This window comes from Tauraco erythrolophus, chromosome 23 (assembly GCF_009769465.1).
Source record: "Tauraco erythrolophus isolate bTauEry1 chromosome 23, bTauEry1.pri, whole genome shotgun sequence".
In the NCBI taxonomy this organism is placed as follows: Eukaryota; Metazoa; Chordata; class Aves; order Musophagiformes; family Musophagidae; genus Tauraco; species Tauraco erythrolophus.
This window is the reverse complement of record NC_141487.1, coordinates 6,122,375-6,192,872: the sequence shown is the minus strand read 5'-3', so window position 1 is coordinate 6,192,872 and position 70,498 is coordinate 6,122,375. Positions and strand designations below refer to the sequence as shown.

Here is a 70,498-nt window from a genome sequence, read left to right as displayed (position 1 = left end):
AGCCGGGATTTTTCCTCCCATTCTCTGGCTGTCAATCCAGGTAATAGTCAAAGGCCTTATCTGAAATGCATTAGACTTTCAGCGAATTGTCTGGGCTCCAGGCCCTGGGTGCTGAAGGCACTCGTGCGTGTAATGGGTAGAAGAGGCGAGACGGTAGCTTTTAACACCCCTTGCCTCATCTATTTTCTTGGCTCAGGTTCAGCAAGTCTCCACAGTCTGCCAGCAAGACACACATCCCTGTTGGTTCAAATACGTAGGCAGCGGTAATGGATCGGCTGCAAGATGCTTCTTTGAGGACTGTGAACGCTCAGCACTCAGTTTTGAGGTTATTTTACCTAATATAGGAAAGGTATTTCAGAGACATACATGGCTTCCAGAGAGGTGAGGAAAGCATGAGGAATGGATAAAGTATATGGCCTGTGCAAGTCAAAGTGGCAGTCTTGGGAAGAGTCTGAGAATGAGAATTTCAAGAGAGGTGTTAGGGGGTCTGAAGCAGCCTGATCTAGAAATATTCTCAACTGAAGAGCAGATATAAGGCTTCGTTTGAAATTGTTAAGGCCAGAAATCCATCCATCTGTTTTGACCTCTTGCACAAAACAGATCAAGCTTTCCCTTCTTACAGGGATGGCCAGCCTGTAGCTCAAGGTTTGACTGGAGTACATATCCCAGAGAATTCACATTCCCTTGAGCTAACAGCTTTGAGAGGTTCTATCCTCTCCCCTTGTACCTTGATCTAAAAGACTTCCAGCTGATGGATATGGACAGTAAATATTTAAGCACTTTCCCTCAACAGATATCAGTGCATGATAGTTGTATCTTTTTTGCTAATTGATATAACCCTTCTTGCTATGGAGGGAGGAGGGAAACACTTTTCAGTAGTCTCAATAGCTTTGATTTATGTAAATGTTCAAAGGTGAATTTTGCTTAAAAAATGCATTGAACATCTTTGGAGATATCTAAACTTTAATTTAAAAAATGGAAGAAAACGTTAATAATCTGGTAGCTTTGACACTAATGTCTGTTAGCATCCATTTCAATTTTACCACGCAAAATCTTTCTTGTTGTTTTGTGATATGGAAAACCAATAATGAATCTGCATGTTTAAACCCTAATTCAGTCTCATTCAAGAGCTAATAACATCTAATCAATATTATTTACCTGACTGATAAATCACAAATAGGCGGATATCTGTAGATAGCACCCAGTGAAGTGTTATGTTAATCTTCATGACTACCTGTAGTACCATATTTGTTCTTCCCAAGTGGAAAAGATCACCAAACTATCTCCTATGCTTACCCTGATGTTGCTAAACCTTAAAACACCTCCATGCCTATCTCGGACAGTTCACTGGGGTTCTTGTAGTCTACATGATCTTGGTCCATGTAGATTCACATACAGTTGTCAGCAAAGATGGGACAAGTTGCAAGGGAAAGAAAGACAGATCATCTGTAATTTGTGTACTTACAAGCATTGCAAAGGTGTTCTTCATCAGCTCTGAAAAACATCAGTCATTCTAAAATAAACATTAACTGGGTAGCATGTGGACAAACAAGGAACGGTATTCAGGTCAGGCCTCATTAAAAGAGAGCATGAACAGCAGCAGAGCATGTTCCTTATCACATTCTCTTGCAGCGAGAGGATGGTTTAACACTCACAGCTTATTGCTTCCTTGACCTTTCTGATGATGAGAGGCAAATTCATTTATAAGGGTGGTCTTCTGGCATGGTATGGAAACAAGCTAATCGAGGGACTGCTCACACTATAATTTTCAGACAACCACTGAACAAACACATAAGAGAATCCAAGACCTTCCCACTTCCTTGTGTAAGGAGGAACAGACATGTCTAATTCTATTGATGACTGTGAGGCAAGGTCTGTCATTTTCTAGATTTTTGCACGATGTCTAGCAAAATAGGCTGACTATAATGCAAATAATGCTGTTATTAGTGGGTCAGCCTTGATGACTAAGAAGTCGTGATTCACAGATGTATTACAATTGTAGTTGGCTAAAGGGAATGAGATGGAGGGAAAGCAAAACAGATCAGAATGTCAGTGTGGCAGGATCAGGGCCAGTTCAACATGTGTGGTTTGGACAGCAAATTCCTAATTTGCCACGGCATACAGAGGAACTTTACAGGAATTTAGAGGTTTGTCACTTGAATCCTGTTTCAGACTTCTGGAAAGTGCCATAAAGAAGTTGTCAAAATTGCTTGTGCCTTTTTCTCAACATACTAAAAAAATCTGAAGGAACATAAAAGATCAAGAATTGCTTAATGCTTCCCCGAACCATCTCCTCTTCAGACTTACTCCACTCTGCCAGGACCCATGGAGCCCTCTCCAAAAAACTGCTTTGAGGGCAGCATGGAGATATTGATAGAATCATAGAATGATTCCTCATGGTATTCCACAGGTACAAGCTCCTTTCTAAGTGGAGAACTAGGACTCTGTTTCCTGCCAGCAAAATGGACCTGATGTTTATTTTGTATTAGCAGGTAGACACTTACTACTTTTTTGGGCAAGCAGAAATTATTTTTTTGTGTCACAGTTTGTCAAAGAACTGGAAAATGTGATAATTTCTGATCAAGTTGTGATGAGACTATTTATCTAATGTTAACACGTTTGACCCTTTCGAATGGGCAGAGGTTGTCTTTGTCCAGTTAACTGAGATGATACAAGCTGGATTAGTTTTCTCTTCTGGATGTGATTTAAGCACAATAGTAAGGAAAGAGCTGGGAATTGCAATGTTAGCCTGAAATACGCACAGCCTGTACCCTGAAAAATGTTGGAAAGGCATGGAGCTGGAAGGACTTGTATGGTACAGCCGTTGGTTGAGTGCTAGAATTATTCAGTAGCAGATGCCATGGCACTGGGAACAAAAGCCAGCTTGCCTGTCCCTTTTCGCCTTCCTCTGTGTTGTTTTGTTTTTCCTTCCAGGTTCTAACGATCCTCATCAGAGGTTATTAACCACTGAACTGTAATTCTGTTGGAATGTCTCTGTTTCCAGAGCTACTCTTCTCACAAGCTACAAGATCTGAAACTGAAATAATTCCATTATTATTATATATTATTATGTTTATCCAGTGATGTGAAGTGCAATGTGCAAACTGTAGGGAGCTGTGATGCTTTCGCAATATTCCCAAGCCAGCAAGGGAAGCTGGAGGCATATGCTGTTTGTAGTCAGGATATGACAACAGGCATGGTCAGTGCTGCCTACAGAGTGGACTTTTACATATGTATCTTTCCATTTAAGCCTTTCACAGCAAGTTTCTCAGGAGGGGAAACAAAGACCCTAAATTTCGATGGGAGAATCTGCATCACAATGCCTTAGCATGGAATGAACATGTTTTCCTCCAGTTTTAACCCTTGCTCCCTACATGAAATACTCCTTCATCCTCCTGAAAACAGCAGATGAACTGTCTGCAGATACAAAATAAGCAGAAGTGTTTGGTTCTGACGTTTGAAAGGAGAAACCGTTGTGGTACTGTTGCTTGGAAAGTTGATGTGTAAGGCTAGCCAGCAAAAGAACTTTTAAGATTCTTTAAATATTTATTTTTTTTTTTTTTTAAGGAGAGAGAAAACAGGAAAGTCAGAGTTTCACAATGTCTGTGCTGAAAGAAACAAGAGACTAGGTCAGCAAGTCCAAGCCCTTGACTGGAAATTCAAAAGCAGAACTAATTTATGGTTTGCTAGGCAATCTGTATGGAATTCCAGGAGTGAAAAGGCATCCAGTGACCCATTCTGAGACTGCTCCCATTCCATAGGCTTGGTCAGGAGGGAAATGAAAGTCCTTACACTTACAGTGATCTCGCCTGGGAGGCCAAGGTTGAGATCCAGGCCACAGCCACATCCTGGGCAATAACCATCCCGTGCTCACCCCAAAGCTCTCCTGTAGTCAGTGCAGCCTCACCTCAGCAGTGAAACGGAAGAGGGTGTTGGGTGTCACAGGGAAGCTGTGGGCTTGGATGTCCTAATGCACCTGGTGCTCTGGCAGAGGTGCCCACAGGAAGCTTGCCAAAGCCTTGCCAGCGGGATGCCTGGCTAGATCCAGTGCTGTGGGTCCCAGAAACAGCCACTCTACATTTTTGCATGCATTGCAATGCGGAAATTTGCTCTCTTAGGCTTCCCCAGATATAACCAGAGCTAACATTCTGTGCTTTAGATAGTCAGCTTAGCACTTAGGATTTGTGCAGGGCTGTGCCAAGTTTCAAGGCCTGGTAGGCACTGCTGCTCCTATTGTTGAGTTCAAACATCTCAACCATGTTTTACTCTGGAATGTTGTTTCTGGCCTGTTCTCGAGCGGACAGGACAATGTGAAGCATGGAGCTGTCTGTTTGGATGTCTTGGTTCCCATGAAGCGCTGAGAAATGCTGAGACGTGGGTTGTCAGTCTGTGAGCTTAGAATTGGAGAGAAGGGCAGGATATTGAGTGATTTTAGCTGTTCTAGAAGGAATTTTCTGCATGCTTATTTGCATTAGCCCTTCTTCCTTCCCTGCAAAAGACAGTCACTAGGTGACTCTGGATCTTACAGGAAGTTCATGAACTTGTGCATTGCATAGTACAAAAAGACTAGCTTTCTGTTTGTTTATTCCTCCCACAGTTTTATTCTTAGCAAGGAAGGCCATCTTATAAAATTCAAGGTCTATGGAAACACTCCTCTATTCACAAAGTCATATAACTGGAGGCTGGATGTCACATGTGAACTGATTTGCTAGTGAAGTGCATGTACATCAGGTGTATCACTTCTACGGGTTGGAAGAATTATGGCATTAAGGCATGCACTTGCTAGGTTCAAACTATCTTCCTTCTAAATTCCAAGTACATTTCAGTTTCTAGAAGTATTCCACCCATTGCCAATAGATGCAGGGTGAGGAGCAAAACCCAATGCGTGCAGTAAAAACTGATGTGATCCTCTTATGGGAAATAAGGTGACAATTCTGGGCAACAACCAGGGAAAGTCAAAGCTGCTAATGACCCTTTCCAGTGATCAGAATTGTGACAAACTTGTGCATTAAGTCAATGTTTATTAATGGGCTTTACTGGAGCCAAGTCTCTTGAGTTCCCATGCTGGTTCTGGTGTGAAATCTTTGATTTTTGGATGGTATCAGACAAGACACTTTCTTTCTATGCGCTTTTGTTTACCTGCTGGTAAAATAAGGAGGGGGAAAAAAAAGCTTTGTTCGTTTTCTAGAGGTGACATCCTAAAGATAAATTGGTGAAAATCTTCACAGCCCTCAAAGAACTGAAACAAAAGAAAAGCCAGTCCAGTCCATTTTCTTTAACAACCTCTTCTTTCTTTAGAGGTCTGCTGCTGCCCCTTGCTGCAAGACAGAAAGAAACCTTAAAGGCATGGGTGAGAGCACAGCTCTTACTCAGACTGCAAATCTTCCAAAGGATTAGGGTTTTACTTCAAATAGAGGAATGTAAATGCGTCTGGCTCCATAGTGGCTGGAAATTTCTTGCTGGAGCCAATGTTGGGCCATACTTGGCGGTGATGAGACGTTTGTTTGCCCACCCTGGTTGGACTACAGCTCTCGGGCTGGAAAATGTTAAAATGGGCTGTGCGTGCTTTCAGTGTCATAAAGCAGAGTTGGGTGGGGGAGGGCTTAGGAGAAGGAACTGGATGTAGGTTATTATTCTCACAGTTGTATGTACGAAGGATGGAAAGCTGGGGGAAGAAGCAGGGTTCATTTAGTCTGACTGCAAGGCTGGGAGTTTGAGCTCATCTATTTTCCCCTCCTCTGTCTTTTTGCTATCACTGGTTCCTGGCATTTCGTCCACTTATAGATTCACAAAGGTATTCGGGGCTCTAAACCCCACTGAGACCAGTGGGAATTCGGCATTTAAACGCCTTTTCAGTTTCAGCTTCTCTTTGCAAATGAAGGAAGGTATCCTGCTAGTGAGTCAGGAGCAATGTTAGCAGCAAAACCAGCAAGTTGCCGTGCGTGTAACGGAGGTAAGCAGTATCGCTGCACGGAACCTCGCAACCTGTGCGTGTTGGTGGTGGGTCCCGGGGAAAGATTTGAATGCACACGACGGGCAGTGCCTGCACAATCAATTCAACAAACCTGGATGGCTGTTTGTGTGTACAGACCGACCAGCTGCAGCACTGTGTTAGCCCATTGCTTTTGTGAAGGGCAGCAATACAAAAGGCCTTGAATGTCTCCTACGTCACCACTCAGGAGGCTGTACCTCTCAAGTAGGACTTGGCTTTTTCTGAATGTCCGCTAGTGTTTCTATGGGGTGTGTTTTACCACCACTGTCCCACATCTGGACAATGGGGATCAGAAGATAAGAGCTTGGTGAAAGGGGAAGCAGCTGATTAGTTCTGTGCTACCTACAATAAAAACATCTGATAGAAAGGACAAATCTTGTCTACAGGAACCCGAAGGCAGAGGTGCACAGCATACTTTGATTTCTTCTCTTGTTGTCAGCAATATTCAGAAACCTTCTATTGACAAAGCTCTGTTTTGAAATATAATGTCTATATCAAAGTTACAGCAGTTATGAAACAAGCAGAGTTTTGGCTCAGAGCCAAAGAGAATTATAAAAGGGCATGAATCAAAAAAAAAAAAAGGGTCCGAAATTAATGCTTAGAGAAAGTAATGATGGGGCAAATGCAGCCAAGTTCCAAGTGTAGAAAGATTCTAATGTTTTAAAGGCCAGTAAAAAATTGTCAGAATTAATTTGTTCAGTAACAGGATCCAGCCTTCCCTCCTGTCCTGCTCTGCCAGGGGGAGAAGGGCATTATAGAAAAGAGGAGGACTGAAGGGTGCAGGTTCTCCTTGTAGCTCTGAGTCCTTGGCTGATTTCAGGCATGTTGCTTTATTTTCCTTCAAGTTAGGGTCTCTTGAATACAACAGGAAGAATAACAGTGACTACAACTCAGTGATTAGTTGCAGATGAAATGCTTTGATTTCCATGGAGGACTAGCTATCCATGATAGGTGATGGGAATCCTATTGGGCCAATGGATCTTGGACGTGTGTCAGCAGAGTTTGTGTTATCCCTTTCTTGCAAATGTTTCCTGGGAGCTAGACATACCTCTCAATTCAGTTGGAAATAAAATGTTATGTGTTGTACCCACGATTACAGACTCAAGTCGTCATCAGTAATTTATAGCCCTAAGTGCTTTTTTGTTTGATTATCCCCTCTGTGATGTGCAATGGGAGATGCAAGTTATCACTCCAGTTCTTGACACAGAAAAAAACAACTCTGTGATGGATAAACTTACCAAAAAATATGCATATGCCACCGATAAAGTGAAGGTGTGAGAATAAAAAGGCCAAGCTGTGTTAGAAAATACCATACTGATATAATGGATGGGATAGATCCAAGATGCTGTAGGAAATCATGGGGAAATGACTGGTTAAGGACTTGAACTAGAGGTGGATCTATGGTAGTGTTAGCTGTGTAACTCCTTTATCTTTAATGGGACTTGAAACAGACCTTCTGAAGAGGCAGTGACCAACAGTAGCAGAGAAGTTGACAGGCTACTGAGTGGCTTTTGCCCTTTACCTTTGCCTCTTGGTTATAAACCATGAGAAGAATCAGGGACCTCTTTACTTGATGAAGGCAGAGAGTCTGGGGCCTGGAGCTGGACATCAGCACCGGGAGACGGTGAAACCATAAAGGCATCTGAAGAAGCGCAATAATGCTCCACAAAATGAGATCTATCTTTCACTCTGACAAGTGCTCATCTCAGTGAAGTTACAGTTTCAGAGGGCTACGGAATTAGTCCGTGCCAGATCTTTTTGAAAATGCCTCATACTTCTTCCCACTCAGGAAGCAGAAATCTGCTGCACTTGGCCAGAATGAAAGAAAACAAGAATGCAAAGGCAGTGTGGTCACTGTTGGGTTGTAAAGGTACCTGACATGGCTGGAGGGTTTGGAAACCTTAGATTCACTAATAAAAGTGGAAGGCTCTGAAGATCTTTTATGATTATGAAGCATGGGTGCCTTTAAAACCTAAAGATTCAACACTCTCAAAACACCTAGTTCTATTAAAATTTATGAGCAGCAGCTGATCTAGATGATAATTTGGTAAACACAGTGTCTCTTCCTGCTACCTCCTCAGTTATCTGCAGCATATATCTGTACTAGGGAATGGATGGGGAAGGAAAAATACCTCTCCTAGCTCAGGTACAGGAGGTAGTGTTGTCTGTAACATGGAGATCTGAATGAGAGATGTTTTGACAGTGGATACTGTGACATTGTCCTCTTCTCAGAGCTGGAGTGGCTGCAAACGGGGAGGACACCGTCCTCATTTCACCAGTCACTTTAGTCACCTTTGTCCTAAACCAATTCCTTGTCTATCTCTGCCCAACAGTCAGGAAGAAATGGGGTAGAATGGCACGCAGGAGGTATTTATTCAGGAATAAATCAAGATAACCTTATATCGAGCAGTGTCTCCCTCTTTTCCAAGAGCTCTAGGATGAAGTTATTTGGCCCATTCTCTTTCCAGCAGAACTCTCTCCTCTAACTCATAGTGAACACCAAAGTGTCTTTCACTCCTGACCCTTACTGTCCTTTGCAAAGAAATACCTTCAGTCTGGGGTTTTGACAGGCTCAGTGCTTTAGCCCTCAATGGCAGTTTGTATTTACGTAAGTGGAACACTAATATTTACTTAAGATTATACTGTATTTTTCATGACTGAAGGGAAGATTATGCTGCATGCTTTTTATATTTAAGAGGTGGGGAAGAGGGAATGGTCCCGTGGCTTGCCTAAAGGACCAGAGACTGTTCTGCTTTGCATTAAGTATGAAAATTAGAGCAGAAGGGTGACTGGGACCAGAAATCAAGTAGAAATGCATGCTGACATGATTTCTCAGGAAAAGCAAGATGAACGGGGGAAGAGAGGAAAGCTTCTGGTTAGCTCAGATGTACTGATTTGGTACAGGGACCTAGGTTAGTTTAGCATTAATAGATGCTTCTGCACAAATAAGGTTCTGCTTGTTCTTACCTGTGTTCTTCCATCTGCTGCTCTCTAGCTGGGTGCGGATTGAGCCAGGGAACTGAGCTATTGTTTGTCCGTGTTTGTTTCTTCCAGTATCGCCAGTCAAATCCAGTTCAAGTGACAATCCACTGACATGGGGATCAAATGCACCTGTATCTTTGCTGACCCCAAAGAGTGGAAATAGCTCCACTGACTTCAACCAGCGCTGATTTATACCAAATGAATATCTGATTACATACTGAGGGATATAAATAATTATTTTAATATTTATATTCTGTCAGTATCTGAGCATTTATATTCAATAACAATATGCTATATATTTGTTATCTATCAATAATTATATTATAGAAATACAGCAAAAAAAAGTTGTAGAAATATTAGAATAGTAAGGGCTTGTGACTCAAACATCTTTAACCCAAACATCACCAAAAAATGCAACGTTTTGAATAAATTGATAGCAAACATTCCTTCCCAAAGTTAAAATATGTCTTGAAATCTACTCAGTACCTCTTTAAATAACATTTATATACTTTGAGAGGAAATTCCCATATAATGAATGACGCAGATATAATTTTATTCCAGGGAAAGGCAGGAAATCCAATGGTAAGCCTGAAATTCTACACTTTGCTGTTTCTATCATGCCTCAGCAGCAACGTGTCACGTGCACTGTACATGTGACAGCTACCTAGGTGTAACCCTGTGTGCGACACATCTGTGCCTCATCTGCAGAGGTCAGGGGTCACTTTTGAGACTGAAATGAATGGGAAACTGCAATTAAATTGACTGACGTTCAGTGCCTCGCATCTTTTTAGCATCTGGGCCTTGGTTCTTCGCTCCAGGCTGTCCTGAGCATGGACCTTTTGTCACTTGCTGGCACAGGAGGATGGCCGTTGCAAAAGGTCTGTCCTTGCTCTGTTGTGCAAAGGCAACCAAAGCAATATCCTTCTTCCAGGCCTGTAATAAAGTACCAGCCCTATTTAATTGTGCCCACCATGCAGCAAGCAGGATTAGTTGCCAGGGCAAGCGCTGGCATTACCACAGACAACTGCTCTGCAGATCTCAGCAGCCGGAGAGCTGGGACTTCCAGAGCCAGCATTGCCATCTGCGAGTTTAACCACAGGCACCAAGCTGCTGGCACAAAGGAACATGCTGGCAATACCAGAAGAGAGGCTGGGCAGCTGTCTGTTTAGGATAAAGGCCTCAGTGTCATTCCATGTGAAGTATTTCCCTTGCTCACACAAATATACTAATGACATTACCACCAGGTATTAGCAGTGCCTTAAGATGGTTGGGAAGAGAGTAAGGGTAGGAAAGCCCAGGCTGGTGTGTTTCTCTGGAGACCACACACGTGCTGTATTTATGAATCAAAGAAACAAAAACTAAGTTCTCTCTTTTATAAAAAAAATACCTGAATAACAGAACTGTGTGGTCTGGCAGCGCTTCCCTATCCTTTGCTTAACTTACTGGAGAAACAAACACAACCTTCTTTAATTTTTATCGCTTTCCTCACATGTCTCTGCTGTTTAAGCTTTTGAGACAAATCCTTGGGGTAAGCCTTCAAAAGCAGCACTGCCTTTTGACTAGTGATTGCAATAGCCCAAGTTCAAGTAGGACTGATAAAGGGCAGTACATGGTTCCAACGCTTCACAGGTGGCCCTTGGCTTCTGAAGAAGTTAGGTTAGTTTCGTGTGGTTTATCCTGTCCTGGCAATACGTCGAAATAGATGACCTCTTGCAGTCACTTCCTTCCTAATTTGCTGTGAGCCTAAGAAGCAATTCTGAATACAACTTGTGTGTTTCTACAGGCCAGACAGAAAGAATTCTTCTGAAAGTGATTTGAATTCCTCCAACATGTCTTTAACCTCCCTAGGGCATTAACTTGCAGTGAGATGATGGGTGCTTGATTGCTGTAGTTAACTAACTTCCTTCTGGCAATCTTTAATAGGAAATATCGTGGTTTTAAAAGGTCAGCAGGCAGGGTGTTAGGGTATTCGCTAGCCTTTATCAAAGTTTGTGGTACAAATAAGCCCTAAGCAGGACAACGGAAAATTGGCTTTGTACCTCATTCCTGCAGCCTTAACATTTCAGCAGTTTGAGTGCATCTGAAGCAGAGGAAAGAAAGGCTCCAGACTATATGATGGTTTCGGTTCTGGTTCTCTGTGAGTCAGCCTCTGGGGTGTCTACTTCAGCTTTTCATCTGGGAAAAAAAGGTGTCCATACCTGCTGCTTCTCATTTTTAATGTTACACTAGTATCCTCAGATGAGGCCTTTAGGATAGACAGTCACTTCCTTAAAAATCTCCTAGTACAAAGAGGGAAACCGAGAGGTGAGTGACATCTTCAGCATCACTCAGGTGGCGAGTGACCATTGCAGGTTTTGTCTTCACTCAGTTAGGTATCGATCTCTACACCATCACTTAACTAGCCCCATTCAGAATATGTTAAGAAAGCAGAGTGAGTCTGCCTGCCCAGCCTTTTGGCATGACCATGTCTGCCTAGTGGTAAGCCCCATAATATTGGGTACCTGCCAGCAGAGCACTAGCAATCCACAGCTGGCAGCCTTATTAATGTTTCTTTAAACAGCTTGTGCTTTGTTGTTGCACGTGCTTTTCTTCTCAGTTTGTTTCAGCAGACAGGGTGTATCCTTGCAAATAAGGTGGGTGATCTATCCAGCTTCACCCTGGGGAAGAAAGCCAAACTTAAGGTCATCTCAAAGTATACCTCCAGCCAATACTACAGCAGCTTCCAGCGCAGCACTGGGTACTGGGAGGATTTGTCCATGGGCTCTGTCAGAGCTCCAGAGGGACAAACATTAACTTGTTATTTTTTTATTGGCCTTGGTCAGATTTTGCAAGGATGGTTTTAATTACCCCTACTCAGCAATTAAGCACCAGTCTAAAGCTTGTCTGGCCATGGAAAAGTGAGTTAAATAATTTGGGAAGGTCTGTGCAGTGCCAGCCAACTCACTGCTCACAAAATGAGCTGCTTAGGCCAGCACTGGCACTTCTATAAAGGAAAGCTAGTCCCTTTGAGGTCCAGATCTACCTGCTTTTATCACTCTGCAGACTCTTAGCTCTGACTCCTTGGCGTTTACTTACAGCTGCTGATACTTCCCCAAAAAATGATTTGAGCTCAAGAAAAGGGCAGTTCTTTTCTCAGACCATCCACAGACTAATGCAGCTACACAGGAAGACTGCAATGTGTTTGGAGTTTGGGGTTGAGAGAAGCTCCCCAAAATCTGGAGACTTTTCTGACCTGAACTGTATGTGTCTGCAAAAATAAACCAGAGAGCTCGTGAAAGCTAGAAGGCTTCCTGCAACATATTCAATATTTCTTCTTTCATTCCATTTGTAAAATACCTCAGGAAGAACATTTACAGAGCTCAAGCCACCAGTGTGAACGTCTTACGAAAAATTAGAATAAAAAACTATGGCTAAAAGTACCTCATTTCAGAGAGATTCTAAAAATATCCAAAAATAAAAGACTAACAGAGAAAAAAATATATCTTCGAAATTCATGGCCACTCCCAGAAAGCGTTCCCATGAGACTCATCTTATTCCTTCTTGCTTCATTTTAAATCTTTCATGTCTGGTTGGCTCCTGACACTCAGTTATGCTGAGAACAACTCTTCTGAATTTATCAAGCTGAAGTCGGTATAAACAGAAGTGAAATTAAATCTATCATGTGCAAATCCCAGTCCAGTGCAAAGCTGAGCTATACGGCAGAGGACCTCTGTCATGCAGGCATGTGCAAATCAGTGAAGTGAATCCACACAAAAATACGTGTGTAAATTCAGACCAATAGTGCAACTCTGAGCCGAAAAAGTTCGCTTGGGATGTCAGATACCGTTGGGGTGACATGAGAAGAAGACAGAGAGAGAGTTGATTCCTTGGAGACTGCCTGGGGCCAGCCGCAATTCCCAGTGAAATAAGATTAAGAGTGTGCAGAGATACTGTCATGTTTGGCCCGTGGCTCGTGATTCCAAGAGTGCTGAAGTCAAACTGCCAGAAATCTGATAGTCTGGAATGTGCACTAAAATAAATATTTCCTCACAGGTATTTATTTTTGTCTGGAGGTTACTAGTCAGGGTGACAGGCCTACAAACCAGCTCGCTGCTTCAGGATTATCCGAGTTCCGAGTGCGAGCCTTCGTCAGTAGATCTGGGCGGTTGATGGGATCTCTGTCACATCAGACAGAAGGTTATCGTTTTCTCTTGGTAATACTGTGCTGGAGTTGAGAACTGCCACAAAGTAGACCACTGACTTTTAAAATAATAATTAAAACACCCCAAACGTTTTTCGTATTTGTCCAGCTCTTGGTCTAACACTGAGCTGACAGCGGGGTCTTTTTTTCACCCAGGCAGAAGAGCCCATTCCTGCCTGGAGCGCCGCAGTGTTTGTTCTAAGCCTGGAGCTCACCCGCTGCTGCCTCATCCTTCTCTTCCCATATGGCATTTTTGTGCTATTGCTCACGTTGGCCAAAAGCGAGGCGGGAGGCAGGTGTGACTTTTACCACACTGTGGCAGCCACGGATTTATCATGTGCTGGGTTTCTTTCTTAAACAAACAAGAAAAACCTCAAACAGTCTGCGGTCATGACGAGCACGTGACCTGTGGCAGCGGCTGCTCTTCCTTCGCAAGCTGATGTGTTAGTGACATGGCTTTTAAAGCCATGATTGTCTTTTTTTTTGTTTTGTTTTTAATAGGAATGGTTTCACATGATGGAGAAGAAATGAGATGTAGAAGATGAACTGGTCCCACTCATTAAGAAGGAGATAAAGATTTGGACTGTTTTTTTCCCAGCTCTAATACTAAGCAGAGACTAACTCCGTTTCTTGGTGCTTTGTGTAGCTGTATCAGACTTCTCACTGTCCCTGAGACCTCTACAGGCTCCTTTCCTCCAGAGACTTCTGTGAGGTTTAGTACAAGCTGATTTCTTGAAACAAGCAGAGGTCTTCATCAGATTTTGAGATGCTTGCAGCTAAATCCCAGACAAACAGATGATTTCTTCTTGATAAACACCAATGGGTTGCTTTTATTTGGTGTGGTTTTCTCCAGTCACAAAAGAAAAATGAGTGATGCATGCTATACCTAGCTCACAGTCCTGTCTATAAAAGTGCCTTCACAGAAGTAACCGAGCCTTTGCGGATGATATCTGGATCTGATTTATATAGGACTAAGAAAGGCCAATCACAAGGAAAGAGAAGAAGTGTCTATAGCAGCTCTTTATAAATTGCATAGCTGTATTAGTGACAGCCTACTAGCCTACAGGTGCTTTCAGCTTTGCAAACAGAACAGAGAGAATATGACCAAATTTTGAACAAACTTGTGGTTTATACAAGTTTTCTTTGGCAGACCTTTTGCAGAAAGTAAATAGCTGATATTCATGTCGGATTGTTGCTGCTCTTTGAAACAAGCGGATTAGGAAGCAACTCTTGTTAAGTTTTGATGTGAATGCAAGCAACTTCAATCAGTCCATCATCTGAACTGTGTGAAGTATGTGAATCTTCAATGGAATAGCAAATAACTCCTCCCTCTGGTTCCGGATCTGGTTTGCATAAGAGGCAGAAAATCTTGAATCTCTTTCTGAATCTCATTAGATATTTTCAAGTTAAATTGCGTGGAAAAGAAAATCTGATGAATATAACCTTTCTGCACTTTGTGAGCAACAGCCTTTATTCTGAGACCAAGAAATAAAACCATGAAACAGAAAATTAATTGAGAGAAAGGTGTGTTCAGCGAACTTTCTGAAACTGCTAAAAAAAAACATTTTAGAAGACTTTTTCAGGAAAAATAAAAAGCAATAACAGATACTTTATTTCATCTAGAAGTGATGCTCTTGTTTGTCACTCTGCTGTTTTGTGCAAGCCAGTGGTGTTATTGCAAGGGGCCTAAACCAGAGTGCAGACAGTTTCACTGGAGTGGGGAGGCATTTCAGAGCCTGCTTCTTGGCAACTTGAGAACAAGGAGAAACCCTTTTACCGAGGGCTTCTATTTCATTTGGCAAGTGAATTTAGAGTTGGAACTGGTGATGCAGACATTGGTGACGGTCAGGAAGCATACAAGTTCTCTGAGGATGCATCTCAGATTGCCAACATGAGATAAGGACAGGCAAACCTGCTGCACCACAAGCTGGCTGATTTTGAGGGCAGTGATGGAGCACCGACCACAGCAGTAAGGCAGAGAGTGTAGAAATGAAATCGTCCTTGCATCTTGATAGAAGCTTGCTGGTGGAGGCACTGTGCTTGAGGGCTTAGCATTTCAGTCTAGGAGCATGTCAGAGATGGCTTTTATCCTTCCTCTGTCTTAAGTGGTCAAGTCGTATAATTCCCTTGTACCTGATTTTCTGAATTCTAAGATATGAATAGCCCTCACTTCCTGATGTGCTTTGAGATCCTGGGAAAAAAAAAAGGTACCATAGAAGTATCTGCAGTTCTTATGAAGTAAAGATGAAGTATATGGCTGTTAGAAGGGAGAACTCTTCCTACTATTCTTCTGATAGTCATTTCTGGCTTTCATGAGCTCCACCCAGTTTGTATTCAGGGCTAATGCAGCTGATGCTGGAGTCAAACTAGGTCAGAGCCAAAGCTACAAGCCAGCAAATAGTGTTTGGGGGAGCTTGTGTGCTCATGCCTTTGCCCATGAGCTTACATGCTGCCTGTGTGGTTCTGTGGTGGCCTGAGTTATGACTTCAGAAAGGACAGAGAATAAGCAGCTGAGAATGAATAGTGTTATTTTTCCACAGCTCATTAAGCCTCTAATAAGTGACTTGCTGTTTTGCTTTTGGGAGGATGTTCTGTGGTTGCTGAGGAGACGGTGGCTAATGTGTTTATTTGTATGTTGCAGTTTGGAAAATTGCTTAAGTTGTATTTCTTTGTGTTTGAGTCGGGGCCTCAGTCGGAGCTGACACTGTAGAGGTTACCAAAGCTGGTGAAAGGGAAGGCAGGCAGCAGGAGGGAAAGGGCTTTCCCTTCTTGATTATCACAGATATAATCCTTACGTCACCTTGCACAGTATTCTTTGTTTCACACTCCAGAGGCCTTGTCCTTGTCTTCTGACAGGGAGATATGAGGGAAAAAGCATGGTTGTTTTACCCCTGCACAGGTATTATCCACGTCACACTCTTGCCCAATGACACGTAAGAGTTGCAAGTGTGCAAAACAGTTGCACAACATACAAACCTCTAATAGGAAAAGCACAGACTACCTCCAGAAACACTCCCAAAAACAAGGCGTGTCTGCTTCTGTGACACTTTCCTCTTCCAAAATATTCTGCAGGTGTTAATTGCTGTCCCAATACAGAGAGGTTGGTCCCCCTGTTCTGCAGAGACTGAAGCCAAGCTGTGGAGTGGATCAAATGATCCGCTGCTAGTAGAGCTGCTGTCTTCTCATCCTCAGCCTTTCTGCAACCTGTATTTGAGCAGACACACAAGCTAACTTCTTGGCAACATAAGGCAATGTATGAAATCAGCCTTTTACTGTCAAATTCGCCAATATTTCATGGCGTAATGAAGGTAATTGACTCAGTAGACCTGCAATTTCACACATAACTCACACATTACTGAGCAAACAGCAGTAATTCAGGAATTGCAGTTCTTACAAAATGAGATCATATCCATTCCATTTCTAACACATAGGTGAAAACAGTCTACTTATTTTATGTTATTTCAGCAAAGAGCTGGGAATAACCAGTGCTCAGTATGTAAGTGAAGTGTTTCAAAGATCAGAAGACAAGGGGTTTAATCTTAAAACTTCAATGAAAAACCTGTGCAGCATACTTAGAATTGTCCACCATAAACTAAAATAGTTTTATCTGTGATTCCACATCAATTCTGCTTTGTAGTGCCACAAGTTTGTCTGGAGAATGAAGTTTTCCAGCACATGAGGGAATGTGATTTTGATCACATTGATCAAGAGATGTTTGGAGGCCACTTGGACACAGAGTTCGGTGTCAAAAGATGATGGAGAATGGAGCACCATTTATGGAGGCTTTGGAAGGAATAAACAGGAAAGCAAACGTCAGAGAGGGAAGGAATTCGCCTTCAAAGTGAATGGTCTCCAAAGGCATCTGCTCACAGTTTAACCATGATAATGACTTATTGTCTCCTTTGGGCTGACTTTAACCTCACATGACTGCCAAATGCAGAGTGTAGGCCTGCCTTGCCCCGGGGATCACCCAGTACAAAATACCGTCTCACAGGGGAGATGACAACTAGGGAAGAAGCATAGGAAAGGAGCTGATTTTGCCAGGTACTGATCTTGGTCTACCCTGGGAGGAATCTTCCCCACTTCAATCCAAAGTGGCTTGTAAACGGATTCTTGGTGGCCTTCAGCAAGTTATGAGCAAATTGTTCTCAAAACCAAATGAGAGTGATCATGCAAAAGGCTGCATCCCTCCATCACTGAGAACTTATAACCACGTTTAAAGGTAAAACAGTGCCATTTTCTTGAGCAGTTGTTAGGGGGAATTTTGGCCCTAAAGACAACTCATTATCTTACTCGCTGTAACTAATGTCTAAGTTATAGGAATTTCTCCCATACATGTGGTTGTATCAGCAGCAAAAATCAACTGCTGTGCACTTATAAACCATGTGAGCACTTCTGATAGGTAGTTGGGTATGTCCTTTGGAAGGGAAATGTGATAGAATAGCAAGGTATTGGGAATTCAGTGTTGTCAGAACATATTTCTCACTTCTTATTTCACTCAGAGCTTATTACCATAGACTTCTTCCCAATGGGAAGACAGTTTGTAGAAATGTCTGAGTAAGGGGGCAAGCCATGTGGTGAACTGGCATCCTGAGTTCAGGAAATAAAAGAAGGGTTCATATTTCTACCATATATACTCTAGTGTACTCACATAACTGTGGTAGTCAGCCAGTACCTCATGCTTAAAAGTATATAGTGGAAATAGAAAAGGTCCAGCAAAGACTAAGAGGTACAGTCAGAAATATAGAGCACTATTCTATAAAGAGAGGTTAAATAGACTATGACTGTTCTGCTTGGAAAAAAGAGTAATGAAGGAGACAAGAACAGTCTATAAAATCAGAGAAGAGGAATAAAGTAGACATAATTTCTTGTAATCTGTGGCAAAGGAGTACGCAGACCCCAGTGCTAGACTATTTCCCTTCATTGTCGTGTGTTGACAAGATGATTTCAGAAATCTAGCCAACGCCCTCAGAGAACAGAGTGGGAGAAGCACGTAAGCCTGGCTTTGCCCAAAGTGAATCAAGACAAATATTCATTCCAGGAAATTTGTTTTCATTCACTGGAGAATTTAATTAGCCATGGAAGGAACTCTAATTACGCTTAAGAAAAAAGTCTTGGGATACATGTGACTGAGAGCCAGCCATTTTCTATTGTTTCGTAAGTAAACACTGGAGGCCTGGGCAATTTTTAGATCATCTGTGTTACAACGAAACTAACAAAGATGGATAAAGTTGATTCAAACTTTAAAAAGAGGCAACAAAATATCTCCCATGAGCATCGTGCCTGCATCTCCCGGCAAGTACACATTTGCTAGCCAAACTGCAACTTCACCATGTTTGAAAGAAACTGTGATTGGGTTGTGCATTAGTGATTTCCTTGGGACAATCCCTCAGGAATGTGGGTCAAACTTTTACTTTAATCTCTTTTTATTGGAAAGGTATTCCTTGGCTAGCAAATAGGCCAGACCCACAAAATTAGCAGGCAGTGGAGATTTGAGGATGCTGGAGAGAGTGCAGCTTGCTACACATTAAAATGCTTATTTCGAGTCTTTATAATGAGGTTAGAATGAATTTACTTTAAATAGAAAAATCAAAGTCAAAATCAAATGAGGTTCCTCATTTGTTTTCCTGGCCTCGCAATGGACTTCCTCGTTGCCTACTGTAACCCTTCAAAAATTGAGACTTGAGACCTCAGAAGAATGGTATTGCATTGATAATATATCACAACATTCGAGCTAATACCATAAGACTCAACAACCCTGCCCAGGGCAAGTCGCTTTGCTTTCCAATGCCTCAGTGTTTTCTTCTGAAACTGAGGCAGAAGAAATCCTTACTTGCCTTACAGATGTGCATGTGAGGCTTAATGAGGCTTGGTTAATGTTATCAAAGCACTTTGAGATCTTTGATAGGATCAGAAGCTTCCCAAATGCCAAACAGTACTCTTTCCAGATGAGTTAGGTCTAACTCAATCCCTGTGAGAGCACACAGATGGTATTTCCCTCAGTAATATTGTTGAATTTTGGCTATGAGAAGAGCTCTTTGGTTCTTGGCTACAGAATTGTGTAAGACAAACATCCTGAGGCTGGTGACCATCTGGAAGACTCTCATTAGTGGTAACATCTGCCTTTAGTCTCTGGACACCAGATGGCAGAAAACAACTTAGTACTCTGTCCAGGAAACCCAGGCTAACCCAGAAGAGCTGTTCTGTTAGTAGTTAAAGCAAGATTTTTAAGTCTATTGGTCTGTAGTGTGTGCCACACAGTCATGCAAATTGCTGTAATATCATCCAAGGTGAATAGACTCAGCACATGAGAGATGGCAACTAATCTAAGGGAATATTACGTAATCTAGAGGGTAGCCCAGTACCCTAAATTATTCTCAGTAATATTTGTATCATCATCTTTGCACTTAGAGGAGTAGGGTACAGCAAAGAGAAGGTATACAGGCCAACGAACTCTCTGGTAGCACTGAAACACGTTTATGAAATATGCAAACACTGCAGGAGACCAGCATCTATTTAAACATCTTTTTCTCTTCAGCTTTCTGAGTTTCCAGTTAGAGCTTTATAAAGTGATGAGTGCATTAAACTCTGGAGTAAGAGAACATTTGAGAAGCTTTGACAAGACAAGAGCAAAGAATATTGTTTAACAGATTTGATGGCTTTTTAAACAGATAAAAAATATATGGGAGTGGCTGGGGGAAGTCGAGGTTCAGGTAGAAAGGAAATGTGATGAGGAGTTATGGAAGGAGATAAATTAAGTTGAACTCAGGTGCTAGTTTTTGTATCCTGGCTACATTATGGTTTATTTTGCATCCTATATTTCTTTTGGATTTTTTTTTTTTTTTTTTTTTAAACCAAATGGCTGAATGTCTGTAGGAGGTAAAGCAATTTCTCTCTTTGGTCTGGATTTACCAGGCAACATGTTATTTATGAATTTTTCTAGAGTGCAGATAGTTTTATATTGTATTGCAACATGCTGGTAGTGCTGGAATTGTTTGGTTTTGAGAGATCTGTTACCAACAACCAGGGAGCAGAGTTTGGCCCCTATGACTGGACTCCGGAGCAGCTCAGGTGGGCGTGCAAGGGGCAGCGTGTGCTTCGTGCACACTTGACTACACCAGTGCACTCAGGCAACCCACAGCTCTGGCTCCTGCCCTGTCTGTCTGGTACCTCTTAAAAACATTTCAAAATCAAATCCAACCTTTCCTGTTTATGAATTCTCACACTGAACAGATGCCTCTTTTAGGGGGTAGATTTCTTCCTAGCTTGAAGTGACATGTTATGAATTTCTGGGCTGTTGGTTTTGAAGTGGCCTGAAGGTTTGCTCCTTTGTTTGAAATCTGTTCAGAGCTGAGAAAGGAAAGCTTTGCTGACTTCTTCAAATTCTCCATTAAAGTCCTGCTTAGCAGAGATGCTTAAAACCCAGCTGCAGTTGTGGGACATGGTAGGCTGAGGTCGCTTCTTGGCACGACGACCAAAACTGTTGTATTGTTTGATTAGTTTGTATTTTCTGTATCTGTGTGTTACTTTTATCTTACCTTAATTTGCAGATTTTGGGTGGGAAGAGATCATTTTTTTCCTCTGGATCTGTTCAGCACCTAACACAACAGTGGCCATAGTAATAACAGACAATACTAAAAGAAAGACAGAGTGAACAAGTCAAAGGAATTCTATTAAGATTGTGAGATGAAATGTAGCTATTTAGAGCCTATTTTCATATAGCCCTTTCTTCTGTATCAGCTCTCTGAGACCCAAATCTAAGCTGCGTTCATCAGGTGTCACCTTCCATTAATGGGCTTTGGATCAATTAATGAATGGTCGGTTTCATTAATTATTGATTCCATTAGGTCAGGCCTTTCAGAAGCAGGTGACAATAAATGCCAAGAGAAATCCTTCGTGTCTGTCGACAGTGGGAATGTGGAGTGGCAGTTATGCATCAGCTGCAGAGTTGGCTGTTCTCAGATCAGGCCAACATGGCTGGAGTTTTTCCAGGCCCAGAAAATTGATGCTTTGTAGGAGATTGGATGAGAACTGACCACCCACTCTCACCATGCTTTATTTACACAGAAACAGTAATCCGGATTGCCTCAGCAAGGATATGTGGAGAGATACATATATTGGCCTCTGTTTGTGCTTAGTTAACCCCTTCATGGCCATTGCTGGGACTACTCCTGCATCTTAGTGTTGGAAACCCAAGGAAAGAATTCTGCTACAGCAATGCTGAGAGGGAGGAGAAATGCCACAGATCTGGACATTTCATTCTGTTGGACATGGGCACCCAGACCTGGGGACACTAGGATGTTCTGCACAGCCTGGTTTTAGGCCATTCAGTATGGCACAAGTCTCACTATCTCAGAACACTACTTGAAATTTTCCTTCAGTACCAGGCCTGTAAGATTTCAGTACCGCTGGACTTGGACTCAGAACATGACTCCAAACTCTGAAACCAACCTCAGAATCTGCCTGGCTCTCAGTCAAGAAGAACATATTTTTTTGCCAATTTCTGCTTAGTACAGTGACCTACAGTCATTTCTCAACGACATTGGTGTGAGTTCTGAAATTACACCACTGATTTTGCAAGTCTGGCTCCAGGTATACATGGCAGAGACTGAAATCAGAATCTGATTTAGCTCCTCCTCGGTGCTGAATTGTAATCCTTTCTTTCTGAAAAGCTTTTCTGCGATACCGTGTGTGTGGGGGATGCTCATCAAGGGATGTCTTTGCAAACAGAATTTTTGTACTGTGGCCAGATTTAAACCTCTGTATTTTTTATTCCCTCACATCTGCTTATGAGCTGGAATTGAGCTTAAACCTGTTCCCAATTAAAAACACACTAGTGCCCTCGTATGTGAGAAGTGGGCACTACTGGCTGCACAGGGGAACCTCCTACAAGATTTTATGGGATCCTCTTTCTCAGCATGTCTTGGTTGTTCAGGCTTCTTGTTCAGTGCTCGAATTCCTGTCCCTTACATTCCTCTTTCTCTTATATTTTGAAATAAGAAGAGTTTATTTCTGTGCTCACTGCAGAGATGAATTCTAACAAAAAGGAGCTGAATGCTTTATGATTTAACTTTGGGAAACTCTTCATCAACAGCCATGGGCTTCCACTGCTTTGCTGTGGTTGGGCAGATGTTATCTTGTCCCCTCTTGGACTATAATTCTTGCAACTGCAACAACACAGAAAAAGTGGTTGCTCTTGAGTTGTGTGTTTTGTTGTGGTTTGTTTGGTTTTTTTTTTTGAGGACTCTTAAAAACCAGCTTGCATACATCAGTGTTATTCCATCCTTCCTCTGTGAGCCTGCGTCCCTGTGCAGAGCACACTGCTACAGAGCTGGGGACTCAAAACCGCCGATGAGAGTAGGAAATGAATGTATAAATCAGAGCATTACCACGGCGCCCGCTAGCAGTGCCATACCAGACAGAGGACACTGCCTGTCATTGTCTTACTCATAAACCCCACTGGAAAGGGTTTAGATTACTGCTGGAAGGTTCTCTGGTTTGGCCTCCGAACCCACCTCTGCCGAAGGTTTGGCTGAGTGGCATTGCAGAGTTTGAGAGGGGAAAAAGCATACTAGGTTTGATGACAGTAAGATGATACGCTTTCATGCTCTCTGTTGTTTTACAGCTCTTGAAAGTAAGTACATAGGAGAAAAAATCAATTGGTTTCATTTAATATAGTGGAGTTTCTCAAAAATCAGTCAGACTGCACGCAAATCAATCACTCCTGCTCCTTGGCAGAGGAAATACTGAATCAAACACTGATCTATTCCCTCAGCAGCCAAACTCCCTTTGTTAACAAATTATTTCTTAGCAAAGATAGCCCCCTGGACTAAGCACACACATGCTTGCAAAATCAATTTTTGTCCAGTATACGGAGTTTCTCTTCTTTTACTCCCGATTACAGAATTTCATGCACCTCCAGCAGGCTTTGGCTCAGCTAAGAAAGCCCCATGTGTCAGCTGTAGTGAGTGGAGTGAACATGGCACGTGTTTGACTAAATGGCACACAATCTAGTGGACCTCTTCTACCAGTAAGTAGTGAGTTCAGACCCGTGCTGGGCCAGTACAGGAGTACTGGGCAATCATTGGGAAAGGACTGAGTGAGTTTCATCCAGCCTGCAAAAAGAAATGTTTTTTGCTTGCTGGTGGCCTTGGCAAAGCTGCCCTGTTTTGAATGGGCTCAAACAGTGGATTATGTCAGCATTCTTGCAATGGGGAGGGAGCAGAACGAGATCCTAAGCACCATCATGTTCACTGAAACCTTTATGCCTGGAGCGTGCTCAGCCTGTGGCAGGATTGTGCCTGGTACGCTCCATGTAGGCTGACCTAGGATGCAATTCCTTGCTCCGTGATGAATGTCCCAGCCCTCTGCGGGTTGGGCTCAGATTGAACATTGCTGCAACGTTGTCTTTGTTGGTTTAATTTTCTAATAACATATTTCACCGAGCAATGCAGCCAGACTGGAGCCATAACCCAGAACAGCAGCTGGCATGAAAAACTCTACTGTATTTCTGACACTAGGGTCTTTTGTAGCCAGGGTACGATGGTTTCAGCACCAGTGCAATTGCAACCAAGTATTAAATATCCCAATTAGTGCAATTCACAGTTATTGACAACACTGTTTTCTTTCCAACATTCCCCAAGGACAGGAAAATGTTCTATGTGAATCTGAAAGCTTCAGAAAGAGCTGGTGTTCACCAGTAGAGCGCTGCAGTGTTTAACATACGGAACTCCAGAGCTGATTTGGGGCTGGGCAGAGGTAACACATGGACTTTCTTAGGCAGACAGGGTAAAACAGACTCGACAGCTCTAATCCACCGTCTAAGAGGGGCATCCATATAGCAACAGGCATTGTAGCAAATGGCAGTTGTTGGACTCTTGCTTGCAAACAGCAGAGCTGAGAAATGAGAAGACAGTCGGCCTGAACTAGAATATATTCCCCCAGCAGAATTCGGAATCGTTTCAGCATCTGCACAAGCCTCCAAACACAGGCGTTATTTTGCATTTCCACCCACTTTGTGGAAATGAGAAGGAGAAAGCTCTGGAAGATAGTCTTTGTAGTCATGAAATGTTCAAGAGAAAAACATAATAATATTAAAAGAGTTTCTCCAGTTTAAGCTATAAATCCAGGTGCACTTCTGGCTGTGATCTTGTGGGCTCTAGTCCCTGCCAAACCTGTGCTACCATCTTCAGCTTGTGGTTGTTACCCAGCACAGCTACGCTAAAACCTGTTTGCCCAAGCTTGTTTCACTAGTTTGCCCTAGATTTGCTCAGGAAAAAAAAAAAGGGAAAAAAAAAAATTCCCCACGTTTCCTTCCCTCTAACCTGGATACTAATGTCATTCACAAATAAGGGCACGATCCTCCAAACGCAGCTGTGTGCACTCGTTGTGAAGCACACACTGCCAGAGAAATGCAGGATTGACTCCCAAGGATCGACAAACACTGAATGATCATTTAATCACAATTTCTAACCTTAATTTTTTTTGCTTTCTCCAACCTTCAATTTCTTGCTCTAAAGCCAGAGAAGGAACCAGCACAGCTGCAGAAAGACGCTGGTTTCAAGAGTTAAAAAAAGACAGTAAAAAAAAATCATAACTGCCTTTTAAATAAACATCAGTGTTAGTGATCCAGTTGTTTATGACTCTCCGTTCCAGCCCATTTCACTGACAAAAGCCAAGTGAAATTAGCGTTTGATGCCTGCAAAGAAATGGAAAGCCATAGGCCTCACATGGAAGGGAAAGCACTGAAATAAACACACTGATTAGATGGAAGAGATTGCGTGTTTGCTCAGAAAGAAATCCCTGAATCACAGGTTGTTTTCAGTCAGGAGGAGAAAGAACACATTCCGAATCATTCGAGGAGCCTGGACCTCCGCGCAGGACCGTGAAAATACGTCTCACTTCTATTTTGCTCCTGACCAGCGATGTCAGCAAGTTCCCTGTGGTCTGCTGACTTTTGGGGCTGGGAGTCTGGGCTGATGGGGTCCAGCATCACGCTGACGTGGTTATAAAGCTCCCCGAGATGGCTGCCTTGTGTCAAGTGTGTAGAGTAGGAGACGGAGCTTGGACCTGAGGGATGAGGTTCCGTCGTCATCTTGGTCTCCCTGTGCCTCAGCTGCCCTCTGAAATCGCTCCATAGCACTAACCTTTTTAGTAGAGATACTGTGAGGGCAGGTTGAGCCCGAGAAGCTCGCTGTGATTAGAGCCCCATTGGGTATCTGAGCTAAATGGAAGTAGCTCCCTTCAGCTCCTAGTGTTCGTAGAAGAACTGGCCTAGAATTTCTGATCCTGTCTGCAAGGACAGGATCTTCCAACTAGCTTCATACCTATTTAGTCCTATCCCTGAACCTGTCTTTTGCTTGACTCTGAATAATCCTACTCCTGACTGCTGCCAACTCAGCCTCTTATGACTCCCCGGTGAAGGAATCTGCAGCCACTTGCAATCTGCTCCTGGCTTGTGCCCCTTCTTTTGCTAGGGGTTCTTCAAAACTGCACTTCCCGTGCCATGGAGAAGTCCCTGGTCAATGTGAACCCTAGCCTGAACGTGGAAGGGGAATGCAGTGGGAGGAAAGGAAATTAGGGCCTTTGATCTTTTATTTCATCTGCAAGGCATTGAGAGCCAAATGCTTTTGAATAAACAAGCTGTCAGAGGTAGGGAGTGAACAGATCCACATGGATTGGGTGGGGTGCTCTCTGCACGAGCCAATGTGGAACTGATGTAAGGCAAGCGACGGGACGTTTCCCAAGCATTTCCCTGCCTGGTGATGTAATCTCTCATTTGTCATATGCCCTGGCTAAGGCTGATCTCTACGCATGCCAAGGATGAGTGGAGGCAGACTTGCTGTCAATCCTAGAATAATTAACATTGGAAGAGACCTCTGGAGGTCTCTAGTCCAACCTACTGCTCAAGGTGGGGTCAGCTCTAGGGGCAGACCAGTTTACTCGGGGCTTTATCCAGTTGGGTTTTGAAAACCTCCACAGTTGGAGACTGCACAACCTCTCTGGGCAAACTGTTCCAATAATCGACTGCACATGATGAAAAAAACCTCTTTTAATCCAGTTTGAACCTCTCTTACTTCAAAGTGCCCATTGTCTCTTGTCCTTCTGCCGTACACCACCACGAAGAGCCGGGATCTGTCTTCTTGCTGACTTTTCACAGGTATTATAAGCTTGCTATTAGCTCCCCTCCAACTTTTCTTCTCCAGGCTAAACAACCCCAGCTCCCCGAGCCCTTGACCACATATTGTTTCTCAGTAGCTTGTGTCTGGAAAGGGGCAGCTGAAGGAAAGCCCTACTTCCTTGGTAGCGCAGGGAGTGTGTTCTGGGGTCCTCAGACAGGGATTTATGGGCCTATGGGCAGGTAAAGGCAACTACGACGAGTGACTAACGCATCAAACAAGAAGTAGAGGAAGGAATTCTCAAACCAGGGCGCTCATTTGCATGACCTGCTGTGTAGCACCCAGGAATCACACAGCTCATGACATAGGAGTGGGCTTCTAAGATCACAGCTGCCTTTAGTCACCAGCCTTCTTTTTTATTCCCAGGGTCAGTACCTCCTTCCAGCCAAACAAACAAAATTCTCCCCACTCCCAATCCCGCCATCTCTCTGCTACAATCATGCAAACTTCTCCCCTATTCGGCTCACTAGTCTTCACCCTGGTGATCTTTGAAGTTACCTGTGTAGCTCACGTGGAACCACTGCCTGGTGATCAGGTCCCCAGCTGGGGGACACTGGCTTCACTCAGCCATTGCCTTCTTCTACAGCTCCTACCCATCACCCCAGAGCAAGTCCCTGGGCTAAACATGGTTCTGTGTTTTTTGTGGTTGTGCCCTGCTCTTTTCCAAAAGCAAATAGAGCAGAGACCTGTTGCTGGTGCACTGTAATGAGGATAAAGTTCTCTTGTCACAGGTGGAATTAAAATCAAGGTCATTTTACCACTTCAGGTTCCTCCTTTTCATCTCAGTCCTTCCCCAAACTGGCATCTGTCTCTTCTTTAGCGAGCTCAGGACAACTGGGACAGGACATCCCTGCCTAGTGGCAGATTCCACCCAGTTGTAACATTTGTGTATTTCTCGCTGTCTCTCGCTCTTTGGGACCCTGAAGCTTCCAGATCACTGTGTTTTGTTTGTCTCAGGTTTTAGAATTTATTTCAGTGACTCCAGTCCTGATATCCGAGACTGGCTGAAAATAGTAACTCAGTCTGATCTTATCTGCAGCTATTAGAGACTTCAATTAGATCCTCCTGGGACTATCTGTTACTCCTAAGAAATTAGATCTTGGTTACTGTTTTCTTACCACTCTCCCTGTCCTCATAAACCTTCCAGCTATGGGTTTTGCTTTGCTGAAGCTTTTCAGAAGCCAGATTGGACTTTTATAAGGTGTAAGATAATCAGGCACTTCCCTAAGTCCGGCCATGCCTGGACTCCCAAGGCCTTTGGTAGCTTTGCTTCACAATGCCCTGAGAAGAGGCTAATGTTATTATCAATTTACTGAGGGGGAAACTGAGGCATGGAGTAGTTATTAGTTACATTTTAAGAACTATTTCCACTGGATTCTGTTGTAATAATGGATACAGAGCACGTTAAAACTCAGGGCATTGCAGACCGTGGCTTGGCAGGCTTGCCCATGGCTACAGACTCATCTGATGGAAGGCTCTAGGAGTCCTGACTACAATTAATTGGTCAGTTCTTCCTTTATAACAAGAAGTGACCAGCCTTGCAGGCTGCATTAACTTGCTGGAAAGTAAGTCAGAGAAGAAAGATAAAACCCCACCAAACATCTTACTAGCCAGGAGTCCCTACGAAATCAGAGATTAGGAATGGTAAAGAAAGCCAGAATAGCTACAACTTTTCTAACTTCTTATGCACAGCACCTTATATTTGGGAAAAATCCCTGTATGGCTGAAGAGTCCCCTAACATTCTTTGCAGTCAAACTCAGCAAGATTTGTTTTTAGGAAGAGACCCAGTGTAGCATTCACAGAGAAACCACTTGCTAGGAACTATGAGAGACTAGCTGCAAATCAGGGCAGAGCGAGCTGAGAAAATTGCACACTCAAGTGTGCAATCATCTAAGGAACTACAAAAGATGCTGAAATTAATCTAAGTCCGGGTTAGCTCTGTCCTCCTTGATCTTAGCAGAGCCATAGATTCAGGCCTGGAGCTCAGCATGGCATATTTATAGGGGTGGTTTTCCAGTGCATAGAACACTTGTTTTATTGAGGTCAAGGCATGGAAAGAAAGACAAATATATTAGACGAGATAAGATCAGAAAGATTAGACCCAAAACTCCAGTTCTTAGCACCTCAATTGCTAGTATGTTTGCAATCAAGATCTACTATCTCTGGCTTGAGTCCTTCCCTAAAGTAAATATATAAAGTAAATATTTGTAACTCTTGTGGCTAGGATCTGTTCTGGATAAATGTTTTCGCAGTGTCTTGTGCTATGATGCTTCAAAGCCAACTGGAGCCACTTGGCACTACCCCAAATCAATTGATCACTGGCAACAACAACAACCTTTTTTCTTTATTTAAAAAAGACAGTGTTATTAATTTTCCAGTCCCCTCTGTTGCTTGTGTGTGGTGCACTTTGCACTAGAGGCTCTTAGAGTGGAACTTCTCTACTTGTCCAACACTTTAGATTTCAATACTGCTGCCTGAAGATAAACAGATGCTGTGAGAGGACTTACATTCTCTGGATCTTGGCCGTCAAGCAAAGCAGGGAATGACAGGGACTACCAGAAGGTGGGAGCTTGTGGCCTTAAAAGACTAGACGTTCTTTAGCCACCTTGCCAACTTGTCAAAGCACGCTGCTGTGCCGGGCGGAGGTGATTGCTTTGGTGTCCCCAGAAATCAGGGCCAGAGTGATCATCAAATAGTGGGCAGCAGGGAGTGGATGTGCAGGCTTGTGGCTTTTTGAGTTTTCATCAAACCACGAATCAGTGTCTAGATTTTTCCACATTTTTTTCCATGTTTTCATTGAAACTGATAATAAAAAAAAAAAGAGAGAGAAAAAGGAGAGGATGTGGAAAGTATGGCAGAAGTTTGGATTTCATGCGATGTTTGTGACCTGGGTTACAAAGCATAAGGCTACGACAGCCTGACAACGGTGCTGCAACGAGCCCAGAGCTGTACTTTTTATAACACTAAGGCATAAAAAAGTATTCCTGCATTATGGCCTGCATGGATGGAAACCCTGGCTGATCTGAACGGGACCCTGGGCAGGGCTAGAACCGCGCTGGGATACTGGTGTGGAGCCCCACCACAGCTCCACTCTGCCTGGCGTGCTCTAGAGTTCACCCATCTGAGCAGGAGTGTAGGAAAGTCTGGAGACAGGGCCTGATGCTCAGAGATGATCGGGGTTTCCCTGGAAGTGCTGTTTGGTGCTTGTCAGAATTAATAAGGACCTTGGAATCTGACTCAGAACAAATATTTATTTTCCCTGCAATAAGACATAAGTATTGATAACTCAGTCCTTAACCCTGCTTTTACAAAATTCTTTTAAAATTTTAGCATTAAATGCCAGGTGAATGTTTTCATTAAAAATGATGAGTAATTAGTTCCCTCTCTCAAAAAAGACTCACCTGAGAAGCTCCCAGATTCAATCAGTGTGTTGATAATTTTTAATAGGTTTCATTTCTACATATTCTTTAATCAATTAATTCTTTAAATTTCAAGAAAGAGTCATACATAGACATTTTTTGAAACTGAATTCTTCTACGAGTATTTTGGGGGAGGGTTTCCCTTCAGAAAACTAAATTTGAAAACTCAAATCAATTGTGTTTTCAGCTGATGAAACCACATAAAAACTTGATTGAAGGGGGGGGGTGTTCACGGGGACTGGAGGTTTGGGTTTGTTTTGGCTTCCTCTATAAAAAATGTCCACTTCATTGAAAAGCTATTTCTCTTCCACCTGTCAACTCTCCCCCAACAACATCAAAGTCCTTTGATGTAAAATTTTTGGCCAGTTTAACCACAAACATACACAGACAAGAAAAAGTCATCCAAAGATTTTGGCAAACGATAGCTGCATTTTTTTTCCATAACAGGCACAGTTAGTTATCTTTCCATAATCCCAAGTTATTGTAGCTTCCAAATGGTGTCTAAACTTCACTAGCGTATTGACCAAAATACGGCCCATCATTTTTAGTTAATTTGCTTTCCCCGTTTTTGGGAGCTTTATGGGCTTCTACAAAGGATAATCTTTAAAACCTGCATGTGCATTACCGAGCATTAATTACATGGAACGGTATGTCGGCACCACGCTCAACAGTGCCTTCGGAATTCCATTTCTGAATTGGAAACCTTTCTTGCTTTTCTTCCTGATCATCCATGTGAGTTTATGTTAAACAGCAGATACTTATGAGAGAACATAGCTACATTTGAGTCATAAACAACCATCTTTCGACACTACTCATGTTCCTGCTTTGATGTTCTGTTTTGTTTTGGTTTTGTTTTTTTTTTTACCAAGGAAAACATCCCTTTACGTGCTCTTAAAGGCACGTGGCGACATCTAGTGACTGAATTGTGCAGGGCCAGTAAACAGGACAACTACGGAGAGTTCCAAACGGATTACCTTGCTTCAAAGGTCTGCTTCGATAACAAATTTGAAAGTTACTTTGAATTATTCATGGGAAAAAAATAAAAGAAAAGTCTTATTTTAAATCTTTGTAGCAAAGATAAAGAGAATTGAGTTCATTATATGTATGTGAAAGATTTTAATTTGGATGCAAATACGTTTAAAGAAAAATTAAATACACATTTCCATTGTATCAAGGAAAACAGATGGACAATACCCACGTGGGGATGTCCCTTTAAAATAATTGGGCCTAATCTTCACCTGTAGCTGATTTGTTGCTGCCCAGCTGATTCCCTGAGGTCAGTAATAAGACGAGAATGAGCTGGTCTTCATAAAAGCAGCAAGAATAGCTCTGCGTGGGTTTTTTTTGGTGTGGGGTGTTTTGATTGTCATAATGGACATCATCCTGTAGAAATCATGTTGAGTAAATATTTGCAACCTTCCTGGACAAAAGGTAAGGTAGATGAGTTAGAAGGCTTGTTTTGGCTTTCGGGCAGATAGTCTTTCAACAGTGCTCATCTAACAATAGTTGGGCTGTTGCAAAAGAGGGTGGGTTTGGGTTTAGAGGAGAGGTAATGTATTGCTTGTCTGTTCTGGAGCCCTGTGTTATGGGAGGGAAAAGAAAACAAGCTTTCCCACTTCTCTGGAAGCCTACATTGGATATCTAGTGGTGTGCAACAGCTGCAAACCTTCAGCTGACGTGGCCAATTTAGCCCTGCCTTGCTTCTTTCTCTTTTGCTGTGTCAGAACTTGTTTTGAGGTTAATAACCCCAGCACTTGATGAAAAGCCATCAGAAGGGTTAATCTTTTTAGACTTAAAGGCTAACAATGACCACTGGAAGCCATTGGCAACCTGCTGAGAGTGCCTAGATAGCCATAACTCGGGAAGTTACAGGTGGAAACAAAACTGGCTATCAGAAACAGGTGACAGTTAGCTGGCTTAGTTCTGCTGCCACAAACAGGGTGAAAATCTGTTGGATTTGTGCAGTTCTGGGATGTTTCTTTTGAAATGAAAAACTTGTGATCAGCCACTGGCTCCTTTAGGGTTCTGCTATGCTAATCAGTCGTTATTACTGATGTTAATTGCAGTGTTTTTGGGCAACTGCTTAAGAGTGAGCCAATCCTCTGTGCCTCTCGGGGCACAGTAAAATGAAAATAACCACACTTGTATTTTTTTTTTTTTTAACATACAACAAGCAATCACCTATACAGCAAAAGTCTTTTATTAAAAATCACAGCACGCAGATCCTTTGGCCCATAAAGGCATACATGAAAGGACATAAATACATTTACAACACGCTTACGCAATTACCAAGAGTTTTCATCATCACAGACAGCTTCAGGTTTCTAGCAGTTTATTTCCTATTTAAATGCTGAGCAATTAAACGTTGTGCCACAGCCCACCCCCAAAATGGTCAAGTTATGTGGCTGCAAAAAAAAAATGTGCAACTTCATTCACTTGTTTACAACATACTCAGCACAGCACCCCACGCTAATTCTGTTTCATAAAGGCACACTTAGTAGCATCCTTCAGCTTCAGATGGGCTCCGAGTAACAGACTGACGGACTGATCCGTATCCAAGTTTTGCCAAGCATTTCCTATATATAGTCTATAACAGAAAGTCATAACCAGCACACTATGTTGGCATAAAGTAGCTCCAGTTCCAAGGTAAATGCACATCTCACACAAGTACATAAATAAAATATATAGTAGTGCAGGTGTGGGCAGTTTGTCAAGCACACAGCAATGCCAAAACCATATTTCAACTCTGATGCTAGAGCTGAGCAGAAACAAAGAGAAATGCAACTCCTGATCCCCTTCCCATGCTGCTGGGCTTTTAGTTAAATCTGCAAAGCCAACACCTTGGTCCCCAAAACATGAGCGTTAACTAACAGATAGGAAATACAAATTGAAATGCTCAAAAAGGAGGCATCTCAACGACAGAAAATGTAACGTTTGTCAAAAGTACGACACAGAAGCTGTATTCAAGCAAACTTCACATGAACAAGGCTAGACATTCAGAAAAGAAAGTATTCAGTAATGGGAATAGTAATTTCTAGGTTGGGTTTGGTTTTTTTTTAAAGTCTTGAACTGACTATAGGAATTCTTGAAAGCTTGAGTTGTTTTTTTTAAGTGGAAATGTTAGTTTGTTTAATTAATGTTTTAGCTACTTGTTTTTACACACTAAAGTAATTAAGTCACGTTGCACATAACTTAAAAAAAAATCACTGGAAAATAAAATCAACTTTCCAGCTGAGTTTATGCCATTGTCAAGTCTATATATTTCAGTATCAAGTCTTAGATATGACCATGGATAGAGCATGTTGTTAACAACTAATGTATCTACTAGTTCTGGTAAAATGCTAAACACCTGATTTAAATATTTTTAAAAAAAAATATCTGTAAATAATAACAAACAGCTCAATAGTGTTACAGATCAACTCAATGGTAGTCCTGAATGGATGCCAACATAAGCTTACAGACTTGACAGAGTTGCCTAACTCAGAGTGAGTAACATACTGGCATCTAGAAAAGCTGGTATTTTTTTCCCCATGCTAACAATGATACTAACAATGCAAAGTATTTATGAAGAGAAAACTTGGAAACCAGCAGAAACACCATATAAAAAAAAATAAAAGCCCAACATATCAGTGACCTATTGCCACTAAGAATGGCTACAAAAAAAAAGAAAATAAATCTGTTCTTGGATAATTTTCTTTTCACTAAGGCCCACGACAAAAGTTTCCACTCTAATACAGCTGCTACAAAGACCGAAACCCACTTATTTCTCAGCAGCACTTAAACATCCTCCCAAACGCTGGACCCACTGAAGTCGGACTCCTCGCCCTGACTTTCAAGAGAGACAAAGATTACAGCATGGTTTTCAAGTATAAAAAACATATACTACACTTCTGAGATGATGTCAGCAAACACAGAGCCTGGTCCTGTGAAGGTATGAAAGACAGCTTTTAGTTATTAATTTGAAATATTCAATTCATATGTCGTACAAAATGTGTTTTATATTTTGCTTCGGAAAGAATGGGCTCAAAAAGTCAACTTTTAGTGACTCACTCATGCAACACAGATGATTCTTGTTTACTCAAAATAACGTTAATAAGTCTTTCACAAGCAAATTCTTTCTAGTAAAATATATAAAAATAATTCCGTACTAGTTAGTGTTTTCCTGGGTTTTTCCACACAACATGTGGGATGTCTGCTCTCTCCCAAATGATTCAGTCTGCTTTTACAATACCGAAAAAGTCTAAAAACTTCAGCTTTTACTTTTGTGGAATTTCTTAGTGAACTGGGACTGAAATCTAAGCGCCACGTTTGCGGTAAGGGGGCATCTACTAAGAGAACGAAAACCCTTTACCAAAGGACAAGAATCTGTCGAGCCTTCCACGCTGATTTCTTTTGCAACTAGAGCAAAACACGGGTAACCCGGAACAGAAAAGGGTCTGATGAAGTTGTGTCAGACCAAGACCCAGGTACCAAGTGTGTAAGAGTGGGCACCAAAATTTCTGAGCTTCATCTTGCAAGTGCACCAAGGCAGGCAACGGGATGTGCTGCTGTCAAGATCTGCTGTGTTGGGTACTTCAGGGCGCACGCTACTCCTGACACTTGTGCAAGAAACTCTCTGAGAGGATTTCTTAACTATTAACTATTTGTATGCATAATGTTTTCCACGGGGTCAAATATCAGATGGAGATCCAGCATTTCTCCACCATTAATTTCGCTAGCAATGAAAACCACTTTTTTGGGGGGGGTGAGGATGGGTGTTGTGGTCAGGGACACTCAAAGTCAACAAGGTAAACAACTTCCATGAACACAGTTACTGGTAGAAATGGATAAACAGTACATTCTTAGTAGCTGGAGACATGCAGCAGAGTTCTGGCCTGCACCACAGATCCCAGTACTTTAAATAATGGCTTGTACACCAGTTCAAGCACTGCTTGATATGCAACTCTTATGGACATTACAGTACCTCTTTAAACAAATTTAAAATGACACTTAACTACCTTATTTTTTCTATACATAATACATTTTCAATAATTATAAATAAATACTCACATTACAAGCATTTAATCACATATATACACACAATACTAGTGAAACGCAAATGGTAGAGAGATTTTTTTGAAAATGCTAAAACCAATTTAAATTTCCTGTATTCTTGTTAAATTCTTGTTTTGGAATAGTATACTTTGTTGAAAAGCACGTCTGCCTATCTGTCAACACATAAGCATGCATTAGAATAGGCACATGCTAAAATAATTTTTTTCAGTATCTTAATTTAACTCTGTTTTAGAAGGAAGTCAAGGATTTGTTCAAATTTTCTAAATAAAGAATTATCAGCCTCTGCAGAAGACTTTTCTTAATCCTCAACAATTTAATCAAAACAAGAGAAGGATAACAAAAACCCCATACTTGATTCCTTTGGCATGAATTGCTAATTGAAGAAGCAAAAATACAGAGATATCAGCACACTTTTTATTTTCGCAATTTGTCTCTTCCTGCAGGTGGGAACTGACCTCTCACTGACCTAGGGAGAGGAGGAAATGAAGTTGTATGAAAGTGCAGTGTGCAACAAACAGTAAAACTGATAATTAAGAATGCCCTTCAGGCATAAAATTAAAAACTCTGCTTATACTGAAAGATCCACAACTAACAAAGGTTACTGGAAGTCAGCAGCTCTGAACTAGTACTGGGGAAAAAAAAGTATTTCTGTGCATTAGAGCACCCGACATTCAAAAATGTTTGAATTACAGGCTTACCTAAAGGTCTCAGGATAAATAACATGGTGAAATCATGTGAGTGATCCGTTCTACAGTCAAGAATGTTTACTGCTCAGTACTGCCTCTGATGCCAGCAAACTCTGTCAGTACTAGAATTATTTGTGGTGTAGACAGGACTAAGGAAAATAATCCCATTTACTGACATATCACTTGACCAATTAACTTAGACCTCCTGTAAAATTATTTTTAGTTCCCCTATAAGGTGCTATTGGAGAGAAGGAGGGAATCCATACAGTCTGTCTTCGGGCATCTAAACGTGGCTGTTGAGAGATTAGTCTCCTTGGATTGCAATGCTCTCCCAAAAAGAGAGACAAGGTTCTCTTCAAACAGGAATTTGGGGTGTGGGTGTTTGTAACCTATTTCTCTTGACTAGACACAGAGTTTACTTTCTTCACTGAGGTATGCACATTAGGGCAATCGTGTTTGACCTCCAAATAGCTTCCACTGATGTAATCCTTGTAACTTACATTTCACACAAGTCATCCAGAACAATATTCAACTGAAGCCTACAACGTCTGACCTTGTAGTAGTCAGTGAGATTGCCTACTTTCAGGAGAGGAAATGTATATTTCTTCGTACACTGTGTTTGGAGATCAGCTAAGAACAACACCTATGCCTAACAACTGAAGGCTAGCTTTGTAGCATAACTATTTGCCCCCAAAATAAGATAATATACTCTATACCTGTTAAATACCATAACTGATCCACGCTCCTAAACATACTTACTCTGTAGCTGCCAGGTAATTTATGTACATCATGTCTTTAAAACAACAAAAAGCTTAGAGACAAGTTACACAGGTCTAACAATTCCACTCTTGTAAATCAGGGCACTCACTGGAAAACAGGCTCTCCCTCCCCTAATGTGAAAATCCTAGGTAAAACTCTTCCCTTTAATTGACTGCTGGGGTCAACAACCAGCCACCTGCTCCCACGGGCAATAGGAACTGATTTGCAGCCCCACTAGAATCTTCAGACCTTGCCAAACTGATGTCTGTTCCTTGCCAGGAAATAAACAGAAGACGCTTGTTCCACAATCTTTTAGATAGCATAAAGGCCTGTCATGATCTTTAGCAAATAAACCTCAGAATCTGTTAAAAATCTTCCAGCAACTTTTCGTCCAAGTTATCTCCCCCCAATTTTCTGTACTATCTGGATTTTGCAACCTATTATTTGCCTTCAATCCTGTCATATGAGCCTTTCCACGCTTTTTGTCATCCATTTCATTTTTCTAAACACCTCTACACCATGCCACATCAGTAGCTCTTAGGAGTTTCAGGGTTTCGTTGATCGCGACGTAACGAATCGTGCAAAATCTTTTGAGTAATTTTTAAGCCCTAGCTACTGGGATTCTCCCCACGTAACAGTAACCAAGCTCAGAGAGTCCATCAGCATTCTGCCTTTTCCTTCCTCTGGCTTTCAGGGGATACCATCCTTCCTTTGGCAACACTGCGAAGGAGGCACTCCCCAGTCATACATGTAGGAAAGCCTGAGCTTCACCTCCTCCTTACAGAGCTTTCCTTCTTTAGCCAGGGTCTGGTGCTTCTCCAGCATATCCTCGATGCTCTGCTTATGAGTTACTATGTACTTATTGTTGCAACCTCGTGACTTATACTCGGTGTCAAAACGCGGGTCGTGCACTCTCTTCACATCGATGGGAGCCAGCCACACCCCCAGGGAGACATCTTCGCTCTGCCACATGTTCAGGTAGTCTCTGCTGAGACGCAAATAACGCACCAGATCCGCGGAAATCACGTACCCACCACCCAAAGCGTACGGCAGATAGTAGTCACAGAGCACCCAGGCGCTCTCTTTCCATTTGCCACCAGATTTCACCCGACCGCGGCCGGAGAAGAAGCCCCAGTAGAGGCGACGTGGCTCCTTGGCTCGAAGCTCTTCCACCAGCACATCCAAGCGTACAAAGGTGTCGTCATCAGCCTTCAGGGCGAACTGGAAGTCCAGGTGCAGATCCAGCCAGACGTAGGTGGCCAGCACTTTGGCCGTCAGGTTCTCGTAGGAATCCCGCAGCTCTGGCAGGAGGAGGAGGTCCCGGTGCCGGCTCTGCTCCAGCTCCAGGCTGTGCAGCTCCTCGGCCCCGAGCCCGCCGGTGCCGATGACGAAGCGGCTCCAGACGCCGTCGCGCGGGCCGCGCCCGGCGGCCGCCAGCCACGTGCTGCGGATGATGCTGCGGCGCTCGCTGTACTTGGGGCCGCTGGTGATGAGCACGGCCAGGAAGGCGGAATCCTGCGGGGCGGGCGGCGGGGCCGCCGGCAGCCGCGGCCCCCCGGCCCCGCGCAGCGGCGGAGCGGCGGGCTGGCCGTGCGGGAGCCCGCGGGGCGCCGGCAGAGGCCGCAGGCCCTCGGAGGTGCACTTGGCCAGGTAGAGCAGGACGGCGGTGAAGAGCGACAGCCCGCCCAGCCCCAGGGCCGTCTTGTGGCGGCACAGCAGGCGCAGCAGCTTCATGGCCGCGGCGCCTCGACGGGGCGAGCGGGACGCGGCCGGAGCCCCCCCCCCGCCCGGCCGCGAGGCCCCGCCCCCCCGGGGATTTAGGCGGGAACGGCGGAAGCCCCGCCCCGGGGGGGAAGCGGAGCGGCCTACGGCAGCCGAGAGAAGACAAGCTTCCTGCGGGAACCCTCACCGCGCTCCGCTGTCCCTCAGCGGCGGTTTCATGTCTCCCTCCTGCCTTTTCCCCTTCTCCTTGGGGAAGCGCCGGCTCAGCCTGGGAGGAGGAGCGGCTGCGGCCCTGCCCGCCTGCCGGGCCTTCGGCGCGGGCTCGGTGCGTGCGGCGCCCGCCGCTCCGCTCCCCTCGCCGCCGGCCCTGCGGGGGAAGGGGCAGGAGGAGTGGCCGCGCCCTGCGCCACCTGACCGCACGGCGGCGGCGTGCGGCGGCCATCTTGCAGCGGGGCATGCGAGGCAGAGGCGCTGCCATGTTGGTTGCGGGCACGGCGAGGGACGCCGCGGCAGGTGCTGTTCGTTCGGCGGGCTGGAAGCGTTGGTGCGTGGCGGTGCTGCCGCCTGTGGCGCGGGAGAGCACGCAGCAGCCGTGTGTGAGCTCGCTGGCTGCTGTGGCGGCGCGCTGCGTAGAAAAGGCGGTGTTTTAAGGGCTCCCGAGTGAAATAGGTGAACGATAAAACTGGAGGCGGACAGGGAGCGAATAAGGTTACTTCACGCTCGAAGAAGGTCTGCTTTAGTATCAGTTAAGGTAAGGAAGAGCACCTGAGCGGCTACGTTAAAACTTTTAGCCCCCAGAGTTTCGCCTCCCTTCTTAAACGGGTCATGGCAGCCCGGGCTGTGAGGGAAAATGGCTGCCGCAAGCGGAGCAGGGCGCTTGCCTGCCCTACTCCAAGATGGCCGCCTCACGCACGCACTGCGTGGTGACGCAGTTCCGGCGCGGCGCTGTCTCATTCGGGCCGTGCTGCTGGGGCGGGCCTGGGGTCTGCCGCGCCGCCCGACGTCCTTCCGCGAGGGGCGGCTGGCCTCCCCGCGGCCTGCCGCTGTGCTCGGCGGCCGCGTCCCCCTCCTGCAGGGAACGGGCACGGCGAGCGCCCTGGAGCCGTCGGTGAGTGTGTGTGGCCCTTCCCGGAGTCCGGGCGGGACTGCTTTTTCTAAAGAATATTGCCTGTTTTTTTCCCATTTGTTTCAAAGTGAGAACGCACAGCAGGAGAACTGTTATTTTTGTCTCTGTAAAATACTCTATTTCATATATCAGGTAGAATTTCTTTCCAGAGAGGTTTGTGAGTATTGGAACAGGCTGCCCAGGGAGGTGGTGGAGTCCCCATCCCTGGAGGTGTTTAAAAACCGTGTGGACTTGGTGTTGAGGAACATGGTTTAGGGACCCTGACAGCGCAGGTGGACGGTTGGACTCGATAATCTTGAGGGTCCAACCAGATGATTCTGTGACTTGTCTGTGGCAGCGGTTTTCCCACACCAGCAAGCAGGTGGGGACAGGTCTGCCCCTGGAGCTGCTTTTCCTGCTGGCTGGTTCCGGTGTGTTTCCAGCTCTGCTTGAAGTGGGAGCCGTTATAATCGCGTTTCCCTCAGTTATAGCTTCCCCAAAAGGCCTTTGGGTCTTTCAGCCTTTCTGAAGAAGCGGGCTGCTGGGGTCCCTGGTGGGCTGCTGGGGTCCCTGGTGGGCTGCTGGGGTCCCTGGTGGGCTGCTGGGGTCCCTGGTGGGCTGCTGGGGTCCCTGGTGGGCTGCTGGGGTCCCTGGTGGGCTGCTGGGGTCCCTGGTGGGCTGCTGGGGTCCCTGGTGGGCTGCTGTGCTGTTGTGGCTGTTGGCAGCTTGCTGGGAAGTGCGGTGCTGGAGTCTGGGACATGGCCACAGCTGAGCTTGTGCTGTGCCTTCGCACAGTGAGAGTTGTGGTTGCTGGGCTGGGTTTCACTTGTTGGGTTAGCCTGTGCCATAACACTTGAAACAGTTTTCAGAGCAGAACTTGGCCATATAAAGGATATTATCTTCCAAAGTCCCCTGGCAGACTGAAAAGTGACACAGATTAATTTCCAGTCAAGCGTTTTGTTATTTAACAGGCTTTTTTGTTATTTCACTGCAAATATTTGTGTGTGTATGCTTTTCTGAATTTTAGATGACTTAATGTTCTAGTGTTTAATTTGCATGTCTGTCTTTTTGTTTTTAGATCATTTAATCCAGTCACAGTAATTTAATCGGCAAATACTTCGAATAAAAAGGAGAAAAATGATGTCCAGACAGGCCTTTCTCTGCAGTTTGGGATCTTTGTATTTGTCCCTTCTGTTCGTATTTCTTCTAATGGATGTTTATGCAAGGCCTGCAAATAACTCGGCCCTCAAAGAGAAGCCAGCTGACAGTAAAGATGAGAATGAGATCTTGCCCCCAGATCACTTGAATGGGGTAAAAATGGAAATGGATGGACATCTTAACAAAGAATTTCATCAAGAAGTTTTTCTAGGAAAAGAGATGGAAGAGTTTGAGGAAGATTCAGAACCCAGAAAAAATAGGAAAAAGCTCATGGTCATCTTTTCAAAGTAAGTTATATATATATTGCCAAGAAGAGTGCAGTTTTTTCTCTCATCTTCAGAGTAAAATTTGCAAATTTTTCTGTAATATTTTAAAATTGTAATGATGAGGGAGAAAGCATCATACTATAAGCACTGTGTTCCTGTTACTAAGGTATTTACATACCTTAATTTTTCCTGACTCAATAAATAATCAATCACACTTGTACCTTAGATCAAGGAATTAGTAAGGAAGGGCTTCCTTAGTGGTAGGATGGCCATGCAATGAACTGGGAGGGCGTGAGTTTGTTCCAGTATTGTTCTAGTTTCGTTCTAGCTGTAGTATGCTGTATTGCTTTGCTGTAAGTAACTTGATGTGACAGCTTTCTTCATTAAATTAGCAGTGTTGTTAATGAGATATTCAGCTCCTCAGAGTTTAGAAAGAGAAAAGAGAACGAGGATGAAACACGAGAATAGAAATACTACATTTTTCTTTTGTAGCCTTTTTGAAAACTTCAGCTAGCTCTTTACTTGCTGTAAACACATTAACTTTACTTTTAGACATTAAAGCATTTTTCCTTTTATAAAGCACTTCTTGTGCTAGATAACGTTTGTGTCAGCTGATAAAATACCAGATGTTTGGAGGTCAGTAAACATGATGGAAATGGAAATTATAGTCAGTGCATTCTTGTAGACACTGGGTGGCAGAATTGGCTTTATTGGCATTTTTTCAAGGGAGGATTAGTTTTAATAAAAGAGCTTAAATTACATTGCCGCTCTTAATGCTGATGGTGTTGTGGGGATGCACATATACTTGGGATAAAATGAGAAGGCTTAAAGCTTTTTTTCCTGCAAACTTTTCCTTAACAGGGAAAAATGTCAATAATATAATTGGAATTTTTTTCCCCTGGTGTGCTCCTGAGTAAAAGCAAATAGGCAAACCAGAGTGCCTTTTTCATTTAGAGTAGAATCCGTTATTACTATGTCTGCTATTCAGACCACTCACTTCCTTGATAGGATATATAGAAATATTAAGATTGTGCCTAGAAAGTTTCATTTTCTTTATTGCTGTGTGCTCACTGGAAACGTTCAGCTGGTGGTTAGCAAATTGTCATTCACAAATTGCAAACTCCATTCACTTCTGCCTTTTTGTTATGAAAGCAGTTGTCTGAAGGAGCTTGAAGCAATTGGGTTCAAGATCAACTTCACTTGGATACTTAATTAAAATCACATTCTGTCACATGATCAGATGAGAAATGTGGAAAAGCATTCTGAGGAATTTAGTTGCTTTCCAGACATACTCTTAAAGGCTGAGTGAAAAGAGAAATACTATGAGCTTCTGTGGGAAGCTGGTAAGTCACAGGCTTCCAGGTGCTTTGGAAATACTTTATTGGAAGACATAAAGGAAACACATGGTGTGTTTTTAATTAATGACAGCTGAGGTTCTACAGCATGCCAGTATGATATAAAGTAGTCAATTCAAAGCATACATTATTGTCTAATAGGATTACTGAAAATAAATTAGAAACATGGAAGAAAAGCTCCCCAAACCATGTTTTTCCTGGTGAGCAAGCTGTGTGTGACTGAAAGAACAAGTGCCGTTTCATAAATCTATATTTCAGTTTCTGAAGATTTCAGTTTCTGAAGTCACTCTGTACTGGGAGGAATATTTACAACACTGTCTCTCAAAAGCAGAAGTGTTGTTTGTGGACACTGAAAGGATTTCAGCTCACCTTGTGCAGTGGGTGCCTGCTAGTTTGTGAAAATCTGAGTCCTTGATTGTGAGCTGTGGTAGCAGAGCAAAGGTGTAGTTTCATGAGCTGGAAGAGCAATAAATGGAATGTTTGTTACCTTTCTCCCCGGTTACAGTGTGATTCAGATGGAGAGTGCAGCTTGGAAGTAGTAAGTTTGATGGCTTTGATCTGAGGAATCTAGAATGTTAAATGTTGAGAGGAAAATGCTTTGTTTTCCATTCTCATTTTTGATAATACCTATTCCGTATCAAACCCCACGTTTGTTCACCTGAGCGCAAGGTGGTGCGACTGGAACATGACCGTTTTACTGGTCTTGCCATTGATCCTGAAAAGCTGCTGATACAGAGCCTGTGCGTGTGTAAAGATGTGATACGATGTTTAAAACCACTAATACTGCGTTTATTAATACAGTTAAGTGTTGCAGAAGATTTAAGTGCTAGGGTTGTTATTTGGCTTAAGCTTCTAACATTTAGTTGACATTTAAAGGCAAATCACATATTTGATAATTCGAGTTTCAATGATAACACTTCGGTGCCGTTAAGGCAGTGATACAAACAGATAAAAAAAAGCTAGAGTCAAGCTGGGGTTTTTTGTTCTGTTAAAAAAAATACCCAGCAAAAACCAGTGAAAAACACAAGAGGGGTTTTGGTATGCTTTAAATAGAATCTTTTCTTGTGAATGTTAGTGATGTCTTTTCAGTTGTAAATATTGTTGTCTTTTTTTTTAATAAATACTTAATGGTATGCTCAAAAAAAATTTTAAGTGGCATGTTATTTGTTCTTCAACTCTAATTTTTGTATTAACTTCTTTTTAATGAAATGAGCATTAATGGAATTGATGGTGTGGCAGAGTATCTTATACAGTAAAGCGGGTGTTGGTAAGTACGTTAAGGAGAACAGTGGGCTGTCAGATTGGATGTTTTTACTGATAATATTAGGTAGAAAAACTTTAATTCTGTAGCTCAATAGGTCAGTAGCACTGAGTACAGCATATCCTTTGACAGAGCAAAGTGAGCCTGGTAACTCAGAAACCTAATGGAGAGCAAAGGTACATGCAGAACTTTTAAATGTGTGATGAATTAAAAACTATCAGCTGTAATGTCTTGCCAGAGATCAAGGTATAATAAAGGAAACCTGGTTTGTTTGTTTTTTTTTCCCAACTTACAAGTACTACAGCCAAAGTATTAGATAGTTTGAAAGTCCATGCACTCAGTAAACTTCAGAGATCTTGGAAGATCAAGGAGAAAAGGACTTGGAAAGTTAAATTGAGAGGGAGTTGATGGTTAGAGAGAATGTTAGAGAGGAAATTTTTCAGAGTGGTGGAAGTCTGGAGCAGCTGGCAGATGACAGTTCTGCACCAGTAGGAAATGAGCCAATATGCCAGGAGGGATGTATTTGTGGTTTCCTCTGCTTCAAAAATTTACTCAAAAACTTAATATTGAAATGAGTTAACTTACAGCAAAGGGAAGTATGGCTGAATGTTTTTCGCTGAGTAGTAACCTAGATGTTGTAGTTAAATAAATATAAATTTGAAATAAATGGCCAACTTGCTACTTGTTTACTCTGTAGTTCAAAGAATGTACAATTTCTCAGAGAGAGTTATCAATACACTGTTTTCTGTAGCAACTTATGTTTGTTATTGTTGAATAATTAATTTAGAATCTAAAAATGTATTACACTTTCCCCCTATGCCCCTGATCCCCAAATCTAAATCTATTTACTATGCTGTTCATCCGTAGGGTGGATATAAATAATGATAAAAAGATAGGTGCAAAAGAGATGCAGCGCTGGATCATGGAAAAGACAGATGAACATTTCCAGGAAGCTGTGGAAGAGAATAAAATGCACTTCCGAGCTGTGGACCCTGATGGTGATGGTAAGATGAATGCTTCCTCAATCTTCTGACGATATCTTAAATCAGTTGCTGGTAGCCAAACCTACTGGCTGCTCTCCAGATGTGCTGTGACAAAATCCAGGTTCCTTTGGGCTGCCTGTAATCACCACAGCTTTGGTCTGTGCAGAAGACACTAAAGCAAAGAAATATGTGCTTCAGTCAGCGTTGTAGTTCTGTGTTGACTGCTGTTGTTTCACTTGTGGTCGTAGGAAACTGTAACAAGTTTTGTAGCTCTACCAGAAATGGGGGGAGGACGGTGACATAAACAGGTTATTTTCACAAGATCTGTCTGGTCTAAAGAAGCATAAAAGTGAATCAGTTTTTGTATCACCATTTGTAAAGCTTAATGTGATGGTTGGAGTGCTGAACCAAAAGATTTTAGCACGTACTGTTTTAGGTAATGAGACCAAAAGTTTGTCATTTAAGCATACTGTGTCATGTCTGAGATCTGGCTCTTTCTTGCAGGTCATGTGTCCTGGGATGAATATAAAATTAAATTTTTGGCAAGTAAGGGTTTTAATGAAAAAGAGATTGCAGAGAAGATCAGAAACAACGAAGAGTTGAAAATAGATGAAGAAAGTAAGTGTAGACCGTTGGGGTGTGTCAATTTTTTCTTTTACTTTCCTAAAAATCTAAATATCAAAACTGCTCTTGATATAAGACGAATGTTTTAGTTCTTCTGCTTCTACACAAATGTAGAATGTGTAAGTCCCAAGACAGAAATACTAGATTTCTTTCTGATCCAAATGTGCCTTCAACACTTTTGATGTAAATATTTAACACAGAAAAATCTCGGTTGCTTATTTGAACAATTTTGTTATTTATGTTTAACAGTGTGCTAAAGTCAGGCTTGTGCTGTGGACCGTTGTATTATTAATGCGGTAAGCAGGTCCCCTGTTGCTCCCCATGAAAAGGAGCTGCTGCACACGAATCCTACTCTAAACTGAGGAGGGGTGGATGTGCCACCAGCGTTGTGTTTTAAATAGGTCGGTGGTTGGGCACTGCAAAGCACACTAGGAGCTAATAGCAGAAGGTTGCATAACAATTGTTTCATGTTTCATCTGAGTTCTGTATAGAGACTGATTCTTTGGGTGAGTGAGATTGATCTTTTCTTCCGTGTTACTTTTGAAACTTTCATTTGAATCTGGCTTAGTAGAAACATGGCAACTCTTTCAGAGTCATCTCCCCAGTCCCCCCCATCTAAAAGCGTTTGAATTTACTGTTAAGTAAAACGTGAAGCCTTAGCCTTTCCTTGCAGGAATTAGTCATTTAAAAGTGGGTTATGTTATTTTTTCCATGTATCAAAAAGCAACTGAAATGCAAATGGGCCTTTGAATTTGATGGCAGGGAAAACACCTGTGCAGCGTGCTTTATGGCAGTGTGGTTAACTACAGTTTACAGGAATGCTCATCAGATAAAAGATTTGCTGAATAAGGGAAGTGTGTACATAACCATTTTTCCATCTAAGTAACAAGCCTTGTTTGGGAAAATCAAATTAGTTATCTACCGCTTCCTGAGGGCGATAGACAAAGCTTATTTTCATACTGCAGTGCAGTGTAAAAGTACTCTTTCTCGATCTGTATAGTAAAAACTAACTGAATGTGTGGATCTTAAGGCATGTTCTGAGTCTTGCACAGAAACACGCTACAGTTTGGATGCCATCTCAGAACTAGGGACACAACTTTACTTCACTTATGCAGATAACAGCAGTTGCAACTGGTGACTGACAGTTGAGTTTCATTTAAGGCTGAGTAAGAAAGGTAGGCAAAGGGAGATTGGCTTGTGACTTGTACCATTTGAGGCTGACTACACTGGAAAATCAAAAGCAAGTGATTTGATTATTCCGTGTTTACTTGTGTGCTTGATGTAACTAAAACTTGCCCTAAGATTAAGACTCTGAAGGATTTCTTTACTCTTCACAAAAACATGCTCACTGAAGGCTTAACTCTTAATTACAACTAGCAGTTCAAAAACTTAGATGTGACCATTGAGTTTGGTTTTTTTTTTCCTCTTATAACTCGGCAACCAAAAGCATGCAGGAGCTAGTTAAGGCAGTTTATTAAATTAAAATAAAAGTTTATTATCTGAAGACTGTAGTCTTTCAGAGTTCTTTTAAAACTTGTGGAAAGCAAATGGTTCATATTTGTGTGTTAGTGTATTTTGCAGATTGTAGGGTGTACCACAGACTGTATTTTTTTCCAGTGTGTCATTTAGAAAATGCCTACACTAGAAAAAGAGTACTCTCTACAGGTATCTTTTTCCTGTTTGGTTATGTTCGAGACCACTAGGTGCACATAATATTCACGTTGTGTGTCGCAGAGTGTTTTTTTTTCTTCAAATCAGATGCATGGTTTTAGCAGAAACTCATGTACAAGTTATGATTCTCGGTCGAGTTTAGGAAAAATTCACTTAAAAAGTAAGACGAAATGAAAGAAGTGGAAATGCAAAATGATTGTGGTGCTGATGTATCTGTTCATACCCATGTACTTCAACTTGTGTTTGCTCCTTGCAGCAAAAATATTTTTCTTTATTAAATTATAGCGATAACAAAAACATATGCAAGGTTTAGGCCTGAAGCCAGAATGCTTTCTGGTGTAGAACAGACAAAGTAGCTAAAAGGAACAATAAGTACTTGTATCCTTAAGTAACTGAAAATTAAATGCATTTCTTGGCGCTCAGCTTAGAGTCTGTTCTTCGTGTTTCCACACTTTCTTTTGTAGAGCTGCCCTCTTAAATCTCTCATAGTTCCAACAAATCACATCTTCAGCCTGAAATGCTGGATGATGTATGAGTCTAAGGATATAAGTTCTCTCTGAGTAGGAAATTCCCTTAAACTCCGAGCATTTGACAGGGTAGAGGAAGAAGGGAGGAGCAGAGGCAGGGCGCAAGTCGCTTTGTAGCTTTCCTGGTCCTCTGCTTTATGACTTTGCTCATACTGTCTTCTCAGTTAAATGCTTTGTAAAGAACAGCTGTCTGTTGAAAAGTATTGTTAATTGCTGTAAAAACTAGGCTTTGATTTTTTCCTTTTTATAATCTATTTAATGCAATTCTTAAGCTTAATTCATATCTGTAGTTTTGTGGAGAATGAGGATGCTATCTGGAATGGTGGTGTGGCTGGAGAAAAAAAACTCTGCACTTCAAATGGTGTGCAGTATGCATAACTGGATCATCACTTTGGTAGATCACTGTACCGTTGTGTTCACTCAAATTCTGTGAGCTGGAACATACCTAAAAAGCGTTTAAAACAATCACCTGGGTTTGGTTTAGACAATGGTGTGTTAAGAAATGCCAAATTGAAATAAGAGAAGCTGAGTGTTGTAACATTGGAGTAATAAAATGCGTCCCTTTGCTCATGCTTGGAACCGCTGTGTTTGCAAAGAATATTTTCCTACCTGTGGTAAACTTAACAAATGCTACAGAGTAGAATAAATGTTGATAGTGCTGTTAGCCAAAGCACTAGTACGGTGGTGCTTCACCAGTCAGAAGCATCTTTCTAGGTTTAATGGTAGTCGTGATGTTTGAGAGAGGAGAAAACACGTTAAAAGGTTTATTGTTCTGTGGTTATTTTTTGGGTAGGAAAAGAATTGGTTGACATCTTCCTTTCACGTAGAGGTTAACTAGATACGTGATGTTACAATTGCAATACATGGAGCTAGGGAATCTGAAGAACATTTTGGATTTGAAGAATGTTTTGGCTATTTCATTGCACAGGACTGGTGTGAAGTAGAAAACAAATAATTTGTTCAGAAGAAAGATACTCCTGGTATGCAGACAGGTGAAAGATTTCAGTTGGTAGTAGGCATCAGAACATGAAATTAAGAAAGGAGAACAGCGAGGACTGGACAAAGTTAAATTATTCATATCTGCTACCAGAACCAGCTAACAATACTGGTAGGACAACACTTTTCACTTGGTACACTGAAGTTCTGGTGCAGGTGTAGCTAAATCTTTTTCATCTCCTAATTTGAGTTCAGTTGTTTGGTTAAAGGATCTTTCCTGGGGCTTCAGCACAAACTAGACAGAGCTAATTGCACTTTGTTTCCCCTCGTTACCCCCTTTCCCTGGGAGCTGGACTGTTAAAAATTTTTTAACTGTAAAACTGTTAAAAATAACTGGTTCATAGGTCATCCTTGTTTGAACAATTGAGTAGCTGGGGAAGGTATCTTGTAAGAATTTTAAATAGATTGAACATGATAGCTGAAATCTTTTTCTTAAATTTCTAGCACAGGAAGTTTTAGATAACCTGAAGGATCGGTGGTACCAAGCTGACAACCCACCTCCTGATCTGTTGTTGAATGAAGAAGAATTCTTGTCCTTTCTTCATCCAGAGCATAGTAGGGGAATGCTGAAGTTCATGGTGAAGGAAATCATCCGGGATTTGGGTATGCCTTTTTAAAACAGTCTTCTTGGGAGCTGTTAACTTGCAAACCATTTTATTGAGTAGACGTTATTAGGCCATTGCGCCGTCACGGGTCAGTCTGAAATTTTAGCTCTGTTCTACCCATCTAATGTGATAAGTAAGAAAACCAAATTGTTAGCACAAACGTTGGCATCCCTGTGGAGTTGTCTGTGCGTCTTTCAAGACAAAATTTAGTCTCTAGTTGTTGAAGAACAGCACAACGTTATATGTTAGAAAGATATTCTGAGTACTTCATACAAGGAAGATCAAGTGCTGCTGCATTATAGGATCACTGTAGCAATAGTAGAAAAGGTTTGGATAGTAAAATATTATAAAATACATGGATGTGAATGTTCTGTGAGGAGGGGATTAATTGCTTTGTACTTCCCCAGTACAGCAGCTGTGTAAGAATCATGACGTGCAGCAGTCATGAAAGTGGAAATAAATGATGGAGGTTTCTAAGAAAATATTTTTTTTTTTAATTCGTAGGTATTGGCATACTTTTTTTTTCTATTCAGTCAATAGTGGTGCATATTTAAAACTGTTAGAACATTGGGATTAAAATTGTTACCTCAATAAACATTAAGAGTTTCCGGTGATACCTGAGTGTGTGACATGCACAGACAGAACAACTCCGGCACGCAGTTTTTTGAGGGTTAATTTTCCTGAATGCTAATATGGGGGACACTGGATACAGCTGTAAGAAAATGTCTGTTGCAGTAGATTGTTTATTTTTCAACAATTGAAAAAAAAAAAAAAAAGCCCAAAGCCCAGCTTGCTGCCTGGTACGTCCTTCAGGTCCAGAAATTTTTTTGTTTAGTATATTAGCTGTATGCTTTTTAGCCTTCTAAAAACATTGCTTATGTACCATAATGCAGACAGTTTTCAGGTGACCAAAGATATAAATGGTAACTAGTCTTCTCTGCTAGTCAGGATTGTGGAGTGCTGAAACCAGGCAGACTGCACCGATGACATCTCTGACATGAAGGAATTTCTGATTTTTAATGGGCACTAAGCAAGTACTTTTTAGTTATTGTGACTTCTGTTGTAGATCAAGATGGAGATAAGAAACTTACCCTGTCAGAGTTCATTTCATTACCTGTTGGGACTGTAGAGAACCAGCAAGCTCAAGATATTGATGATGACTGGGTAAAAGATAGAAAGAAAGAATTTGAGGAGGTCATTGATGCTAACCATGATGGTATTGTCACAATGGAGGAGCTGGAGGTAAGTCTTCCTCAAATAGTTAGTTCTAGTGTTTTTAAAACCAAGAGTTGCTTTTTAAATACAGGATTGAAACTGCTTTAGAGAATATGAAGTCCAAAAATTTTTAAGTGCAGCGTGTGTGCCTACTTTAAAAAACTTTGGATTATAGTATCGTTCTATAGTGCTTGCAGACAGTGGTGTTATGCTTTCTGTTAAAGGGGAGGAGGAGTTTTCCTACCATAACTGTTATTCCTAGGTATGCTTTTGGGGTTTTCTGTCAGACAGACACTTGTATGGATAGGAAGTGCTTGAAAACAAGTCACAGGCTGGCTTAAGTGCGCTGGTTAATGGGATGATGAGTCATACTTTCAGTTGCAAAAGGAGTAACTGGCAACCTATATATTAATTAAAAAAAAAACCACCCAAAAAGAAAACAAACAAAAAAACCTAACAAGCAACAAACCCTGGGACCTCAGTAGCCTAGAGATCAGAGATCTCTTGTCTTTCAGAGTGTTTTTTTTTTTAAATAAAAATAATAATAAAAAATACTATTTTTCAAGTGTGGATTCTAGTTTGTGACCTTTTTGAACTTTGGTTTGCAGAAGTAAGGCTTTCTTCTAATAATTCTGTGTGCAGAAGAGTCTACCAAACAACATGGAATATTCTGCACCCTATAGCTGTGGCAGTTTTGTGGCCAATCAAAGAGATTTATGGCTCACTTCTGCCTTTTTTTTTCCCTTTCTGGATATAAGAATGGACTTTGAGTAGCAGAATTCAAACTGCAGCATAGGCAGTGGGAAAGAAGAACCTCTCAATCGTTGGTCTTCTCCCTGAGACAGGATGAATGTTCAAGCTCCTAACCTTCTCAGTGTGCAAATATATGGGTATGAACGATAGCAGTAGTATGGATAAACAGTTATATTGTGACATAGACAATGTCAATAGCCTTTTTACTGAGAATTTCTTTTAAAAATAGCTGGTTTGTCTGTGAATCTTTGTATACATATACACACATAGGTGCATGCACATGTACATCACGTTCTGGGAAGAAATTGAAGATAATCTTGAGTCTTCGATATCATGGACTAAAGTGCACTGCTTGAAAACTTAATCTGTTTCAGGTTAAGTGAAGGAGCAAAATGCTTTTTTTTTTCTGAGATTTCTGACCTCTATAATGTCTGCCTGGTCATTTAAAATGGAACAAGAAAGTTCTAAATTGAACATGTTCTAAAAAGATTACCTCCAGAAACAAGAAATTCTAGGTCATACAGCCCAATAGTGTGCCACTTTTTAGTTTTGAATTTATATTTCTGCACAAAAAGCACCAGATTTGATAGTGAGGTTAATTTGCAACAAAAATGTCAAAAAAATTTTTATTCTAGACAGTGACATAAGCTGAGAAAATCCAGATTTCTGTTAGAACAACCAAGGAAGCAGTGAAGGGAAAAATAGCTAGGAGATAGATGTAAGGCTCTTAAAAATGTGCTAATGCTTTTTTTCATTCTTGTGTTTGCTTTGAGATGGCTGATGTTGGTCTCATAATTGCTGAAGCTTACATAGAGCCAAGGTTTGTAATTCTGATGTGTGGTAATGTGTGCTCAGTAACTGAAAATTATTTCGTTACTTGTTTCAGGAATATATGGATCCTATGAATGAATACAATGCCCTAAATGAAGCAAAGCAAATGATAGCAGTAGCAGATGAAAATCAAAACCATCACTTAGAGTTGGAAGAGATCCTGAAATACAGTGAATACTTCACTGGCAGCAAGCTTATGGACTATGCACGTAACGTCCATGAGGAGTTCTGATCCTGCTCGCTTTTCCAGAGCTCTGAAGCACTTTCTTGCTTTAAAAAAAAAAAAACAAACAAAAAAACAACAGCAAAAACCCACCAAACTCAAAAAAACCAATCCCAAAACAGACAGAAAGTTACTTTGCTGCTATCTGTGTTATATGCCTACAGTGTGTTGTCCTAGACTTAAAAAAACTTCCGTCCATACATAAGATCTACAGCTGTGTTACCTTCAATATGAGGAGGGAAAAAAAAGTCCATAAATAATGGGGCAGGTCCTGGACTACGTGAATTTGCCCTGGTTTGTACAGTTAATCCAGCTGAAGTTTCAGCTGCGTTTGGCTAATCATGTTTGGTGGAAGCTTCTTAAATATTTAACTTTTCTTGTTGCCCTCATGGCTGCTGATCCATGGAAATGATAAATGGCTTTCGTAAGGGGGATGGTGGTTCAGATACGTGTGTTCTGACCTCGTGAGAATATCCGTACATAGACTGATTGGCTCACCTTCCAGTGTTTTACTCAATGCATCTCAACCTACTTCTGTATTGTTGAGAATTTCATACAAGTTCTTCCTCCATCGCCTAACGATCGTTTGGAGCTGTGGGGAAGAACTTTATTTTAAACGCCACAGAGAAACTCTTCTGCATCTGCTTTAAAAAGAAAACTGGTTGTAGTGTGACAGTTTCGTGTTTGCAGCTGCAGTGGGAATGTGAGAGACTGGAGTTGCTGATGACTTAAAATATGAAATTCCATTCTAAAATAAAACAATGGGGAAGGTTTCTTTGTGGGCTTAAAGATGTTGGACAGAGCAATGGGATTCACCCGGGTGTATGATTACTACTTAACTAAAGTTCATTGTTAAAACTAATATCATTACTTGCCTCTGCGCAAATTCGTGATGCTGATGAACTCATGAATGACAAAGCTGAGAGAAACACAGGCTTTGCTTTTGAACTGTTTTTGCCAGAGCAACCACGTACAGTCAGCACTTGGGAAGCTTTTTAAATCAGTCTGGTTTTGGGTAATCTCTGAAAGCATCTTGTAACACAAGGGTCATATCCACTGCTGTCTAAACCAGAAAATTTATTTTTACTCTGGTTCCATCTTTACTGTAAAAACCCCTCTTTCTGAAGGGTTACCTGAAAATCTGAGTGAGATGTTATATTTGATTAAATTTATTCTCTTAATATAATGTAAATATAAGTATTGCTGTCTGTTTCTGTTTCAGTATTCCCTCTCTTTTTTTTTTGTTTTTGTTAAATGACTTGTATCAGAGTCTTTTTATATACGTATATCTTTTTTCATTAAATATTTTTCTCCATGCTTTGGAAATGTTGCTGGTTTTAGGTTTGTCAGTGAGTGGGGAAAAATTGAAACTCTTCAGAGGACAGACAAATTAAAACTTGATTTTGAAAGAACTGTAAGAGAGGGATAAATTCGGTTGATAATCTTGTTTTAAAACGAGCTTAGAACGTCTGCCACGTCAGTCAGCCTCCTCTCCCTTCCACCCCTGTACCAGTGCCCCACGCATGGACTTGGTTGCAGGGTAGTGAGATTTTAATATGGCCGGAATCTGGAGATGATCAACACAAAATCCCATGTCTAAAATGTTTAGCAGAAGTCTTGGATATGGCTGCTTTGATTGGCAAAAGGTCTAGGTTTTGCTTTGCTGTTGTTTTAACTGAGGCTTCATAAATATGCCATGTCCTGCACTTGGAGCTGACACAAAATCCTACGTGTGAACAGGCAGTGTTGCACTGCAGTTGTTTGCAGTCTGGCGAAGACAGAAGTTTTAGCAATGTTAGTTGGTAATTGTATGAATGTTCTGGCTGCATTTTTGCACTATAGCTGTTTGCACAATTCGATTTGCATGAGTCAGCTCACCACTCTGAAGCTTTCCTCTCCCACTACAACCAGAGTAGCTGCATCCAGACTATTTTTCGGGAGCAGCCTGTGGCACATGTGATCCCCATGGCAATGCCAAGCAGCATTTGGGAGGGGTTAATTTGCATTGGTGAAAATCCAGCCAAGGAGTCTGCTAGATGCAAAATGCAATGGAATAATCACTATGTTCTCTCCCTGTTTTATTTACTTAAAGGGAAAGTAAAGGAAGTGGCTTTCCTGGCCACGTGAAGGAATCTGGCAATCTCGAGCCTGGTAACGCTTAAGGATGCTATATATAAAAGTTGAATTTTCAAGATGATATATGAAGTTTGTGTACTAACTGCTTTTATTAAATGAGGATTTAATTTGTATTAAAGTATCTTTAACAAGAATATCGGTGCTTCATCATCACTGCTGTAGTATTTTGAGAGTTTTCAGTTTAAATGTATGTAGCAGCAGTTTAACCTTACCTTGTTTGTGGACATCGTAGGTGTTTGCACTTTCAGTTTCTTACTGAATGATAATTCACTAATTGAATAGGTAAAGTCTGCTATTGTTTGTGAAAAAGAATTTGGGTTAAAAAAAAAGGTTAAATATTGCTGAGGGAATGACTTGAGTCATGAGATGTAAAGCTGTTTAAATGGTATTGAGCAGTGGAAGAGATTTGGGTAGAGAAGAGTGGGAAGAGACTTGGATATTTCATACATGCAGGTACTGAGTGTGAAGGTAGTTGATGTTCAGCTGGTATGATTTACTTGCTCTGTCAGCTTTGCTCCTTTTTGGAAAGAATGGGTTTAAGGTATTCTTTTTCATAGTGGTTGTTTTCCAAAATGGTTGGGAAATAGGAGAAGTAAATATAGTTCCTGTTTTGCCTCTGTTTTATCTCCCCTTCCACTCTTAAACAGTCTTACATAAACTTAAAGACATGAAAAGCAGCAGTTCTGGGTGAAACATGCCATGATATTGCTGTTCAGTCCCTCAAATACTGCAGGCTACTTGGGATTTCAAACGCATTTCTGTTCAGCCAGATCTCCGCTGCAGCAGATCGACTGTAGATCTGCGTTGTCTGGGAAGTCTGGCCGTGTTTTACCTGACATAAACACAACGTCGTTGAGAACGGTGGGGTATCTTGTTGACTTGGGCCTTTACATAAGAGTTGCTCAAGTCTCTTAGAGCTGGAAGACATAAAATTTAGATCCTAGATCAGTAAGATCAAATTTAGTACAATTTTAGTAGCGAGCCTGGAAAGCGAAACTCACTGATTCCCAGTGTGATCCCGTTTTGGTCTACTCTACGTGCTTGTGTTAGGTGAGGGCAGGACTGCAATGTGCTGTTCAGCCTCCTCCATTGCTGCCCTGTTGTTGCTGGCTTGCACGGCTGGATGGAGAAGCCTTCTAGGGGTTTGGATTCCAGAGTTAACGTGCTTCTGTGGAACGAAATAGGCATCAGAAGTAGCTAGTACGTGAGTATTGCGTCTTTTGCTTTCATGGAGCACGCCTCTGCCGGCAGCTTTTGTTTCTGTGGAAGCAAACGACGTGAGTAAAAGTCTCTGTTTTGGGGTCAGGAGCTTACTTTGCAATGGCAATGCAGGGAGCCTGATAAAAAGAGTCAAAATGGAGACTGCAAGTGCTTCTCTCCTGTAGCTTTTGCTGGCTCCTCAGGGCAGTAGCGAGATGACTGATGATTTGTGATTCCGCACTCTCCCTGAGAAGATAAATGTATTAATGACAGTGGTTTTCATGCAGCAATAAAAGTCACGGGTCTGTTGTTACCGTGAGACCAAGGGGGGAGAACCTGTTTCTACTTCACCTTTTAAGGAGCAAGCAAAAACGTTTCATTTTACCTGTGGCTTTCATCCATAAAGGTTTTCAGGCATTACCCCTGCATTGTGTTAATTCTCCTCTTCACAATAGCAAGGATCATCTCTTCTAGTTCTGGCGTTCAAGGCCTGTACTTTAATACTATGTAGAGATACACACCTGGCTGGAGGCACTCTGGTTTAAGGCTATGAATAGAAATCTTTTCATAAGGCTGTTCAGCATGCTGCCTTTCTGCCTACGAGTATTTTACTTGTGAACTGCAAAAAAGAGATTTGAGGGGTGTGGGGAAAAAGGATGGGGGCGTGGAGCACATGCTGGGAATTTCCCAGCAACTGACATATGAATTTGTTCTGCTCACCAGCAGTTTAGAATCACTTCTCCAAGAGTTTGCCACTAGCAATATTTTGCTGGGGCAGTAGAGCTGCGTTATGGTAGCTGTGGGTCTTTACTCGCATTTTTATACTGTTTTGTTCTTGCTGCTGGCAGCCACTATTAGCCATTGCTTGGGATTGAAATGCAAAGAACATCAATATCTTTTTGGTGAAAAATGCTGCAAGGACTGCGCCCCTGGTAAGTCATTTTCTTTGGATGTTGGTTATACTTGCTCAATGTACTATTTGTCAGTGAATAACCCACAGGTTGTAGAAAGCAGGTTGATGGAAATATCATTCAAAGGTAGGAAGCATAACACGGAGAAAAAGCATTGGATGAGAAGACTTTCGTATCAGTCTAGACTGACAAAAATTATTTCTGTGACATGCTACATTTAGGAGTCCTCTTTGAAAGAGCAACATGTCCTTTAACTTCTTTTGTGTGGCTCAGCTTCCTTCATGTGTCAATCTGGTGCATTTTTATTGTGGGAGTATTAGCTGAGAGAAGATGGTAGGATTGATGTTACTGTCCTTTACATAGCACATAAAGCAGCTCTGAGATCTTGCATAATGAAAACTTCAGGTAATTAATTCTGTTGCTAAAGATGGTTTTTTAACAAGGTTTATACTGCTTAAGACTTGTTTTTTTTTTTAAGGAAAAAGATATGCTTGATGCATATACAGAGATTAGCAAAGCCTAACTTGACAGGAGATGTATTTGTTTCCTCCCTTCTTATTGTAGAAGCTGAAGGACTCTGAATTCTGGGGTTTTTTTTGCATACATATGTGTGTTTTTTTCCACAGTTCAAGTATCTCTGGAAACAGTGCAGCGTTGAGAAGTACCAATGCGAAATATCAGACCTCAAATACTTTAATAGTTGGAATTTCATTATAGAAATGGCGTAGTGATGGAGAGTAACAATAATTAACAGGCAATATTGCTGTTTGAGGGGTGATCCCCTTAACAGAGGGGATGATTTTTAGTACAGCCAGTGTTGACTGTACTAAAAGAAGGGTATATCTGTGCTTAGAGGGAGCATCAATCATGTCTGTAAATGCAGTTGCAACTTAATCTTACGGTTTTATGTGCATCTTTCAGAATAGTTACTTTGTCTTTTCATAATTAAGTACTACACAAAATGGATATGGCATGAACTGATGCAGTAGTATTATCTTCAAAGATGCTAACTGGAATAAATTCAACCTTTAATCTAAGACATGAGGCAGTTTATTGCATTCTCAAAACTATTTAAATCTGAGTGTTTCTAAACTCAGAGATACTTGTATACAGATATAGATAATCTTTCCATCTCTAAAGTTTTGTTCCTTCTTATGCTGAAAGAACTTTTATCTTTTTTTTTGCATTGTTAGCAAATCTACCGCATTTGGGGAAACATGTCTTCACAGTTTTGATTGTGTAGATGGTAAAAATGTAGAAGTCTATTGCATATATTGTGGTCTCTAAAAATCTGTATTTTGCTACTGGTAGGACTCAATAAAATGCAGAGAAAATTGGAGCGAGCAAGAGACTTGATGCTTGATGTTCACCTACAGAGTGGGGAAAATGGAGAACCAAAATGAAAGAAATGGTCTGTGAGAATAGGGATGTATTTAAGCTCAGCTGTAAAAACTCTGGTCATTAAAGCTGTCTGCAGTTCCTGCAGCCTGTGCTCTATGGGTGGGAAGCTAGTGAGGTAGAAGGGACATGTCTGACTCCCTTTACAAAATCCACTGTGAACTTGCTGTTTCAGTTTGGGCAAGTCACTTTGCTCACAAACCCTGTTGTCCTAGCACATCTGTCTGAACCTGTGTGAGCACTGTGTCCAGCTTGGAACCTGTGGGTGCAAGCATTCCGAGCTTGTTTCTAAATGCAGTGTGAGATACACACCTGTACTGTTTGGGATAGTGACAAATGCCTGTCGTCTTGCTCTGTGTCTCCCTGTTTGTGAACTGGAGCTGGTAGCATCTGCGATGTTGTTGGGTGCCAGTACAGGTGTGTACCAAAACCCAACTGCATTCTTTCATGCCTTTATGGGCTTTCAGAATGCCAACAGAAAGACACTACAAACATTTATTCTTGGCTGCTTCACTAATGAATTTTCTGCAAATCTGAGCAGTCCGTTACCATCTTTTGTACCTGTTTGGGGTGGCTTTGGGTTGAGTTCCGTGATTTATCTCAGAAGAGAAGAGAGGATTGGTCATAAAGCCATTGTATTACACTGGAGATCAGACTTACTGCTATGCTAAAACCCTGCTTTTTTTCCTAACTGACATTGGCTGCAAACTGCGATGTCTAAACCGTATGAAAAGGTTGTCTGAAGAAGTGATATTTAGAAGCAGCTGAGAGAATCATTTGGGGCATTACCTCAACTCCCTGCAAGTCATCAGGCTCCTGCTAGCCCCTTTTAGCAGCTTAATTCACAGTGATGCTGGGGCTCAAAGCTTTTAGGCATTTTGTCATGTCTACATCTGGTGAATGTTTTCAGCCAGAGTTGTAAGTGGAACTGTCACTTTCTGGCCACTCTTTCATTCTAATGCATGAAAATTAAGAGGGTTTCCTTCTGATAACAATCAGTTCCTCCTCCACGTGGTCTTTTTGTAGGTGAAAGAATGAGAAGCCGCTGCACTGCAACAGCAGACACGGTCTGTGTACCCTGTCAAGATGAATACTTCAGCAGTGAGCACAACCACAACTTCTGCGAGAGTTGTACAGTCTGCAACACTAGTAAGTCAGCTGTATAGAGGTGGTTTCTTGATAAGAATTTGGGAGGCAACCAGTCTTCATGTGCTTTCTTATCTTGGCATGCTTCTCAAAGGCTGGTGTCATAAAGCCTGTCACTTGAGATGACCAAGTCCAAAGACTGGGTTGTCATTTCAGTAGCTGATATCTCCTGGTTCCTGCTGATGGTCAAGTCTCTGAAGGGAAGCAGGCTTGTACTGCCTGAAAACTGGTGTCTTCAGGAAATTAACTCTGTTCTCTACATTTGTTTCTAGACACAACAGATAGGCACTGAGTCATTAATTTAATTTTTTTCTTATTTCTTGTGTCTCACTTGTCATTTATTCTGTTGTTGCTAGGGAAGGGGAGCGTGGAAGTGAAGAAGTGTGAGAAGACCTCTGACAGAATTTGCATGTGTGTTGCAGGTTACATGCCAGATGTCAGATACACACTGGGAAGTGGTAAGTTAGTGATGTGTCAGACTCAGCTCTTGCTTCCGCTTCAGATGAGATGGTTATTTGAAGTGTAAAAGCTGTTGTCATGATCTCACTGCTATCTCCACACAGGTGTTGCAGCAGGGTAGTTGTGCAAACTTGCTCTGTGATTCCTGAGCTGTCAGAAATCTTAATGCTCTCTGTTAATATCCGTAATTAGCCAGTAGAGACAACAGGAAACCTTGCTAGTTGCAGACTAAAATGAACCACTGAGTATGTTGGGTTGCTTCTGACTCAAAGACTGATTTTTAGAGGCTGTGTGGGTTCTGTTTGTGTCTGTTCCAGAAGATAGACTACTGGTATAAGCTATTAGTAATTACTGTGTAGCTGTCATGCAGTTATGTTGCTAACTGAACTCAAATTCTGTCTCTCTCTTTTTTACCAGTGTGCTCCCTGTGTCCCGAAGGGTCTTATTCCATAGGGGGAAATGAGAACTGTCGACCTTGGACCAAGTACGTGTCACTGATCCCAACATGTTCAGAGCAATGTTGTGGGTTTACTTCTGTAGCAGTTGATGCCCAAATCATGGTGTGCAGAGGAAACCTGCAGTAGCTGCAATGAGCCGTGTTCCTTGTGACTCTCGGGAGCCTTGAGCAATCTGTGTGCTGATTCTGAAGCATCTGCCTTCCACCCTTTCTCTCTTCACCTGTGGCAACAACAGTGTTCTTAGCCTGGGTTTTTTAGAGGTCTGGATGATTTGTTTCTGTAGCAAAAGGTTCCCTTGCCAAATGCAGCTGTGCTTCATGGCTGTTATGTGTACAGATACTAAGAAAAACCATGTCAATTTTTTTCCAGTAGTAACTTGTATTATCGTAGTTGTTCTTCATGTATCTGTAGAATGTAGGAAAAGGTGAAGCCTCAGTTTGTATTGATAGAACAAGGATTGTAATGTTCACTCACTTGTTCCGTGGAGATCACTTGCAAAGTCATTACTGCCTCTGTCTGAAAAACTGCACTAATTTATTTTACATCTCTAGCTGCAGCCTTCTTGGGAAAAATACTCTTCGACCAGGGACAAAAACAGATGATGCTGTTTGCAGCAACCACGTCACACAGCCAACTCCCTCTCAGAGTGCAACACCTGCTTTGAACCGTTCCACCACAGACAACAAGAATAATGTGTCGACTGCAATGTCCTCACCATCCAGACCCAGTGTGATTTCTGTCATCTGCCCAGATACAAACAGCCCCACAGGGGCTAACTGGGGTAAGGAGAGGGAATGACCAAGACTAGTCTCTCTAATTTCTAGAGCTGGTCAGGAATTTTCACCTGAAACTGATTTCATTGGAAATGAAATCACTCTCTTTCTCAGAAGCCACACCTGTATTTTACAGTCTTTCAGTGAGACTCGCACAGGATTCCAGATTTTTTGCTAGACTGCTTGGCAGCTGGAACTTTTAGACTGCGGTTCGAGTGCTTCTGGAGTTCTAGGTTGCTTCTTTTGAAGTTGGAAAGCCATGGAAACTCCAGCTAGAACCATCAATCTTTTTTAGTATATTCTTCTGTTTTTCTTCCAGGATCTTTATCACTTATCCTTATTTGTCTGATACTGCTCATGGTGAGTGGAATGTCCATCCTCCTGTTGATTATACAAGCAGCCAAAAAAGAGACCAAGAGGAGGCCTTGTAGAAATAAGGGTGAGTTTCTTTTTATGGGGAAAAAGGTATAGGAAAGAATAATCAGAGCACCCTATTTGAACTTCCATAGTGTTTTTTTTAATCGTAATGAAGTCTGCCCGGTGAAGTAGCACAGCATCATCTGGAGTTAATACCAGTGGTATTAACTGAGAAGAGCTGAACTCTGTATTCAGGATTAAGTGTCAGCCTGACTCTTGAGTCAGCCCACAGCAGCCTTATGTTCCATTCATGGAGCAATGGTAAAGTGTATTTTCACTGTTGCCTGTACTAGGTGTGTCCTAGCACTGGCTGGAAAGACCAGCACTGACCCAAATATCCCTCATAGGTGCCTAGTCATCCAAGAAACTAGAAAAGTCCCTGGCTTCCCTTTCCTACCCCTTCTACTCTGTACAATATTTTTTTTTTTTTTAAATTATCTGTCTTTCAGAAGGAAGGAGCTTTCGAATTCCTGTCCAGGAAGAACAAATTGACTCCAATTCCAGTCTCATCAAAAACTGACTCCATGTTATGTTACTGTTTCCTGCATTTCTGAGCCGATTGATTGTAACAAGTAATGTGACAGTGCATTCTGTGGCTATGTGTGTGGGTGTGCGTAACTGTGTAATTGCACTTCAGTTCCTTTGGGTCTCCTTGAGCAGCCCCTTTGGCATTAGGACCCATGGGAGCAGCTGTTCTTGGTGTAACCACGTGAATCTTTCTCTTAGGCAGATCCTGTGCACAGCATCCCTGTTGCTGGGACTGAGTTGATATGGTCCTCTGTGCATTTCTAGCCAATTCTGCATGTAGTGACAGACAATTGTCTTTCGACTGAAGAAAGTGTTTATGAAGCTCTAAGAGCTTCACTGAGCAGACAGAAAAACAGGGAAATCAAAAGGCCTGCTTTATGACTGAGTTTATATCTGGTCTTACAGGTCTGCAATGCTAAGCAGAGCATGTCTCCCTCTTCTCAGTGCAAGTGGCTTTGGTGTTTCAGCCTAGTTCCCAAATGAACTCTCCTCACTTTAGGTGGAGAATCTCCCCTGGTGAACCTAGCCAGCTTCCTTTGTGCTTTCAGTTTTTCAAGTTACCTCTTCCTGGTCAAGTTGAGTGGCGTATGTCAGCTGTGTCTCCAGAGACAGTTGTCATTGCTGGTAACTCCCATGCTGGCTGTGCACCAGAATAGCACCAGAATTCTGGTGCTAGCTGTTAAGTGCCTGTTGAGAGGTGGCTACACAATGCCACTTCTCTCTTTCGTTTCTTCAAACATACCCATTAAGAAAATGTCACATTAACCTATTGAGCGGTATCCCCATTGTCAGGCCAACAAACGGAATTACTCATGATCACCAGATAGCTCCAGATCACCAAGTGTTTGGAAATCTCCGTGGAGCTCTTCATGTGTGTGGAAAATAGAATGTGTGGATTGCCAGAAGGCAAAGGGAATGGTAATTTCTGATAAGAACATTGCTAGTGGAAACTGTTGCTCAAAATAGGGGGAAAGGTGCAGTACCACTTGTCTACACTGTAAACTTTAGTAGCTGCCATATATAACTAATTTTTATCTGTAAGCCCCGTGCAACCGACAAGCTGTGTGTTTCCTCTTGGTGGACATCCTGTTGTGCTGAATACCCTGGTGTGTGTCTCATCAGCAAGGCTGCTTCAGTCAAGCCTGGACATCTCTGCTGTAAAACTGTTCAGCTTAAACCACTTCTGTGGGACTTGATTGCTTGCTGTGGGTGTAGGGAGAAACCCACAAGCCAGGTTGGTTCCAGGCAGCGCTCGGGGTTCGGGGAAAGTCTGTCTGTCTTAGGTTTAAGAGCATGTACATGGACGTTCAGAGTTTTTCTGCTGATGGGTGATAATTTTGTGATGGTTTAGAAAAAATAACTCCTTACGTTTTCTCTGTTAAGAGGCAAGTGCTGAACTCTCAACACAGTTCTGATTCTCTGGGCTTTCAAGGGTTGCATTTTAGCCAATATGTGCAAAGATCATGTAACAGTGGGTAGATGTCTGCACTATTCTCTGACCATTCATCTGGGGGGTCACCTTATGCATGCTGTCAATGGAACCTGCGTCCCGAACTGAAGAGCACTTGGTTTGGTCTTTGTGCAGTTAAAATACTTGGCTGTTTGCCTGTACACTCTATGAAATGAATTTTACTTCTGTAATGTTCTACCACAAGTTGATCAGTCTGTAGTTTTGGAAAGCATTCAAATTTTAGATAGAAAGTTCAAAATCTGAAGTGTCCGAGAGAAACCTGCGGTATTATTGTTAGTAGCTTTTGGTGTAATTTAAATACCTCAGTGTAAAACTTCAAGAAGTAGTAAACTTGGAAGTAACATAATTCAGAAGTGTCTTTCACTTCAAATATAACTCATCAGTAGATAACTCATTAGAATAGGTATTTTATGTACACAGTACCGAAGCATATGCCAAAATATGCAACAGGAAGTGTATTCCAGAATACAGCTGGTGTCTAGAAACATGTTTTTAAACATACATTTTCTTATATATGTTATACATATGGTGTACTTAGCAGTGATTTCCTGTTTTGAAGTGCATATACAACGTATATTAACATTTGTATTATATACAAAGTGTGATAGTGACTTTTTGAAATAAATTGTGGTAGCAGCTACATGTGTGGTTGGAGAGTTATTCTGTGAGCGTAATTCTCAGAGAAAGCAGGATCACCAAATGGTCAATCCTGTGGCTTAGCAGGCTGTTCACATGCTGCCTTGGTCAAGTTGGGTGGCATATGTCATGCCTTGCCTCCGGCTTTCTGTGTCACTTGAGAAAGCTGTGTAGTGATTTTTTAAATTATTTTTTTTTCCTCTGTAAATCTGGTCTGGCAACAGTCCTGACCTGAGAGTTGCTGGGATGATACCAGGATGATAAGGCTCAGCCCCTTCAAAAACATAAAGCCCCTGTTGTGAATGTAGAGGTATTGAAGGTGTGCTGTGGCTTAAATGCTGTCATCTTGCAGTCAATTGGATGGCCAAGTGCGATGGATGAGTCAGAGAAATGCATTCCTGGGAACAGCCAACAAATTCTCGGAAACGATGCTTATCAAGTTTGTAGGCTGCGCTTCAGGGGCAATAAAGCAAGTGCCACGTTTCCATTGATCCGAGCAAGGCGCAGATAGCGAAGGAGCTGTCTGAGGTTGTGGGTTCTATGGTGAGAACAGCTCACAGGAACGGGGGAGCCGTTGGCTCGACAGAAGTGCTGCCGTGGCAGCCGAGCTCCTCCGTGGTGTGGGCTCTCGAGCTGTTTCCACGAATCTTGCTTGTTTTCTGCCCGCTGGCTCCGCCGCACAGGAAGGCGCCCGAGCGCGCTGGGTTCTTGTGCTTTCCTGCAGCCTCCTGATCTGGAGATTTCCTGCGAACTAGAGCAGGAGTTCCCTCCGGCTGCAGAAGGAGCTGATGGTGGCCCTGGAAGCGCCCAGGGTTGCGTTTGCTCACGGACATTTGGCAAGCTGAAGGCAGGCAGTTGCCCGTGCTGCGGGGTGAGGGGCTGCAGTAGCCAGCCCCACAGGCTGTGATCCTGGGGGTTTGTGCTGATGTAGAACCGAATCCTCTCGCTGTGCACAGATGTATCATCTAATCCTACCAGAGGAGATAAACCAGAAGAATGTTTGGTAGGATTGGGGGCATTTTATGATCTGATTGTTTTGAGGATTTGAGTGTTGGTAGTTTGCTGGTTTAAATAAACTGATGTGGATATTTCACTCTAAAGGAATTACTTTTTTTTTTTAATTGCCATGTTCAGTCTTGTTGCTCTTCTGTGGAAAAATTTGCTTGGATTTTTTTTTGTCCCAATGCTCCTTAAAATGGCAGACAGTAGTTAAAGAGAGACAGAGAATCTTGAACTGATTGGTGCTGCCTTCTGCCCACGTTTGTCTTCCTACATGCCAGAAATGAAACTTTCCCTTCTCAAAGGTATGGGCCTGTGTCACAAAGTAAGTTCCTGTTTTTCAACTGTTCAGATTTCCCCTTTTTCAGGCACTTGAGAGAGAGACAGTCTTAAGTTTTGCGGCCTCATCTAAGCTGATAAAGATAGGGCTGTACTGGAAATCTTTTCTGGGGTAATGCAGTAAGCTGAGGTGTCAGCTCTATTCTGCACACCGATGCTAACTCTGGTTTTAGTGCAAACTATTGACAGTTAAAGCACTTTGTAAAACCATATGGTTTGTAAATTAAATGCATCTTGGTTGCCATGGAGCCCTGATTCAGGAAGTCACTTAAGCATGTGCAAAACTATCTGCATGAATGTTGTCACTAAAATTTGGCCTCTTGATTGCTTGAAGAACCGTCTGTAAAACTGACTAATAATCCCTATAATTTTGTGGTTTTGTGTGAGAATAACACCATTTTTTTGTGAGTAATTTAACTTCTTTTTAATTGCATTAGCTGTAAGTTACAGGCCACATGGCCAGCCCCTTACGTGGTTTGTAATTAGCCACAGACAGAGGTTAGGTCAGATTGCTACAAAATCACTGGGAGGAAAACCAAACAAAAATCCAACCCTTCCTGTTTTCAGGGTTTCTATCTACACTATTTTTTTTCTCATTTACATGTGAGGCTACCACATAAGGCTGCCTGGAGTTTAAAAAAGGCTATTTGTTTCAACTGGAGGTTGGTTTTGCTTATTACATTGCTGCATCCAGTTTTGGAGAGTGTTAGGACAAGAACAGATGATATTTGAGAGCCATGTTGGAAAAAATTTATATAAATGAGCTGAGTTTTGCAGTTCTTGAAAGCTCCTTTTAGGTTTTGCAGTTCTTGAATGCTTCTTTCAGACTGCAGATTTGGCAGTTAACACATGCATTTCATGTTTCAGTAGTTACTATAGTTAAAAAAAAAAAAACCCAAACAAAAAACAACAGGTCTGTAAATTTATGCTTTTTATGTTCATTTCCTCCTTTGTGGTTTTTTTTTTGGTTTTCCCCTACAAATTCATGACAAGTTTCTGCTGTGGCTACCCCAGATCCTTTATCTCCATCATTTTTCTTTTCACGTTCTCCTGTGGCTTAGAAGTGCAGCCAAGTGACTCAGGTTTGCCGTGAGAGACTGAAGAAAGGTCACATCCGCTGATGCACACCGTGCCAGGTGCTAAGCTGGAAAGGAAATACACGGCTGGGTAATGTCAGGGACTTGGGGGTTTTTTCCTCTGTCTGGTTCAGTTTCCCTCTATGAAATGTCAGTTACGTTACTGCCTGGTCCCTGCTCCGTTGGGATTGTTACTGCTCTTGCTGAGTGGGCTGTGCAGCAGCCCGGGAGCTGCCAGGCTCCTCGCACGGGCAGGGGCAGAGCTCTGAGCATCCTTGGTGCTGCTCGAAGGAAGGATCCAGGGTCTGTACGAAGCCCTAATTCTTTCAGGGTGAGGATTTAGCTTGCCTCAGGAACCCACGCCTGGCACCGCATGGATCACACGTGCTTCTGCCACGCTGTTTGGCTGCTGTGCTGCAGCATCACCTGCCTGGGGGGCATTGCTGCTCCCCGAGTGCCAACAGAGGGCAGGCGCTGGGCGCTGCGAGCACCCCGAGCTCTGGAAACCCCCAGGGCAGCCAGTCCCAGCCACTGCAAGATCTCAAGGCTGGCCTAAAGGTCAGCAGAGCTGAAAGGAACGCAACCATTTCATCTTCTAGTTTCAGGCTGCAGATAAATTATTTGTCCTCAAACTTGTTTTTTTTACCCCAGCCTTTGAAGAGTACTATGTGAGCTGTCGCTGCTCACATGGGATCCTCCTGGGGAGCTGATGCCCCTGTGCCCCCTCTGGTGCCAACCTCACCATGTGCTTGCTGCTGTGCTGACCTGGACCCCGTGCACTGACAGTTCCCTCTACGCTTTCTGCAGCCCATCAGAACTGCTGTTCTAGGTTCCCTGCTGGGGCAGGTTGATTCATCACTATAGGCTCGGGGAAGAGTGGCTGGAGAGCTGCCTGGCGGAGAAGGACCTGGGGGTCTTGATTGACTACCGGCTTGATATGAGCCAGCAGTGTGCCCAGGTGGCCAAAAAGGCCAATGGGATACTGGCGTGTATCAAGAATAGTGTGACCAGCAGGAGCAGGGAAGTGATCCTGCCCCTGTACTCGGCACTGGTGAGGCCGCACCTGGAATATTGTGCCCAGTTTTGGGCCCCTCGCTTTAAGAGAGATATTGAGCTCCTGGAGTGAGTCCAAAGAAGGGCGACTAAACTGGTCAAGGGGCTGGAAAATAAAACTTATGAGGAGCGGCTGAGGGAGTTGGGGCTGTTTAGCCTGGAGAAGAGGAGGCTGAGGGGAGACCTGATTACGGCCTATAAATACTTGAGAAAAGATGGTGGGGAGGTGGGGGAAGGGCTCTTTACATTAGTGATGGGTGATAGGACAAGAGGAAATGGGCATAAGCTTAGTCAGGGGAGATTCAGGTTGGATGTTAGGAAGTATTTCTTCTCTGAAAGGGTTGTCAGCCACTGGAATAGGCTGCCCAGGGAGGTGGTTGAGTCCCCATCCCTGGATGTGTTTAAGAATAGGGTGGATGATCTACTTGAGGATATGGTTTAATGGGGATTAGGGATGGTTGGACTCGATGATCTATAAGGTCTTTTCCAACCTAGAAATCTATGAATCTATGAATCGCGTGAGTAACATCTCTTACAGCTGTTGCAACACAGTAAAAGGCTCTCTAAGTAAAGACTGGCTGACAGTTGTTTCCCAAGAGCCTAGGCAAGTTGGGTACAACAGAACGTGAATCCTGTAGCTAGCCATGGAATTTGTTTTACAGTGGGATGAGAACAGCTTCTGAGATGGAGCTTAGAAGGCAGTTTATGCATTGGTCTAAAAAATGTCTTTAGTCATTCAGAAATTATGTAGACTTCATGCGAACAACCTCTTACTTGTAGGAGAACTGCCTTGCTGCCTGGTCACCTATTATGGGTAATCAGCAAAATCTCAATGTCAGGAAACCAGATGGTCTCCCTGGTAACAATACTATCTCATTAATGACGTTAAGTCTAAGGTGTGTCAGTAAAGCCACTGGACTTGCAAGAACTAATTATGTTTTTAAGTGGTGGTTTTGTTTGGGGCTTTTTTTTGTTCTTTCTGAAAGGTTAGTAATTTGGCCAGTTCAGCAAACTGGTGGCTCCAGTGGCCCCAAGCAAAAACGAGGCTGTAAAATGAGGCCCCTGGCGATACGTATAACGTTCAGCTCATGGCTGGATATCCTTAAGGTGGGCAAAAGCAGAATTCACAGCCACTTCTGTAAATACTCTTAGGAATGCATGCCCTGGAGACAGAGGTTCACGTTGCCACATCAGTGCACTTCAGTGGGTGGAAGAATCCACTGGTTCTTCCTTCAGGTCTCGTCCCTGAGCGCTCCTTCTGGTGTTCAGTGTAGCACAGAGTAGGGAGAAGGGATTAGGAGTTCTGTAACAGCTTTTCTTCTGTTCCATCTCTGTATGCACTTATGTTTCAGCCTTAATCTGCCCTGAGCTTACATATGGGTATGGGCAGGTGCAACTGGAAAAGAGTCCTTTCTTCTGTGGAAGTCAGGGCAGGAAGTGAGCCACTGCATTTGGGGTCTTTTGCCATTTGTGTATCTGTGCCTCCCTTCCTTTGCTGAAGGAAGGAGAAAATCCATCTTCTCCAGGTCTCCTGATACAGTGAGGCCCTACACTCAAAACTGAGGTTCGTTTCTTGGAGACAGTCAAAAAAGATTAAGACTTCTTCATCCAAGACTGAGGAACTAGGGCCTGGCACGCAGGAGACGCTTTGGTTCAAACTCCAGCACAAGCCCTTGCAGAGTCTCTTTTCAAAGGGGCAGTAGCTGCAGTGTTTGGATGCTCCTTTTTAAAGGCAACCGGGAACTCCGAGCCCTGAGGTGTTTCTGAACGTCTCAGCCCTTAGCTGCTTCTCTTTGCCTGTTTCAAGACTGTGCTATGTGCTCCTGCTTCATGCAGAGGGGAAGGCACTGCATGATACATGGGCTCAGACAACCCCGAAGACCACATTGCTTCCAATGGCCTTTCAACCCTTGGGTTTATAATTTGGAGCCCAGGTCGCATGGATTGAAAGAGATTGTGCAGGGCACAGAACCTCTGCATGTGTGTGAAGACAGAGACTGCAAGGATTCCTAATTTCTGAAAAGCCTCAGTCAAATACTGTCTAGTTAATCTTGTAGCTGCTGCTGAATAATAAAACCACCAATCAATTGATGAGGAGAGAGAACCACTGCTTGTTGATGAGCGAAACAGGCATTTGTTCTATCAGTAGGTGCAGAGCGAGCTGGAAACCCTACCGGATCAGACAGCAGCATGGAACATAGCAGCATTGACATACATCACGTAGGGGACTGAGCAAGAAAGGGATTGACAGATGAAACGTTACTACCTTGCATCAGAGACAGATAAGATTAGCTTTAGAAAACCCCCAAAGATTTTAAAGCCAAATAGTCAAGTTGTCTCTGAAAGGTCACTGCTGACTCTAGAGATTTAGGCTTGGCATGTACAACTGTTGTCTGTGATCTAACAGTAAATGTTCCATCATTTAGCGGTATCTGTGCACGACTATAATGCTTGAAAAAGGATGAAAACACTTAGAGACCAATTCAGAAAAAAACAGCATTCAAAAAAAGATAGAGGGAAGTAAATTATTAGTTTGTATTGTGATAAACACCAGGTATCAAATGTCACATACACTAACTGCCGGCCTGCCACCTTTGCCAGGTTTAGGTTTCCCTTGTGTACCAACTGCCAGTTGTCTCGGTAGGACCTTTGGAGGTCCCTTCTCTATTGCTATGTTTATGATGCTGATTAATGTTCATATTTAGTATTTAAGCAGTGCTAGTTATTAATGTCCATCTCTGAGCTCCAGGGGAATAGCCAGTTTCTCCATTTGGAACCACTAGACTGTCCTTGTCCTTTCGACAGACACCGTCTAGTCTATTGTTACTGCTATGCTACTTCTAAAGATGAAGAAAGTAAAGCATCAGGAGACTAAACGTGGTGCCCAACTTGAGACACCTGCTCTTCTACCACTCAAATCTTTCTGTTAGTTATAAAATTACCCATCCCAGCGGTTGCTGGAAGTAACAATTCTTGTTGGTTATTCAGCAGCATTAATTATCAGTGGCTGGTGTGCCAGATATTCTGGGGTGTAGCCTTGAGGTGTAACTTCCAGAAAGTGAGGCTGACTCTCAGCTCCTCAGGACCCTGGCTTTGGCATCGGAACAACAGTCAGGCTCCTAGCAGGGTTTGTCAGTGGGACTCCAGCCAGGGTACAGGTGCACATAGCAAAGGGAGTTTCTGGGGAGCCCGAGCTGCACCCCTGGGCAAGCTCCTCAGCAGCACAGAGCTGATCCCATCTCTCCCTGTTCCTGAGTTATGCTTTTCTCTGCACATCTTATGAATAAATGATTTGTCAGGGTTAGTCCTAAGACTGTTTGTGACATGTCCCACAATTTTTGTTGGTGTTGGCAGCTACTGTAAGAGAGTTTGCAGCCCTTTTATGTTTGTAGGGAGCTTACACGCTATCTTTTAATGAAACTAGAAGCACCTGACCTCAAAGGCAGGTGAAGGACAATGAAGAAGTCTTGATTTCAAGAAATTTGCCTTTCCTTCATAGGTCTCTTGTTCTTGCTTTCTCTATGCAGGTGAGATAAATACCTCTTTTACAGATTCTGGGAAAGACTTGCAGGGCCAGGGAAAGTGTTGGGCTGAACAGGAAGCTGTATCCCCTCCTGTCCACAATCTCTTTATGGTCATGGTGAGGAGATTCTGGCAAGAGCTGGTGCCACGTTTTCCCACTGTACCAGCCTGTGCTGGGGAAGGGGCAAAGGGTAGGAGAAGGTGGGAAGGAGAGTTTGACTAGCACACTGTTCACAAGAGCAGTAGCAGCACTTGTTATCAGGGCAGATGTGGGCTGCTCTGCCCCAGGAGTTCTGTCTGCAGCCACAGTAAGGTAGAGGGTTTTAGTGTGCCCCAGGTAGTCCTTGCCCTATTATACAAGGAGGAATATTTTCAAATGGTATTGCAGCCAGCGTGCCCTGGGGTGAACCTTAACATAACCACATAGTA

The 70,498-nt window shown here is 42.6% G+C and overlaps 3 protein-coding genes across 5 annotated transcripts; 2 read left to right on the top strand and 1 right to left on the bottom strand.

The window, feature by feature from the left end:
* Window positions 1–31,954: 31,954 nt before the first annotated feature.
* B3GALT6 (beta-1,3-galactosyltransferase 6) lies at window positions 31,955–37,986 on the bottom strand. Its single transcript, XM_086625738.1, has one exon. The coding sequence runs from the start codon at window positions 37,984–37,986 to the stop codon at window positions 36,943–36,945; it is 1,044 nt and encodes a 347-aa protein (XP_086481864.1). The 3' UTR covers window positions 31,955–36,942.
* A 469-nt stretch (window positions 37,987–38,455) lies between these two features.
* On the top strand, window positions 38,456–51,958 carry SDF4 (stromal cell derived factor 4). 3 transcript variants are annotated; one of them, XM_086625569.1, is made up of 7 exons: window positions 38,456–38,487; window positions 40,158–40,524; window positions 43,987–44,123; window positions 44,607–44,720; window positions 48,365–48,523; window positions 49,592–49,767; window positions 51,380–51,958. In XM_086625569.1, the coding sequence occupies exons 2-7, from the start codon at window positions 40,217–40,219 to the stop codon at window positions 51,554–51,556; spliced, it is 1,071 nt and encodes a 356-aa protein (XP_086481695.1). In that variant the 5' UTR covers window positions 38,456–38,487; window positions 40,158–40,216; the 3' UTR covers window positions 51,557–51,958. The 3 variants fall into 3 exon arrangements, with proteins under 3 accessions (XP_086481695.1, XP_086481694.1, XP_086481693.1); XM_086625568.1 differs by lacking the exon at window positions 38,456–38,487 and adding an exon at window positions 38,590–38,725; XM_086625567.1 differs by lacking the exon at window positions 38,456–38,487 and adding an exon at window positions 39,002–39,082.
* Window positions 51,959–55,648: 3,690 nt separating this feature from the next.
* On the top strand, window positions 55,649–63,002 carry TNFRSF4 (TNF receptor superfamily member 4). The gene is made up of 7 exons (XM_009987522.2): window positions 55,649–55,815; window positions 58,219–58,341; window positions 58,695–58,796; window positions 59,215–59,281; window positions 59,807–60,036; window positions 60,348–60,467; window positions 60,895–63,002. The coding sequence occupies exons 1-7, from the start codon at window positions 55,674–55,676 to the stop codon at window positions 60,963–60,965; spliced, it is 855 nt and encodes a 284-aa protein (XP_009985824.2). The 5' UTR covers window positions 55,649–55,673; the 3' UTR covers window positions 60,966–63,002.
* The last annotated feature ends 7,496 nt before the right edge of the window (window positions 63,003–70,498 follow it).

What these genes read in the sequence shown, in the direction of transcription:
- SDF4 (XM_086625569.1), top strand. Translation starts at nt 40,217, where the DNA reads ATGATGTCCAGACAGGCCTTTCTCTGCAGTTTGGGATCTTTGTATTTG. An exon ending in TGTGGACCCTGATGGTGATG is followed by an intron (nt 44,124 to 44,606) that starts GTAAGATGAATG and finishes TCTTTCTTGCAG; the next exon opens with GTCATGTGTCCTGGGATGAA. An exon ending in GGAAATCATCCGGGATTTGG is followed by an intron (nt 48,524 to 49,591) that starts GTATGCCTTTTT and finishes CTTCTGTTGTAG; the next exon opens with ATCAAGATGGAGATAAGAAA.
- B3GALT6 (XM_086625738.1), bottom strand. Translation starts at nt 37,986, where the DNA reads ATGAAGCTGCTGCGCCTGCTGTGCCGCCACAAGACGGCCCTGGGGCTG.
- TNFRSF4 (XM_009987522.2), top strand. Translation starts at nt 55,674, where the DNA reads ATGGTAGCTGTGGGTCTTTACTCGCATTTTTATACTGTTTTGTTCTTG. An exon ending in CTGCAAGGACTGCGCCCCTG is followed by an intron (nt 55,816 to 58,218) that starts GTAAGTCATTTT and finishes GTCTTTTTGTAG; the next exon opens with GTGAAAGAATGAGAAGCCGC. An exon ending in GAGGCCTTGTAGAAATAAGG is followed by an intron (nt 60,468 to 60,894) that starts GTGAGTTTCTTT and finishes TCTGTCTTTCAG; the next exon opens with AAGGAAGGAGCTTTCGAATT.